The following is a 72,089-nucleotide window of genomic DNA, read 5'->3' as shown; positions in this document are numbered from 1 at the left end:
GTCTTGGTGAATTGCCAGTCTAATTCGATTGGAATCGAGCCAATGAAAGGTTGTTTTTGATTTCTTGATAACTTCGGGTTTTTTTCATTTTTGGTTAGTGGCTGGTCTAATTCGATGGAATCGAGCGAATTAAACGTGGATTCTGATTACTTGATAACTTCGGGTTTGTTCATTTTTGGCGAATTACTAATCTAATTTGATTGGAATCGAGCTAATAAAAAGTGGTTTTTGATTTCTTGATAAATCCGTGTTTGTTCATTTTTGGCGACATGCTAGTCTAATTCGATTAGAAACGAGCCAATGCAAAATGGATTTTGATCACTTGATAACTTCGAGTTTGTTCATTTTTGGCTAATTTCTAGTCTAACTCGATTGAAATTGAGCCAATGAAAAGTGGTTTTTGATTTCATGTTAACTTCGGGTTCGTTCATTTTGGCGAATTGCTAGTCTAATTCGATCGGAATCGAACCAATGAAAAGTGGGTTTTGATTTCATGATAACTTTCGGTTTGTTCATTTTTGGCTAATTGCTAGTCTTTGGAATCGAGCCACTGAAAATTTGTTTTTGATTTCATCATAATTTCGGGTTTTTTCATTTTTGATTAGTGGCTGGTCTAATTCGATCGGAATCGAACGAATGAAAAATGGATTTTGATTACTTGATAACTTCAGGTTTGTTCGTTTTCATCAATTGGCCACTCTAATTCATTTGGAATCGAGCCAATGAAAAGTGGCTTATAATTTTCATGATAACTTTGGGTTTGTTCATTTTTTGCGAATTGCTATTCTAATTCGATTGGAATCGAGCCAACGAAAAGTGACTTTTGATTTCATGATAATTTCGGGTTTGTTAGTTTTGGTTAATTGCTAGTCTAATTCGATTGGAATCGAGCCAATGAAAAGTGATTTTTGATTTCATGATAACTTCGGGTTCGTTTGTTTTGGTGAATTGCTAGTCTAATTAGATTGGAGTCGAGCCAATGAAAAGTGGGTTTTGATTTCATGATAACTTTCGGTTTGTTCATTTTTCACAAATTACTAGTCTAGTTCGATTGGAATCGAGTCAATAAAAAGTGGCTTTTGATTTCATGAATCTTCGGGTTCATTCATTTTGGTAAATTACTAGTCTAATTCGATTAGAATCGAGCAAATGAAAAGTGGTTTTTGATTTCATGACAACTTCGGATTTGTTCGTTATTGGCGAATTGGTAGTCTAATTCGATTCGAATCGACCCAGTGAAAATTGGTTTTTCATTTCACGAGAACTTCGGGTTTGTTCATTTTTGGTTAATTTCCAGTCTAATTCGATTGGAATCGCGCCAGTGAAAAGTGGCTTTTGATTTCATGATAACTTCGGGTTTGTTCACTTTCAATGACTTGCTAGCCTAATTCGTTTGGAATCGAGCCAATGAAAAGTGGCTTATGATTTCATGATAACTCTGGGTTTGTCCATTTTTTACAAATTGCTATTCTAATTCGATTGGAATCGAGCCAATGAAAAGTGGCTTTTGATTTCATGATAACTTCGGGTTTGTTCCGCTAGTCTAATTCGATTGGAATCGAGCTAATGAAAGGTTGTTTTTGATTTCATGATAATTTTGGGTTTTTTTCATTTTTGGTTAGTGGCTGGTCTAATTCAATTGGAATCGAGCTAATGAAAAGTGGCTTTTGATTTCTTGATCACTTCGGGTTTGTTCATTTTTGGCGAATTGCTAGTCTAATTTGATTGTAATCGAGCCAGTGCAAAGTGGTTTTTCATTTCTTGATAACTTCGGGTTCGTTCTTTTTGGCGAAATGCTAGTCTAATTCGATTGGAATCGAGCCAATGAAAAGTGGTTTTTGATTTCTTTATAACTTCGGGTTTGTTCATTTTTTGTGAAACGCTAGTCTAAATCGATTGGAATCGAACCAATGAAAAGCTGTTTTTGATTTCAAGATAACTTCGGGTTTGATCGTTATTGACGAATTGCTAGTCTAATTCGATTGGAATCCAGCCAATGAAAAGTAGCTTTTGATTTCATGACAACTTCGTGTGTGTTCGTTTTGGTGAATTGCTAGCCTAATTCGATTGGAATTGAGCCAATGAAAAGTTGTTTTTGATTTCATGATAACTTTGGGTTTTTTCATTTTTGGTTAGGGGCTAGTCTAATTCGATTGGAATCAAGCCAATGAAAAGTGGATTTTGGTCACTTGATAACTTCGGCTTTGTTCGTTTTTGACGAATTGCTAGTCTAATTCGATTGGAATCGAACCAATGAAAAGTTGTTTTTGACTTCTTGATAACTTCGGGTTTGTTCATCTTTGGCGAAATGGTAGTCTAATTTGATTGGAATCGAGCCAACGAAAAGTGGTTTTTGATATCATGACAACTTTCGGTTTGTTCGTTTTTTGCGAATTGCTAGTATAATTCGATTGGAATCCAGCCAATGAAAAGTTTCTTTTGATTTCATGATAACTTCGGGTTTGTTCGTTTTGGTGAATTGCTAGTCTAATTCGATAGGAATCGAGCCAATGAAAAGTTGTTTATGATTTCATGATAACTTCGGGTTTTTTCATTTTTGGTTAGTGGCTAGTCTAATTCGATTGGAATCGATTCAATGAAAAGTGGATTTTGATCACTTGATAACTTTGGGTTTGTTCATTTTTGGCGAATTGCTAGTCTAATTCGATTGGAATCGAGCCAATGAAATGTGGTTTTTGATTTCTTGATAACTTCGGGTTTGTTCATTTTTGGCAAAATGCTAGTCTAATTTGATTGAAATCGAGCCAATAAAAAGTGGTTTTTTATATCATGATTCTTCGGGTTTGTTCGTTTTCGACAAATTGCTAGTCTAATTGGATTGGAATTGAGCCAATGAAAAGTTGCTATTGATTTCATTATAACTTCGGGTTTGTTCATTTTTGGCGAAGTTCTAGTCTATTTCGATATGAATCAAGCCAATGAGAAGTGGTTTTTGATTTCTTGATAGCTTCGGGTTCGTTCGTTTTAGCGAATTGCTAGTCTAATTCGATTGGAATCGAGCCAATGAAAAGTGGGTTTTGATTTCATGATAATTTCGGGTTTGTTCGTTCTTGGCGAATTGCTAGTCTAATTTGATTGGAATCACACCAATGAAAACTGGCTTTTGATTTCATGATAACTTCGGTTATGTCCCTTTTTGGCGAATTGCTAATCTAATTCGATTGGAATCGACCCAGTGAAAAGTGGTTTTCGATTTCTGATTTCATGATAACTTCGGTTATGTCCCTTTTTGGCGAATTGCTAATCTAATTCGATTGGAATCGACCCAGTGAAAAGTGGTTTTCGATTTCTGATTTCATGATAACTTCGGTTATGTCCCTTTTTGGCGAATTGCTAATCTAATTCGATTGGAATCGACCCAGTGAAAAGTGGTTTTCGATTTCTGATTTCATGATAACTTCGGTTATGTCCCTTTTTGGCGAATTGCTAATCTAATTCGATTGGAATCGACCCAGTGAAAAGTGGTTTTCGATTTCTGATTTCATGATAACTTCGGTTATGTCCCTTTTTGGCGAATTGCTAATCTAATTCGATTGGAATCGACCCAGTGAAAAGTGGTTTTCGATTTCTGATTTCATGATAACTTCGGTTATGTCCCTTTTTGGCGAATTGCTAATCTAATTCGATTGGAATCGACCCAGTGAAAAGTGGTTTTCGATTTCTGATTTCATGATAACTTCGGTTATGTCCCTTTTTGGCGAATTGCTAATCTAATTCGATTGGAATCGACCCAGTGAAAAGTGGTTTTCGATTTCTGATTTCATGATAACTTCGGTTATGTCCCTTTTTGGCGAATTGCTAATCTAATTCGATTGGAATCGACCCAGTGAAAAGTGGTTTTCGATTTCTGATTTCATGATAACTTCGGTTATGTCCCTTTTTGGCGAATTGCTAATCTAATTCGATTGGAATCGACCCAGTGAAAAGTGGTTTTCGATTTCTGATTTCATGATAACTTCGGTTATGTCCCTTTTTGGCGAATTGCTAATCTAATTCGATTGGAATCGACCCAGTGAAAAGTGGTTTTCGATTTCTGATTTCATGATAACTTCGGTTATGTCCCTTTTTGGCGAATTGCTAATCTAATTCGATTGGAATCGACCCAGTGAAAAGTGGTTTTCGATTTCTGATTTCATGATAACTTCGGTTATGTCCCTTTTTGGCGAATTGCTAATCTAATTCGATTGGAATCGACCCAGTGAAAAGTGGTTTTCGATTTCTGATTTCATGATAACTTCGGTTATGTCCCTTTTTGGCGAATTGCTAATCTAATTCGATTGGAATCGACCCAGTGAAAAGTGGTTTTCGATTTCTGATTTCATGATAACTTCGGTTATGTCCCTTTTTGGCGAATTGCTAATCTAATTCGATTGGAATCGACCCAGTGAAAAGTGGTTTTCGATTTCTGATTTCATGATAACTTCGGTTATGTCCCTTTTTGGCGAATTGCTAATCTAATTCGATTGGAATCGACCCAGTGAAAAGTGGTTTTCGATTTCTGATTTCATGATAACTTCGGTTATGTCCCTTTTTGGCGAATTGCTAATCTAATTCGATTGGAATCGACCCAGTGAAAAGTGGTTTTCGATTTCTGATTTCATGATAACTTCGGTTATGTCCCTTTTTGGCGAATTGCTAATCTAATTCGATTGGAATCGACCCAGTGAAAAGTGGTTTTCGATTTCTGATTTCATGATAACTTCGGTTATGTCCCTTTTTGGCGAATTGCTAATCTAATTCGATTGGAATCGACCCAGTGAAAAGTGGTTTTCGATTTCTGATTTCATGATAACTTCGGTTATGTCCCTTTTTGGCGAATTGCTAATCTAATTCGATTGGAATCGACCCAGTGAAAAGTGGTTTTCGATTTCTGATTTCATGATAACTTCGGTTATGTCCCTTTTTGGCGAATTGCTAATCTAATTCGATTGGAATCGACCCAGTGAAAAGTGGTTTTCGATTTCTGATTTCATGATAACTTCGGTTATGTCCCTTTTTGGCGAATTGCTAATCTAATTCGATTGGAATCGACCCAGTGAAAAGTGGTTTTCGATTTCTGATTTCATGATAACTTCGGTTATGTCCCTTTTTGGCGAATTGCTAATCTAATTCGATTGGAATCGACCCAGTGAAAAGTGGTTTTCGATTTCTGATTTCATGATAACTTCGGTTATGTCCCTTTTTGGCGAATTGCTAATCTAATTCGATTGGAATCGACCCAGTGAAAAGTGGTTTTCGATTTCTGATTTCATGATAACTTCGGTTATGTCCCTTTTTGGCGAATTGCTAATCTAATTCGATTGGAATCGACCCAGTGAAAAGTGGTTTTCGATTTCTGATTTCATGATAACTTCGGTTATGTCCCTTTTTGGCGAATTGCTAATCTAATTCGATTGGAATCGACCCAGTGAAAAGTGGTTTTCGATTTCTGATTTCATGATAACTTCGGTTATGTCCCTTTTTGGCGAATTGCTAATCTAATTCGATTGGAATCGACCCAGTGAAAAGTGGTTTTCGATTTCTGATTTCATGATAACTTCGGTTATGTCCCTTTTTGGCGAATTGCTAATCTAATTCGATTGGAATCGACCCAGTGAAAAGTGGTTTTCGATTTCTGATTTCATGATAACTTCGGTTATGTCCCTTTTTGGCGAATTGCTAATCTAATTCGATTGGAATCGACCCAGTGAAAAGTGGTTTTCGATTTCTGATTTCATGATAACTTCGGTTATGTCCCTTTTTGGCGAATTGCTAATCTAATTCGATTGGAATCGACCCAGTGAAAAGTGGTTTTCGATTTCTGATTTCATGATAACTTCGGTTATGTCCCTTTTTGGCGAATTGCTAATCTAATTCGATTGGAATCGACCCAGTGAAAAGTGGTTTTCGATTTCTGATTTCATGATAACTTCGGTTATGTCCCTTTTTGGCGAATTGCTAATCTAATTCGATTGGAATCGACCCAGTGAAAAGTGGTTTTCGATTTCTGATTTCATGATAACTTCGGTTATGTCCCTTTTTGGCGAATTGCTAATCTAATTCGATTGGAATCGACCCAGTGAAAAGTGGTTTTCGATTTCTGATTTCATGATAACTTCGGTTATGTCCCTTTTTGGCGAATTGCTAATCTAATTCGATTGGAATCGACCCAGTGAAAAGTGGTTTTCGATTTCTGATTTCATGATAACTTCGGTTATGTCCCTTTTTGGCGAATTGCTAATCTAATTCGATTGGAATCGACCCAGTGAAAAGTGGTTTTCGATTTCTGATTTCATGATAACTTCGGGTTCGTTCATTTTTGGCGAAATACTAGTCTAATTCGATTGGAAGCGAGCCAATGAAAAGTGATTTTTGATTTCATGATTACTTCACGTTTGTTCGAATCGAGCCAATGAAATGCGGCTTTTGATTTCATGATGACTTCGGGTTTGTTCATTTTTGACGAATTGCTAGTCTAATTCAATTGGAATCGAGCTAATGAAAAGTAGTTTTTGATTTCTTGATACCTTCGGGTTCGTTCGTTTTGGCGAATTGCTAGTCTAATTCGATTGGAATTGAGCCAATGAAAAGTGGCTTTTGATTTCATGATAACTTCGGGTTTGTTCGTCTTGGTCAAATTGGTAGTCTAATTCGATTGGAATCGACCCAGTGAAAAGTGGTTTTTCATTTCATGAGAACTTCAAGTTTGTTCTTTTTGGCGAATTACCAGTCTAATTCGATTGGAATCGAGCCAATGAAAAGTGATTTTTGATTTCATGATTACTTCACGTTTATTCGTTTTCTACGACTTGCTAGTCTAATTAGTTTGGAATCTAGCCAGTGAAAAGTGGCTTATGACTTCATGATAACTTTGGGTTTGTTCGTTTTTTCGAATTGCCATTCTAACTCAATTGGAATCGAGCCAATGAAAAAGTGGGTTTTGATATCATGATAACTTCGGGTTCGTTCATTTTTGGCGAATTGCTAGTGTAATTCGATTGGAATCGAGCCAGTGAAAAGTGGTTTTCGATTTCTTGATAACTTTGGGTTTGCTTGTTTTTGGTTAGTGGCTGGTCTAATTCGATTGGAATCGATCGAATGAAAATTGGATTTCGATTACTTGATAACTACAAGTTTGTTCGTTTTTGGCGAATTGTTAGTCTAATTCGATTGGAATCGAGCTAATGAAAAGTGGCTTTTGATTTCATGACAACTTCGGTTTGTTCATTTTTGGCGAATTGCTAGTCTAATTCTATTTCAATCAAGCCAATGAAAAGTGGCATTTGATTTCATGATGAGTTTGGGTTTTTTCGTTATTGGCGAATTGCTAGTCTAATTCGTTTGGAATCGAGCCAATGAAAAGTGGTTATTGATTTCATGATAACGTCGGGCATGTTCATTTTTAGCGAATTGCTAGTCTAATTCGATTGGAATCGAGCCAACGAAAAGTGACTTTTGATTTCATGATAACTTCGAGTTTGTTAGTTTTGGGGTAATTGCTAGTCTAATTCAATTGGAATCGGCCCAATGAAAGGTTGTTTTTTATTTCAAGATAATTTAGGGTTTTTTCGTTTTTGGTTAGTGGCTGGTCTAATTCGATTGGAATCGAGCGAATGAAAAGTGGGTTTTGATTACTTGATAACTTCTGGTTTTTTCATTTTTGGCGAATTGCTAGCCTAATTCGATTGGAATCGAGCTAATGAAAAGTGGTTTTTGATTTCTTGATAACTTCGTGTTTGTTCGTTTTTGGCGAAATGCTAGTCTAATTCGATTCGAATCAAGCCGATGAAATGTGGATTCTGATCACTTGATAACTTCGAATTTGTTCATTTTTTGCGAATTACTAGTCTAATTCGATTGGAATCGAGCCAATGAAAAGTGGTTTTTGATTTCTTTATAACTTCGGGTATGTTCGTTTTTGGCGAAACGCTAGTCTGATTCGATTGGAATCAAGCCAATGAAAAGTGATTTTTGATTTCATGATAACTTCGGGTTTGTTCATTTTCGACGAATTACTAGTCTAATTCGATTCGAATCCAGCCAATGAAAAGTGGCTTTTGATTTCTTGATAACTTCGGGTTTGTTCATTTTGTTGAATTGCTTGTCTAATTCGATTGGAATTGAGCTAATGAAAAGTTGTTTTTGATTTCATGATAACTTTGAACTTTTTCATTTTTAGTTAGGAGCTAGTCTAATTCGATTGGAATCGAGCCAATGAAAAGTTGATTTTGATCACTTGATAACTTCAGGTTTGTTCATTTTTGGCGAATTGCTAGCCTAATTCGATTGGAATCAAGCCAATGAAAAGTTTTTTTGATCTTGATAACTTCAGGTTTGTTCATTTTTAGCTAAATGCTAGTCTAATTCGATATTGGAATCGAGCCAATGAAAAGTGGTTTTTGATTTCTTTATAACTTCGAGTATGTTCGTTTTTGGCAAAACGCTAGTCTGATTCGACTGGAATCAAGCCAATGAAAAGTGGTTTTTGATTTCATGATAACTTCGGGTTTGTTCATTTTCAACGAATTACTAGTGTAATTCGATTGGAATCCTGCCAATGAAAAGTGGCTTTTGATTTCACGATAACTTCGGGTTTGTTCGTTTTGGTGAATTGCTAGTCTAATTCGATAGGAATCGAGCCAATGAAAAGTTATTTTTGATTTCATGATAACTTCGGATTTTTTCATTTTTGGTTAGTGGCTAGTCTAATTCGATTGGAATCGAGCCAATGAATAGTGGATTTTGATCACTTGATAACTTCGGATTTGTTCATTTTTGGCGAATTGCTAGTCTAATTGATTGGAATCGAGTCAATGAAAAGTGGCTTTTGATTTCATGATAACTTCAGGTTTGTTCGTTTTCGACGAATTGTTAGTCTAATTCAATTGGAATCGAGCCAATGAAAAGTGGGTTTTGATTTCATGATAACTTCGGGTTTGTTCGTTTTTTGCGAATTGCTAGTCTAATTCGATTGGAATCGAGCAAATGAAAAGTGACTTTTGATTTCATGATATCTTCGGGTTTGTTCATTTTGGTAAATTGCTAGTCTAATTCAATTGGAATCGAGCCAATGAAAAGTGGTTTTTGATTTTATGACAGCTTCGAGTTTGTTCATTTTTGGCGAATTGCTAGTCTAATTCGATTGGAATCGACCCAGCGAAAAGTGATCTTTCATTTCATGAGAACTTCAGGTTTTTTCAATTTTGACGAATTGCCAGTCTAATTTGATTGGAATCAAGAAAATGAAAAGTGGTTTTTGATTTCATGATAACTTCGAATTTGTTTGTTTTCGGTGCCTTGCTAGTCTAATTCGTTTGGAATCGAGCCAATGAAAAGTATCTTATGATTTCATGATAACTTTGGGTTTGTTCATTTCGGGGAATTGCTTGTCTAATTCGATTAGAATCGAGCCAATGAAAAGTTGTTTTTGATTTCATGATAATTTCGGGATTTTATGTTTTAAGTTAGTGGCTACTCTAATTCGATTGGTATCGAGCTAATGAAAAGTGGATTTTGATTACTTGATAACTTCGGGTTTGTTCATTTTTGGTGAAATTGCTAGTCTAGTTCTGTTCGAATCGAGCCAATGAAAAGTGGTTTTTGATTTCATGATAACTTCGGATTTGTTCATTTTCGACGAATTGCTAGTCTAATTCGATTGGAATCGAGCCAATGAAAAGTGGTTTTTGATTTCATTATAACTTCAGGTTTGTTCATTTTTGGCAAATTACAAGTCTAATTAGATTGGAATCGAGCCAATGAAAAGTAGCTTTTGATTTCATGATGACTTCGGGTTTGTTCATTTTTGGCGAATTGCTAGTCTAATTTGATTGGAATCGAGTCAATGACAAGTGGGCTTTGATTTCATGATAACTTCGGGTTTGTTCGTTTTTTACGAATTGCTAGTCTAATTCGATTAGAATCGAGCCAATGAAAAGTGGCTTTTGATTTCATGATACTTGGGTTTGTTCGTTTTTGGCGAGTTGCTAGTCTAATTCGATTGGAATCGAGCCAATGAAAAGTGGCTTTTGATTTCATGATAACTTTGGGTTTGTTCATTTTTGGCAAATTGTTAGTCTAATTCGATTGGAATCGAGCCAATAAAAAGTGATTTTTGATTTCTTGATAACTTCGGGCTTGTTCGTTTTTGGCGAAACGCTATTCTAATTCGATTGGAATCGAGCCAATGAAAAGTGATTTTTGATTTCATGATAACTTTGGGTTTGTTGGTTTTCGGCAAATTGCTAGTCTAATTCGATTGGAATCGAGCCAATGAAAAGTGGCTTTTGATTTGATGATAACTTCGGGTTCGTTTGTTTTTAGCGAATTGCTAGTCTAATTCGATTGGAATCGAAGCAATCAAAAGTGGCGTTTGATTTCATGATAACTTCGGGTTTGTTCATTTTTGATGAATTGCTAGTCTAATTCGATTGGAATCGATATAGTGAAAAGTTGCTTTTGATTTCATTATAACTTCGGGTTTGTTCGTTTTTTGAAAATTGCTTGTCTAATTCAATTGGAATCGAGCCAATGAAAAGCGGCATTTGATTTCATGATAACTTCGGGTTTGTTCATTTTTGATAAATTGCTAATCTAATTCGATTGGAATCGAGCCAATGAAAAGTGATTTTTGATTTAATGGTAACTTTTGGTTAGTTTGTTTTTTGCAAATTGCTAGTCTAATTCGATTGGAATCGAGCCAATGAAAAGTTGCTCTTGATTTCTTAATAACTTTGTGTTTGTTCATTTTCGTGATTTTCCGGTCTAATTGGAATGGAATCGAGCCAATGAAAAGTTGTTTTTGATTTCATGGTAACTTTGGGTTTATTCATTTTTGGTTAGTAGCTAGTCTAATTCTATTGGAATCGGGCCAATGAAAAGTGGATCTTGATTACTTGATAAGTTCGGGTTTGTTCATTTTTGGCGAATTGCTAGTCTAATTCAATTGAAATCGAGCCAATGAAATGTGGTTTTTGATTTCTTGATAACTTCGGGTCTGTTCATTTTTGGCGAAATGCTAGTCTAATTCGATTGGAATCGAGATAATGAAAAGTAGATTTTGATTAATGATAACTTTGGGTTTGTTCATTTTTTGTGAATCGCTAGTCTAATTCTATTGGAATCGGGCCAATGAAAAGTGGATCTTGATTACTTGATAACTTTGGGTTTGTTCATTTTTGGCGAATTGCTAGTCTAATTCAATTGGAATCGAGCTAATGAAATGTGGTTTTTGATTTCTTGTTAACTTCGGGTCTATTCATTTTTGGCGAAATGCTAGTCTAATTCGATTGGAATTGAGATAATGAAAAGTGGAATTTGATTAATGATAACTTTGGGTTTGTCCATTTTTTTTGAATTGCTAGTCTAATTCGTTTGGAATTGAGCCAATGAAAAGTGGCTTTTGATTTCATTATAACTTTAGGTGTGTTCGTTTTTGGAAAAATTACTAGTCTAATTCGATTGGAATCGTGCCAATGAAAAGTGGCTTTTGATTTCATGATAACTTCGGGTTTGTTCGTTTTCGATGAATTGCTAGTCTAATTCGATTGGAATCAAGCCAGTGAAAAGTGGCTTTTGATTTCATTATAAATTTGGGTCTGTTCATTTTTGGCAAATTGCTTGTCTAATTCGATTGGAATCGAGCCAATAAAAAGCGGCTTTTGATTTCATGATAACTTTGGGTTTGTTCGTTGTTGGCAAATTGGTAGTCTAATTCGATTGGAATCGAGTCAATGAAAAGTAGGCTTCGATTTCATGATAACTTCGGGTTTGTTCATTTTTAGCGAGATGCTAGTCTAATTCGATTGGAATCGAGCCGTTGAAAAGTGGTTTTTGATTTCATGATAGCTTCGGGTTTGTTCGTTTTCGACGAATTGCTAGTCTTATTCGATTGGAATTGAGCCAATGAAAAATGGCTTTTGATTTCATTATAACTTTGGGTTTGTTCGTTTTCGGCAAATTGCTAGTCTAATTCAATTGGAATCGAGCCAATGAAAAGTGGCTTTTGATTTCACGATAACTTCGGGTTTGTTCATTTTTGGCGAATTGCCAGTCTAATATTCGATTGGAATCGAGCCAATGAAAAGTGATTTTTGATTTCGTGATAATTTCGAATTTGTTCGTTTTTGGCAAATTTCCTGTCTAATTCGATTGGAATCGAGCCAATTTTGATTTCATGGAAACTTCGGGTTTTTTCATTTTTCGCGAATTGCTAGTCAAATTCGATTGGAATCGAGCCAATGAAAATTGGCTTTTGATTTCATGATAACTTTAAGTTTCTTCATTTATGGCGAATTGCCAGTCTAATTCGATTGGAATCGAGCATGTGAAAAGTGGTTTTTGATTTCATGATAACTACGTGTTTGTTCATTTTGAGTTACCTACTAGTCTAATTCGTTTGGAATCGAGACAAAGAAAAGTGGCTCATGATTTCATGATAACTTTGGGTTTGTTCGTTTTTGGCGAATTGCTAGTCTAATTCGTTTGGAATCGAGCCAATGAAAAGTGGTTTATGATTTCATGATAACTTCGGGTTGTTCCTTTTTGGCGAATTGCTTGTCTAATTCGATTGGAATCGAGCTAATGAAAAGTGGGTTTTGATTTCATGATTACATCGGGTTTGTTAGTTTTTTTGCAAATTGTTAGTCTAATAATATTGGAATCGAGCCAATGAAAAGTGGCTTTCGATTTCATGATAACTTCGAGTTTGTTCTTTTTGGTGAATTGGTAGTCTAATTCGAATGGAATCGAGCCAACGAAAAGTTGTTTATGAATTCATGATAACTTCGGGTTTGTTAGTTTTTTGCGAATTGTTAGTCTAATTCGATTGGAATCGAGCCAATGAAAAGTGGCTTTCGATTTCATGATAACTTCGAGTTTGTTCTTTTTGGTGAATTGCTAGTCTAATTCGAATGGAATCGAGCCAACGAAAAGTTGTTTATGAATTCATGATAACTTCGGGTTTATTCATTTTTAGTTAGTAGCTAGTTTAATTCGATTGGAATCCAGGCAATGAAATGTTGGTTTTTGATTTCATGATAACTTCGGGTTTGTTCGTTTTTGGCGAAATGCTGGTCTAATTCGATTGGAATCGAGGCAATGAAAAGTGATTTTTAAGTTCATGATAACTTCGGGTCGATTCGTTTTCGATGAATTGCTAGTCTAATTCGATTGGAATCGAGCCAGTGAAAAGTGGCTTTTGATTTCATTATATATTCGAGTCTGTTCATTTTTGGCAAATTGCTTGTCTAATTCGATTCGAATCGAGCCAATGAAAAGTGGCTTTTGATTTCATGATAACTTCGGGTTTGTTCGTTGTTGGCAAATTGCTAATCTAATTCAATTGGAATCGAGCCAATGAAAGTTGTTTTTGATTAATGATAGCTTTGGGTTTGTTCATTTTTTGCGAGATGCTAGTCTAATTCGATTGGAATCGAGTCATTGAAAAGTGGTTTTTGATTTCATGATAGCTTCGGGTTTGTTCATTTTCAACGAATTGTTAGTCTTATTCGATTGGAATTGAGCCAATGAAAAGTGGAATTTTATTTCATTATAACTTTGGGTTTGTTCATTTTCGGTAAATTGCTAGTCTAATTCAATTGGAATCGAGCCAATGAAAAATGGTTTTTGATTTCACGATAACTTTGGGTTTGTTCATTTTTGGCGAATTGCTAGTCTAATTCGTTTGGAATCAAGCCAATGAAAAGTGGTTTATGATTTCATGATAACTTCGGGTTTGTTCGTTTTTGGCGAATTGCTAGTCTAATTCGTTTGGAATCAAGCCAATGAAAAGTGGTTTATGATTTCATGATAACTTCGGGTTTGTTCGTTTTTGGCGAATTGCTAGTCTAATTCGATTGGAATCGAGCCAATGAAAAGTGATTTTTGATTTTCTGATAACATCGGGTTTGTTAGTTTTTTGCGAATTGCTAGTCTAATTCGATTGGAATCAAGCCAATGAAAAGTGGCTTTTGATTTCATGATAACTTCGAGTTTGTTCGTTCTGGTGAATTGCATGTATAATTCGATTGGAATCGAGCAAACGAAAATTTGTTTTTGATTTCATGAAAACTTCAGGTTTTTTCATTTTTGGTTAGTGGCTAGTCTAATTCGATTGGAATCGAGCGAATCAAAAGTGGATTTTGATTACTTGATAACATCGGGTTTGTTCATTTTCGACGAATTGCAAGTCGAATTCGATTGGAATCGAGCCAATCAAAATTGGATTTTGTTTTCTGTATAACTTCGGGTTTATTCCTTTTTAGCAGATTACAAGTCTAATTCGATTAGAATCGAGACAATGAAAAGTGGGTTTGGATTTCATGATAACCTCGGGTTTGTTCATTTTTGGCGAATCGCTAATCTAATTCGATTGGAATCGAGTCAATGGAAAGTGGACTTTGATTTCATGATAACTTCTAGTTTCTTCATTTTGGTGAATTGCTAGTCTAATTCGAATGGAATCTAGCCAATGAAAAGTGGTTTTTGATTTCTTGATAACTTCGAGTTTGTTCATTTTTGACGAAATGCTAGTCTAATTCGATTGGAATCGAGCCAATGAAAAGTTGTTTTTGATTTAATGATAACTTTTGGTTAGTTCGTTTTTTCCGAATTGCTAGCCTAATTCGATTGGAATCGAGGCAATGAAAAGTGGCTTTTGATTTCATGATAACTTCGGGTTTGTTCATTTTGGTGAATTGCTAGTCTAATTCGAATGGAATCGAGCCAATGAAAAGTTGTTTTTGATTTCAAGATAACTTCGTGTTTATTAATTTTTGGTTAGTACCTAGTCTAATTCGATTGGAATCGGGCCAATGAAAAGTGGATCTTGATTACTTAATAACTTCGAGTTTGTTCCTTTTTGGCGAATTGCTAGTCTAATTCGATTGGAATCGAGCCAATGAAAAGAGGTTTTTGATTTCTTGATAACTTCGGGTCTATTCGTTTTTGGCGAAATGCTAGTCTAATTCGATTGGAATCGAGCCAATGAAAAGTGGCTTTTGATTTCATTATAACTTCGGGTGTGTTCATTTTTGGTAAATTGCTAGTCTAATTCGATTGGAATCGAGCCAATGGAAAGGGGCTTTTGATTCATGATAACTTTGGGTTTGTTCATTTTCGATGAATTGCTAGTCTAATTCGATTGTAATCGAGCCAGTGAAAAGTGGCTTTTGATTTCATTATAACTTCGGGTCTATTCATATTTGGCAAATTACTTGTCTAATTCGATTAGAATCGAGCCAATGAAAAGTGGCTTTCGATTTCATGATAACTTCGGGTTTGTTCGTTGTTGGCAAATTGCTAGTCTGATTCGATTGAAATCGAGCCAATGAAAAGTGATTTTTGATTTAATGATAACTTTTGGTTAGTTTATTTTTTATGACTTGCTAGTCTAATTCGATTGGAATCGAGCCAATGAAAAGTAGCTTTCGATTTCATGCTAACTTCGGGTTTGTTCATTTTGGTGAATTGCTAGTCTAGCTCAAATGGAATCAAGCCAACAAAAAGTTGTTTATGATTTCATCATAACTTTGGGTGTATTATTTTTGGTGAATTGCTAGACAAATTCGATTGGAATCGAGCTAATGAAAAGTGGATTTTGATTACTTGATAACTTCGGGTTTATTCATTTTTGGTTAGTAGCTAGTCTAATTCGATTGGAATCAAGCTAATGAAAAGTGGATTTTGATTACTTGATAACTTCGGGTTTGTTCATTTTTTACGAATTGCTAGTCTAATTTGATTGGAATCGAGCCAATGAAATGTGGTTTTTGATTTCTTGATAACTTGGAGTCTGTTCATTTTTTGCTAAATGCTAGTCTAACTCAATTGGAAACGAGCCAATGAAAAGTGGTTTTTGATTTAATGATAACTTTGGGTTTGTTCATTTTTTGTGAATTACAAGTCTAATTCATTTCGAATTGAACCAATGAAAAGTGGGTTTCGATTTCATGATAACTTTGTGTTTGTTCGATTTAATGAATTGCTAGTCTAATTCGATTGGAATCGAGACAATGAAAAGTTGTCTTTGATTTCATGATAACTTTGGGTTTTTTCGTTTTTGGTTAGTGGATGGTCTAAATCGATTGGAATCGGGCCAATGAAAATTGGCTTTTGATTTCATTATAACTTCGGGTTTGTTCCTTTTTGGCAAATTGCTAGTCTAATTTGATTGGAATCGAGCTAATGAGAAGTGGGTTTTGATTTCATGATAACTTCGGGTTTGTTCGTTGTTGGCAAATTGCTATTCTAATTCGATTGGAATCGAGTCAATGAAAAGTGGGCTTTGATTTCATGATAACTTCGGGTTTGTTCCTTTTTAACGAAATGCTAGTCTAATTCGATTGGAATCGAGCCAATGAAAAGTGGCTTTTGATTTCATGATAACTTCGGGTTTGTTCATTTTTGATGAATTGCTAGTCTAATTTGATTGGAATCCAGCCAGTGAAAAGTGGTTTTTGATTTCATGATAACTCCGAATTTGTTCGTTTTTGGAGAATTTCTAATCTAATTCAATTGGAAACGAGCCAATTCTGATTTCATGATAACTTCAGGTTTGTTCGTTTTTGACGAATTGCTAGCTAATTCGATTGGATTTGAGCCAATGAAAAGTTGGTTTTGATTTCATGATAACTTCGGGTTCGTTCGTTTTTGGCGAATTGCCAGTCTAATATTCGATTGGAATCTAGCCAATGAAAAGTGATTTTTGATTTCATGACAACTTCGGGTTTATTCGTTTTTCGCGAATTGCTAGTAAAATTCGATTGGAATCGAGTCAATGAAAAGTCGCTTTTGATTTCATGATAACTTTAAGTTTGTTCATTTATGGCGAATTGCCAGTCTAATTCGATTGGAATCGAGCCTGTGAAAAGTGGTTTTTGGTTTCATGATAACTTCGTGTTTGTTCATTTTGGGCGACCTGCTAGTCTAATTCATTTGGAATCGAGCCAAAGATAAGTGGCTCATGATTTCATGATATCTTTGGGTTTGTTCGTTTTTGGCGAATTGCTAGTCTAATTCATTTGGAAGATAAGTAGCTCATGATTTCATGATATCTTTGGGTTTGTTCGTTTGTGGCGAATTGCTAGTCTAATTCATTTGGAATCTAGCCAATGAAAAGTGGTTTTTGATTTCATGATAACATCGGGTTTGTTATTTTTTGCGAATTGCTAGTCTAATTCGATTGGAATCGAGCCAATGAAAAGTGGCTTTTGATTTCATGACAACTTTGGGTTTGTTCGTTTTGGTGAATTGCTAGTATAATTCGATTGGAATCGAGCCAACGAAAATTTGTTTTTGATTTCATGATAACTTCAGGTTTTTTATTTTTGGTTAGTGGCTAGTCTAATTTGATTGGAATCGAGCGAATGAAAAGTGGATTTTGATTACTTGATAACATCGGGTTTGTTCATTTTTGACGAATTACAAGTCTAATTCGATTGGAATCGAGCCAATGAAAATTGGATTTTGATTTCATTATAACTTCGGGTTTATTCCGTTTTGGCAAATTGCTAATCTAATTCGATTGGAATCGAGCCAATAAAAAGTGGGTTTTGATTTCATGATAACCTCGGGTTTGTTCGGTTTTAGCGAATTGCTAGTCTAATTCTATTGGAATCGAGTCAATGAAAAGTGGGCTTTGATTTCATGATAAATACGGGTTTGTTCGTTTCGGTGAATTGCTAGTCTAATTCGAATGGAATCGAGTCAATAAGAAGTGATTTTTTATTTAATGATAACTTTTGGTTTGTTTGTTTTTTGTGAATGGCTAGTCTAATTCGATTGGAATCGAGCAAATGAAAAGTAGCTTTCGATTTCATGATAACTTCAGGTTTGTTCATTTTGGTGAATTGCTAGTCTAATTCGAATGGAATCGAGCCAAGGAAAAGTTGTTTATGATTTCATGATAACTTCGAGTTTATTCATTTTTTGTTAGTAGCTAGTCTAATTCGATTGGAATCGAGCAAATGAAAAGTGGATTTTGATTACTTGATAACTTCTGGTTTGTTCATTTTTTATAAATTGCTAGTCTAATTTGATTGGAATCGAGCCAATGAAATGTGGTTTTTGATTTCCTGATAACTTCGAGTCTTTTCATTTTTGGCGAAATGCCCGTCTAATTCGATTGGAATGGAGCCAACAAAAAGTGGTTTTTGATTTAATGATAACTTTGGGTTTGTTCATTTTTTGCGAATTGCTAGTCTTATTCATTTGGAATCGAGCCAATGAAAAGTAGGTTTTGATTTCATGATAACTTTGGGTTTGTTCGTTTTAATGAATTGCTAGTCTAATTCGATTGGAATCGAGACAATGAAAAGTTGTCTTTGATTTCATGAGAACTTCCAATTTTTTCATTTTTGGTCAGTGGCTGGTCGAATTCGATTGGAATTGAGCGAATGAATGGTGGACTTTGAATACTTGATAACATCTAGTTTGTTCATTTTCGACAAATTGCTAGTCTAATTCGATTGGAATCGAGCCAATGGAAATTGGCTTTTGATTTCATTATAACTTCGGGTTTGTTCCTTTTCGGCAAATTGCTAGTCTAATTCGATTGGAATCGAGCCAATGAAAAGTGGGTTTTGACTACATGATAACTTCGTATTTGTTCATTTTTAGCGAATTGCTAGTCTAATTCGATTGGAATCGAGTCAATGAAAAGTGGGCTTTGATATCATGATAACTTTGGGTTTGTTCGTTTTTAGCGAAATGCTAGTCTAATTCGAATGGAATCGAGCCTAGGAAAAGTGGTTTTTGATTTCATGATAACTTCAGGTTTGTTCGTTTTCGACGAATTGCTAGTCTTATTCGATTGGAATCGAGCCAATGAAAAGTGGCATTTGATTTCATGATAACTTCGGGTTTGTTCATTTTTGGCGAATTGCTAGTCTAATTCGATTGGAATCGAGAAGTGGTTTTTGATTTCATGATAACTTCGAATTTGTTCGTTTTTTGGCGAATTTCTAGTCTAATTCGATTGGAATCGAGCCAATTTTGATTTTATGAAAACTTCAGGTTTGTTCATTTTTTGACGAATTACTAGCCTATTCGATTAGATTTGAGCTAATGAAAAGTTGGTTTTGATTTCATGATAACTTCGGGTTTGTTCATTTTTGGCGAATTGCTAGTCTAATTCGATTGGAATCGAGCCAATGAAACGTGGCTTTTGATTTCATGATAACTTTAGGTTTGTTCATTTTTGGCGAATTGCTAGTCTAATTCGATTGGAATCGAGAAGTGGTTTTTGATTTCATGATAACTTCGAATTTGTTCATTTTTTGGCGAATTTCTAGTCTAAATCGATTGGAATCGAGCCAATTTTGATTTCATGAAAACTTCAGGTTTGTTCATTTTTTGACGAATTACTAGCCTATTCGATTAGATTTGAGCTAATGAAAAGTTGGTTTTGATTTCATGATAACTTCGGGTTTGTTTGTTTTTGGCGAATTGCTAGTCAAATTCGATTGGAATCGAGCCAATGAAAAGTGGCTTTTGATTTCATGATAACTTTAGGTTTGTTCATTTTTAGCGAATTGCCACTCTAATTCGATTAGAATCGAGCCAGTGAAAAGTGGTTTTTGATTTCATGATAACTTTGGGTTTGTTCATTTTGGGCGACCTATTAGTCCAATTCGTTTGGAATCGAGCCAAAGAAAAGTTGCTTACGATTTCATGATAACTTTGGGTTTGTTCATTTTGGGCGACCTATTAGTCCAATTCGTTTGGAATCGAGCCAAAGAAAAGTTGCTTACGATTTCATGATAACTTTGGGTTTGTTCATTTTGGGCGACCTATTAGTCCAATTCGTTTGGAATCGAGCCAAAGAAAAGTTGCTTACGATTTCATGATAACTTTGGGTTTGTTCATTTTTGATGAATTGCTGGTCTAATTCGTTTGGAATCAAGCCAATGAAAAGTGCTTTATGATTTCATGATAACTTCGGGTTTTTTTGTTTTTGGCGAATTGCTAGTCTAATTCGATTGGAATCGAGCCAATGAAAAGTGGTTTTTGATTTCATGATAGCTTCGGGACTGTTAGTTTTTTGCGAATTGCTAGTCTAATTCGATTGGAATCGAGCCAATGAAAATGACTTTTGATTTCAGGATAAATTTGGCTTTGTTTGTTTTGGTGAATTGCTAGTATAATTCGATTGGAATCGAACTGACGAAAATTTGTTTTTGATTTCATGATAACTTCAGGTTTTTTCATTTTTTGTTAGTGGCTACTCTAATTCTATTGGAATCGAGCGAATGAAAAGTGGATTTTGAATACTTGATAACATTGGGTTTGTTCATTTTCGACGAATTGCGAGTCTAATTCGATTGGAATCGAGCCAATGAAAAGTGGCTTTTGATTTCATGATATCTTCGGATTTGTTCGTTGTTGGCAAATTGCTAGTCTAATTCGATTGGAATCGAGCCAATGAAAAGTGGCTTTTGATTTCATGATATCTTTGGATTTGTTCGTTGTTGGCAAATTGCTAGTCTAATTCGATTGGAATCGAGTCAATGAAAAGTGATTTTTGATTTATTGATAACTTTTGGCTAGTTCGTTTTTTGGGAATTGCTAGTCTAATTTGACTGGGATCGAGCTAATGAAAAGTGGCTTTTGATTTCATGATAACTTCGGTTTGTTCATATTGGTGAATTGCTAGTCTAATTCGAATGGAATCGAGCCAATGAAAAGTTGTTTATGATTTCATGATAACCTCGGGTTTATTCATTTTTGGTTAGTAGCTAGTAAGATTAGATTGGTATCAGGCCAACGAAAAGTGGATTTTGATTACTTGATAACTTCGGGTTTGTTCGTTTTTGACGAATTGCTAGTCTGATTTGATTGGAATCGAGCTAATGAATTGTGGTTTTTGATTTCTTGATAACTTCGAGTCTGTTCGTTTTTGGCAAAATGCTAGTCTAATTCGATTGGAATCGAGCCAATGAAAAGTTGTTTTTGATTTAATGATGACTCTGGGTTTGTTCGTTTTTTACGAATTGCTAGTCTAATTCGTTTGGAATCGAGCCAATGAAAATTGGGTTTTGATTTCATGATAACTTTGGGTTTGTTCATTTTAATGAATTGCTAGTTTAATTGGATTGGAATCGAGACAATGAAAAGTTGTCTTTGATTTCATGATAACTTCGGGTTTTTTCGTTTTTGGTTGGTGGCTGGTCTAATTCGATTGGAATCAAGCGAATGAATAGTGGATTTTGAATACTTGATAACATCGGGTTTGTTCATTTTTGAAAAATTGCTAGTCTAATTTGATTGGAATCGAACCAATGAAAATTGGCTTTTGATTTCATTATAACTTCGGGTTTGTTCCTTTATGGCAAATTGCTAGTCTAATTCGATTGGAATCGAGCCAATGAAAAGTGAGTTTTGATTTCATGATAACTTCGGGTTTGTTCATTTTTGGCGAATTGCTTGTCTAATTCGATTGGAATCGAGTCAATGAAAAGTGGGCTTTGATATCATGATAACTTCGGGTTCATTCATTTTTAGTAAAATGCTAGTCTAATTCGATTGGAATCAAGCCAATGAAAGTGGTTTTTGATTTCATGATAATTTCGGGTTTGTTCGTTTTTGACGAAATGCTAGCCTTATTTGATTGGAATCACGCAAATGAAAAGTGGCTTTCGATTTCATTATAACTTCAGGTTTATTCGTTTTCGGCAAATTGCTAGTCTAATTCGATTGGAATCGAGCCAATGAAAAGTGGCTTTTGATTTCATGATAACTTCAAGTTTGTTCATTTTTGGCGAATAGCTAGTCTAATTCGATTGGAATTGAGCCAGTGAAAAGTGGTTATTGATTTCATGATAACTTCGAATTTGTTCGTTTTTAGTGAATTTTTAATCTAATTCGATTGGAATCGAGCCAATTTTGATTTCATGATAACTTCAGTTTTGTTCATTTTTGATGAATTGCTAGCTAATTCGATTAGATTCAAGCTAAAGAAAAGTGGGTTTTGATTTCATGATAACTTCGAGTTCATTCGTTTTTGGCAAATTGCCAGTCTAATATTCGATTGGAATCGAGCCAATGAAAAATAATTTTTGATTTCATGATAACTTCTAATTTGTTCGTTTTCGACGAATTTCTTGTCTAATTCGATTGGAATCGTGCCAATTTTGATTTCATGACAACTTCGGGTTCATTCATTTTTCGCGAATTGCTAGTCAAATTCGATTGGAATCGAGCCAATGAAAAGTGGCTTTTGATTTCATGATAACTTTAGGTTGGTTCATTTTTGGCGAATTGCCAGCCAAATTCGATTGGAGTCGAGCCAGTGAAAGTGGTTTTTGATTTAAAGATAACTTCGGGTTTGGTCATTTTGGGTGGCCTGCTAGTCTAATTCGTTCGGAATCGAGCCAAAGAAAAGTGGCTTATGATTTCACGATAACTTTGGTTTGTTCGTTTTTGGCGAATTGCTAGTCTACTTCGTTTGAAATCGAGATAATGAAAAGTGGTTTATGATTTCATGATAACTTCGGGTTAGTTCATTTTTGACGAATTGCTAGTCTAATTCGATTGGAATCGAGCCAATGAAAAGTTGTTTTTGATTTCATGATAACTTCGGGTTAGTTCATTTTTGACGAATTGCTAGTCTAATTCGATTGGAATCGAGCCAATGAAAAGTTGTTTTTGATTTCATGATAACTTCGGGTTTGTTAGTTTTTTGCGAATTGCGAGTCTAGTTCGATTGGAATCGAGCCAATGAAAAGTGGCTTTTGATTTCATAATGACTTCGGGTTTGTTCGTTTTGGTAAATTGCTAATATAATTCGATTGGAATCGAGCCAACGAAAATTTGGTTTTGATTTCATAATAACTTCAGGTTTTTTCATTTTTGGTTAGTGGCTAGTCTAATTCGATTGGAATAAAGCGAATGACAGGTGGATTTTGATTACTTGATAACATCGGGTTTGTTCATTTTCGACGAATTGCTAGTCTAATCCGATTGGAATCGAGCCAATGAAAATTGGCTTTTGATTTCATTATAACTTCGAGTTTGTTCCTTTTGGCAAATTGGTTGTCTAATTCGATTAGAATCGAGCCATTGAAAAGTGGGTTTTGATTTCATGATAACCTCGGGTTTGTTCATTTTTGGCGAATTGCTAGTATAATTCGATTGGAATCGAGTCAATGAAAAGTGGGCTTTGATTTCATGATAACTTCAGCTTTGTTCATTTTGGTGAATTGCTAGTCTAATTCGAATGGAATTGAGCCAATGAAAAGTGGTTTTTGATTTCTTGATAACTTCGTGTTTGTTCATTTTCGGCGAAATGCTAGTCTAATTCGATAGGAAACGAACCAATAAAAAGTTTTTTTAATTTAATGATAACTTTTGGTCAGTTTGTTTTTTACGAATTGCTAATCTAATTCGATTGGAATCGAGCCAATGAAAAGTGGCCTTTGATTTCATGATAACGTCGGGTTTGTTCGTTTTGGTGAATTGCTAGTCTAATTCAAATGGAATCGAGCCAATGAAAAGTTGTTTTTGATTTCAAGATAACTTCCGATTTATTCGTTTTTGGTTAGTAGCTAGTCTAATTCGATTGGAATCGAGCCAATGAAAAGTGGATCTTGATTACTTAATAACTTCGGATTTGTTCATTTTTGGCGAATTGCTAGTCAAATTTGATTGGAATCAAGCCAATGAAAAGTGGTTTTTGATTTCTTGATAACTTTGGGTCTGTTTGTTTTTGGCGAAATGCTAGTCTAATTTAATTAGAATCGAAAGTGGCTTTTGATTTCATTAAAACTTCGGGTGTGTTCGTTTTTGGCAAATTGCTAGTCTAATTTGATTCGAATCGAGCCAATGAAAAATGGCTTTTGATTTCATAATAACTTCGGGTTTGTTCTTTTTCGATGAATTGCTAATCTAATTCGATTGGAATCAAGCCAGTTAAAAGTGGCTTTTGATTTCATTATAACTTCGAGTTTGTTCATTTTTGGCAAATTGCTTGTCTAATTCGATTGGAATCCAGCCAATGAAAAGTGGCTTTTGAATTCATGATAACTTCGGGTTTGTTCATTTTTCACAAATTGATAACTTTTGGTCAGTTTGTTCTTTGCGAATTGCTAGTCTAATTCGAATGGGATCGAGCCATTGAAAAGTAGCTTTTGATTTCATGATAACTTCGGGTTTGTTCATTTTGGTGAATTGCTAGTTTAATTCGAATGGAATCGAGCCAATGAAAAGATTTTTATGATTTCATGATAACTTTGGGTTTATTAATTTTTGGTTAGTAGCTAGTCTAATTCGATTGGAATCGGGCCAATGAAAAGTGGATTTTGATTACTTGGTAAAATCTGGTTTGTTCGTTTTTGGCGAATTGCTAGTCTAATTCGATTGGAATCAAGCCAAGGAATAGTGGGTTTTGATTTCTTCATAACTTCGTGTCTGTTCATTCTTGGCGAAATGCTAGTCTAATTCGATTGGAATCGAGGCAATGAAAAGTGGTTTTTGATTTAATGATAACTTTGGGTTTGTTCATTTTTTGCGAATTGTTGGTCTAATTCGTTTGGAATCGAGCCAATGAAAACTGGGTTTTGATTTCATGATAACTTTGGGTTTGTTCGTTTTGGTGAATTGCCAGTGTAATTCGATTGGAATCGAGACAATGAAAAGTTGTCTGTGATTTCATGATAACTTCGGATTTTTTCATTTTTGGTTAGTGGCGGGTCTTATTCAATTGGAATTGAGCGAATGAAAAGTGGATTTTGATTACTTGATAACATCGGGTTTGTTCATTTTCTACGAATTGCTAGTCTAATTCGATTGGAATCGAGCCTATGAAAATTGGCTTTTGATTTCATTATAACTTCGGGTTTGTTCCTTTTTGGCAAATTGCTAGTCTAATTTGATTGGAATCGTGCCAATGAAAATTGGATTTTGATTTCATGATAACTTCGAATTTGTTCATTTTTGGCGAATTGCTAGTCTAATTCGATTGGAATCGAGTCAATGAAAAGTGGGCTTTGATTTCATGATAACTTCAGGGTTGTTCGTGTTTGAAAAAATGCTACTCTAATTCGATTTGAATCGAGCCAATGAAAAGTGGTTTATGATTTCATGATAACTTTCGGGTTTGTTCGTTTTCGAGGAATTGCTAGTCTTATTCGATTGGAATCGAGCCAATGAAAAGTGGCTTTTGATTTCATTATACCTTCGGGTTTGTTCGTTTTCGACGAATTGTTAGTCTTATTCGATTGGAATCAAGCCGATGAAAAGTGGCTTTTGATTTGACGATAACTTCGGGTTTGTTCATTTTTGGCGAATTGCTAGTCTAATTCGATTGGAATCGAGCCAGTGAAAAGTGGTTTTTGATTTCATGATAACTTCGAATTTGTTCATTTTTGGCGAATTGCTAGTCTAATTCGATTGGAATCGAGCCAGTGAAAAGTGGTTTTTGATTTCATGATAACTTCGAATTTGTTCGTTTTTGGCAAATTTCTAGTCTAATTCGATTGGAATCGAGCCAATTTTGATTTCATGATAACTTCAAGTTTGTTCGTTTTTGACAAATTGCTAGCTAATTCGATTGGAATCAAGCCAATGAAAAGTGGGTTTTGATTTCATGATGATTTCGGGTTCGTTCATTTTTTGCGAATTGCCAGTCTAATATTCGATTGGAATCAAGCTAATGAAAAGTGATTTTTTATATCATGATAACTTCGAATTTGTTCGTTTTTGGCAAATTTCTTGTCAAATTCGATTGGAATCGAGCCAATTTTGATTTCATGACAACTTCGAGTTTATTAGTTTTTCGCTAATTGCTAGTCAAATTCGATTGGAATCGAGCCAATAAAAAGTGGCTGTTGATTTCATGATAACTTTAGGTTTGTTCATTTTTGACGAATTGCCAGTCTAATTCGATTGGAATCGAGCCAGTGAAAAGTGATTTTTGATTTCATGATCACTTCGAGTTTGCTCATTTTTGGCGACCTGCTAGTCTAATTCGTTTGGAATCGAGCCAAAGAAAAGTGGCTTATGATTTCATGATAACTTTGGGTTTGATCGTTTTTGGCGAATTGCTATTCTAATTCGTTTTGGAATCGAGCCAATGAAAAGTGGTTTATGATTTCATGATAAGTTCGGGTTATTTCATTTTTAGCGAAATGCTAGTCTAATTCAATTGGAATCGAGCCAATGGAAAGTGGTTTTTGATTTCGTTATAACTTCGGGTTTGTTCTTTTTCGACGAATTGCTAGTCTAATTCGATTGGAATCGAGCCAGTGAAAAGTGGCTTTTGATTTCATCATAACTTCGGGTTTGTTCAATTTTAGCAAATTGCTAGTCTAATTCAATTGGAATCAAGCGAAAGCAAAGTGCCTTTTGATGTCATGATAACTTCGGGTTTGTTTGTTTTTGGCTAATTGCTAGTCTAAGTTGATTGGAATCGAGCCAATGAAAAGTTGTTTTTGATTTCATAATAAATTTGGATTTTTTCATTTTTGGTCACTGGCTGATCCAATTCGATTCGAATCGAGCAAATGAAAAGTGGATTTTGATTACTTGATAACTTCGAGTTTGTTCATTTTTGACGAAATGCTAGTCTAATTCGATTGGAATCGAGCTATTGAAAAGTGATTTTTGATTTCATGATAACTTCGGGTTTGTTCGTTTTCGATGAATAGCTAGTCTAATTCGATTGGAATCGAGCCAATGAAAAGTGACTTTTGATTTCATTATAACTTCGGGTTTGTTCATTTTTGGGCAAATTACTAGTCTAATTCGATCGGATCGAGCCAATAAAAAGTGGCTTTTGATTTCATGATAATGTAGTGTTTGTTTGTTTTTGGCGAATTGCTAGTCTAATTCGATTGGAATCGAGGCAGTAAAAAGTGGGCTTTGATTTAATGATAGCTTCTAGTTTTTTCGTATTTGGTTAGTGGCTGGTCTAATTCGATTGGAATCGAGCGAATGAATAGTGGATTTTGAATACTTGATAACATCGGGTTTGTTCATTTTCGAGAAATTGCTAGTTTAATTCGATTGGAATCGAGCCAATGAAAATTGGCCTTTGATTTCATTAGAACTTCGGGTTTGTTCCTTTTTGGCAAATTGCTAGTCTAATTCGATTGGAATCAAGCCAATGAAAAGTGGGTTTTGACTTCATGATAACTTCGGGTTTGTTCGTTTTTGGCGAATTACTAGTCTAATTCGATTGGAATCGAGTCAATGAAAAGTGGGCTTTGATTTCATGATAACTTCGGGTTTGTTCGTTTTTGGCGAATTACTAGTCTAATTCGATTGGAATCGAGTCAATGAAAAGTGGGCTTTGATTTCATGATAACTTCGGGTTGTTCATTTTTAGCGAAATGCTAGTCTAATTCGAATGGAATCGAGCCTACAAAAAGTGGTTTTTGACTTCATGATAACTTCGAGTTTTTTCATTTTCGACGAATTGCTAGTCTTATTCAATTGGAATCGAGCCGATGAAAAGTGGCTTTTGATTTCATGATAACTTCGGGTTTGTTTGTTTTTGGCGAATTGCTAGTCTAATTCGATTGGAATCGAGTCAATGAAAAGTGGGCTTTGATTTCATGATAACTTCGGGTTTGTTCGTTTTTAGCGAAATGCTAGTCTAATTCGAATGGAATCGAGCCTATGAAATGTGGTTTTTGATTTCATGATAAATTCGGGTTTGTTCGTTTTCGACGAATTGTTAGTCTTATTCGTTTGGAATCGAGCCAATGAAAAGTGGCTTTTGATTTCATGATAACTTCGGGTTTATTCATTTTTGGAGAATTGCTAGTCTAATTCGATTGGAATCGAGCTAGTGAAAAGTGGTTTTTGATTTCATGATAACTTCGAATTTGTTCATTTTTTGGCGAATTTCTAGTCTAATTCGATTGGAATCGAGCCAATTTTGATTTCATGATAACTTCAAGTTTGTTCATTTTTGACGAATTGCTAGCCTATTCGATTGGATTTGAGCCAATGAAAAGTTGGTTTTGATTTCATGATAACTTCGGGTTCGTTCGTTTTTCGCGAATTGCCAATCTAACATTCGATTGAAATCGAGCCAATGAAAAGTGATTTTTTATTTCATGATAACTTCAAATTTGTTCGTTTTTGGCGAATTTCTTGTCTAATTCGATTGGAATCGAGCCAACTTTGATTTCATGACAACTTCGGGTTTATTCATTTTTCGCGAATTGCTAGTCAAATTCGATTGGAATCGAGCCAATGAAAAGTGGCTTTTGATTTCATGATAACTTTTGGTTTGTTCATTTTTGGTGAATTGCCAGTCTAATTCGATTGGAATCGAGCCAGTGAAAAGTGGTTTTTGATTTCATGATAACTTTGGCTTTGTTCGTTTTTGACGAATTGGTAGTCTAATTCGTTGGGAATCAAGCCAATGAAAAGTGCTTTATGATTTCATGATAACTTCGGGTTTGTTTGTTTTTGACTAATTGCTAGTCTAATTCGATTGGAATCAAGCCAATGAAAAGTGGGTTTTTTTGGTATCATGATAACTTTGGGTTTGTTAGTTTTTTGCGAATTGCTAGTCCAATTCGATTGGAATCAAGCCAATGAAAAGTGGCTTTTGATTTCAGGATAACTTTGGTTATGTTCGTTTTGGTGAATTACTAGTATAATTCGATTGGAATCGAGCCAACGAAAATTTGTTTTTGATTTCTTGATAACTTCAGGTTTTTTCGCTTTTTGTTAGTGGCTAGTCTAATTCGATTGGAATCGAGCGAATGAAAAGTGGATTTTGATTACTTGATAACATCGGGTTTGTTCATTTTCGACAAATTGCAAGTCTAATTCGATTGGAATCGAGCCAATGAAAAGTGGCTTTTGATTTCATGATAACTTCGGATTTGTTCGTTGTTGGCAAATTACTAGTCTAATTCGATTGGAATCGAGTCAATGAAAAGTGGGCTTTGATTTCATGATAACTTCGGGTTGTTCATTTTTAGCGAAATGCTAGTCTAATTCGAATGGAATCGAGCCTACAAAAAGTGGTTTTTGACTTCATGATAACTTCGAGTTTGTTCATTTTCGACGAATTGCTAGTCTTATTCAATTGGAATCGAGCCGATGAAAAGTGGCTTTTGATTTCACGATAACCTCGGGTTTATTCATTTTGGTTAGTAGCTAGTCTAATTCGATTGGTATCTGGCTAATGAAAAGTGGATTTTGATTACTTGATAACTTCGAATTTGTTCATTTTTGAGGAATTGCTAGTCTGATTTGATTGGAATCAAGCTAATGAAATGTGGTTTTTGATTTCTTAATAACTTTGGGTCTGTTCGTTTTTGGCGAAATACTAGTCTAATTCGATTGGAATCGAGCAAATGAAAAGTGGTTTTTGATTTAATGATAACTTTGGGTTTGTTCATTTTTTACGAATTGCTAGTCTAATTCGATTGGAATCGAACCAATGAAAATTGGCTTTTGATTTCATTATAACTTCGGGTTTGTTCCTTTATGGCAAATTGCGAGTCTAATTCGATTGGAATCGAGCCAATGAAAAGTGGGTTTTGATTTAATGATACTTTGGGTTTGTTCTTTTTTGGCGAATTGCTAGTCTAATTCGATTGGAATCTAGCCAATGAAAAATGGTTTTCGATTTCTTGATAACTTCGGGTTTGTTCATTTTTGACGAAATACTAGTCCAATTCGATTGGAATCGAGCCAATGAAAAGTTGTTTTTGATTTAGCGATAACTTTTAGTTAGTTCATTTTTTGCGAATTGCTAGCCTAATTCGATTGGAATCGAGGCAATGAAAAGTGGCTTTTGATTTCCTGATAACTTCGGGTTTGTTCGTTTTGGGGAATTGCTAGTATATTTCAATTGGAATCGAGCCAGTGAAAAGTGGTTTTTGATTTCATGATAAGTTCGAATTTGTTCGTTTTCAGTGAATTTCTAGTCTAATTCGATTGGAATCGAGCCAATTTTGATTTCATGATAACTTCAAGTTTGTTCATTTTTGACGAATTGCTAGCTAATTCGATTGGATTCAAGCCGAAGAAAAGTGGGTTTTGATTTCATGATAACTTCGACTTCGTTCGTTTTTGGCGAATTGCCGATCTAATATTCGATTGGAATTGAGTCAATGAAAAGTAAATTTTGATTTCATGATAACTTCTAATTTGTTCGTTTTCGATGAATTTCTTGTCTAATTTGATTGGAATCGTGCCAATTTTGATTTCATTACAACTTCGGGCTTATTCATTTTTCGCGAATTGCTAGTCAAATTCGATTGGAATCGAGCCACTAAAAAGTGGCTGTTGATTTCATGATAACTTTAGGTTGGTTCATTTTTGGCGAATTACCAGCCAAATTCAATTGGAATCGATCCAATGAAAAGTGGTTTTTGATTTCATGATAACTTCGGGTTTGTTCATTTTGGACGGCCTGCTAGTCTAATTCGTTCGGAATCGAGCCAAAGAAAAGTGGCTTATGATTTCATGATAACTTTGGGTTTTTTCGTTTTTGGCGAATTGCTAGTCTAATCCGTTTGGAATCGAGCTAATGAAAAGTGGTTTATGATTTCATGATAACTTCAGATTTGTTCATTTTTGGCGACTTGCTAGTCTTATTCGATTGGAATCGAGAAAATGAAAAGTTGTCTGTGATTTCATGATAACTTCGGGTTTTTTCGTTTTAGGTTAGTGGCGGGTCTTATTTGATTGGAATCGAGCGAATGAAAAGTGGATTTTGATTAGTTGGTAACATCGGGTTTGTTCATTTTCGACGAATTGCTAGTCTAATTCGATTGGAATCGAGCCAATAAAAATTGGCTTTTGATTTCATTATAACTTCGGGTTTGTTCCTTTTTGGAAAATTACTAGTCTAATTCGATTGGAATCGTGCCAATGAAAAGTGGATTTTGATGTCATGATAACTTCGAATTTGTTCGTTTTTTGCGAATTGCTAGTCTAATTCGATTGGAATCGAGTCAATGAAAAGTGGGCTTTGATTTCATGATAACATCGGGTTTGTTCGTTTTTGGTGAAATGCTACTCTAATTCGATTTGAATCGAGCCAATGAAAAGTGGTTTTTGATTTCATGATAACTTCGGGTTTGTTCGTTTTCGAGGAATTGCTAGTCTTATTCGATTGGAATCGAGCCAATGAAAAGTGGCTTTTGATTTCATTATACCTTCGGGTTTGTTTGTTTTTGACAAATTGGTAGTCTAATTCGATTGGAATCGAGCCAATGAAAAGTGGCTTTTGATTTCACGATACCTTCGGGTTTTTTAATTTTTGACGAATTGCTAGTCTAATTCGATTGGAATCGAGCCAGTGAAAAGTGATTTTCGATTTCATGATAACTTCGAAATTGTTCGGTTTTGGCAAATTTCTAGTCTAATTCGATTGGAATCGAGCCAATTTTTATTTCATGATAACTTCATGTTTGTTCGTTTTTGACGAATTGCTAGCTAATTCGATTGGAATCGAGCCAGTGAAAAGTGGGTTTTGATTTCATGATAACTTCGTGTTCGTTCATTTTTGGCGAATTGCCAGTCTAATATTCGATTGGAATCGAGCCAATGAAAAGTGATTTTTGATATCATGATAACTTCGAATTTGTTCGTTTTTGACAAATTTCTTGTCAAATTCGATTAGAATCGAGCCAATTTTGATTTCATGACAACTTCGGGTTTATTAGTTTTTTGCTAATTGCTAGTCAAATTCGATTGGAATCGAGCCAATAAAAAGTAGCTTTTGATTTCATGATAACTTTAGGTTTGTTCATTTTTGACGAATTGCCAGTCTAATTCGATTGGAATCGAGCCAGTGAAAAGTGGTTTTTGATTTCATGATAACTTTGAGTTTGCTCATTTTGGGCAACCTGCTAGTCTAATTTGTTTGGAATCGAGCCAAAGAAAAGTGGCATATGATTTCATGATAACTTTGGATTTGTTCGTTTTTGGCGAATTCCTAGTCTAATTCGTTTGGAATCGAGCCAACGAAAAGTGGTTTATGATTTCATGATAACTTCGGGTTATTTCATTTTTCGCGAAATGCTAGTCTAATTAGATTGGAATCAAGCCAATGAAAAGTGCTTTTTGATTTCGTTATGACTTCGGGTTTGTTTGTTTTCGACGAATTGCTAGTCTAATTCGATTAGAATCGAGCCAGTGAAAAGTGGCTTTTGATTTCATTATAACTTCGGGTTTGTTTAATTTTGGCAAATTGCTAGTCTAATTCGATTGGAATCGAGCAAAAGCAAAGTGCCTTTTGATGTCATGATAACTTCGAGTTTGTTTGTTTTTGGCTAATTACTAGTCTAATTCGATTGGAATCAAGCCAATGAAAAGTTGTTTTTAATTTCATAATAACTTTGGGTTTTTTCATTTTTGGTTACTGGCTGGTCTAATTCGATTCGAATCGAGCGAATGAAAAGTGGATTTTGATTACTTGATAACTTCGGGTTTGTTCTTTTTGGCGAAATGCTAGTCTAATTCGATTGGAATCGAGCTAATGAAAAGTGGTTTTTGATTTCATGATAACTTTGGGTTTGTTCGTTTTCGACGAATTGCTACTCTAATTCGATTGGAATCGAGCCAATGAAAAGTGGCTTTTGATTTCATTATAACTTCAGGTTTGTTCATTTTTGGCAAATTGCTAGTCTAATTCGATTGGAATCGAGCCAATGAAAAGTGGCTTTTGATTTCATGATAACTTCGTGTTTGTTTATTTTTGGCGAATTGCTAGTCTAATTCGATTGGAATCGAGGCAGTGAAAAGTGGGCTTTGATTTCATGATAACTTCGGTTTGTTCGTTTTTTGCAAATTGCTACTCTAATTCGATCGGAATCGAGCCAATGAAAAGTGGCTTTTGATTTCATGAGACTTCGGGTTTTTTCGTTTTTGGAGAATTGCTAGTCTAATTCAATTGGAATCGAGCCAATTAAAAGTGGGTTTTGATTTCATGATAGCTTCAGGTTTGTTCGTTTTTAACGAATTGCTAGTCTAATTCGATTGGAATCGAGCCAATGAAAAGTGGTGTTTGATTTCTTGATAACATCAGGTTTGTTCTTTGTTGGCGAAATGCTAGTCTAATTCAATTGGAATCTAGCCAATGAAAAGTGATTTTTGATTTTATGATAACATCGGGTTTGTTCATTTTTGACGAATTGCTAGTCTAATTCGATTGGAATCGAGCCAGTGAAAAGTGGCTTTTGATTTCATTATAACTTCGGGTTTGTTCGTTTTTGGCAAACTGCTAGTCTAATTCGATTGGAATCGAGCCAATGAAAAGTGGCTTTTGAATTCATGATAACTTCGGGCTTTTCATAGTCTAATTTAATTGGAATCGAGCCAATAAAAAGTGATTTTTAATTTCATGGTAATTTTGGGTTTGGTCGTTTTCGGCGACTCGGTAGTCCAATTCATTTGGAATCGAGACAATGAAAAGTGATTTTTGATTTCATGATAACTTCGAATTTGCTCATTTTTTGCGAATTGCAAGTCTAATTCAATTGGAATCCAGCCAATGAAAAGTGGCTTTTGATTTCATGATAACTTTGGATTTGTTCGTTTTTGGCGACTTGGTAGTCTAATTCGATAATCGAGCCAATGAAAAGTTGTTTTTGATTTCATGATAACTTCGGGTTTGTTCATTTTTGGCGACTTGGTAGTCCAATTCGTTTGGAATCGAGCCAATGAAAGTGGTTTATGATTTTCATGATAACTTTGGGTTTGTTCGATCTTGGCGAATTGCTAGTCTAACTCGATTGGAATCGAGTCAATGAAAAGTGGGTTTTGATTTCATGATAACTTTGGGTTTATTCGTTTTTTGCGAACTGCTAGTCTAATTCGATTGGAATCGAGCCAATGAAAGTGGCTTTTGATTTCATAATAACTTCGTGTTTGTTCATTTTGTGAATTGCTTGTCTAATTCAACTGGGATCGAGCCAAGGAAAAGTAGCTTTTGATTTCATGATAACTTCAGGTTTGTTCATTTTTGGCGAATTGCCAGTCTAATTCGATTTGAATCGAGCCAATGAAAAGGTTGATTTGTAATGTGCTAACGAACCAAAGTCATGTGAAATTTTAGTCAAATTTGATTGAAAACACGCCAATGAACCAAACTCAGATGAAATTTTAGTCAAATTTGATTGAAAACGTGCCAATGAACAAAATTCAGATGAAATTTTTGTCAAATTTGATTGGAAATACTCTAACGAACAAAATCCCGATGAAATTTTAGTCAAATTTGATTAGAAACACGCCAATGAACTAAATCCCAGTAAAATTTTAATCAAATTTGATTGGAAACATGCAATGAACTAAACATGTGAAATTTTAGTCAAATTTGATTGGAAAAGCTCGAACAAAGAAACTCGCATGAAATTTTAGTCAAAGATTCGAGATGTGCCAATGAACCAAAGTCAAGTGAAATTTTAGTCAAATTTGATTGGAAACGCGGCACTGAACCAAACCCCTATGAAATTTATTCAAATATGATGGGAAATGAGCCAACGAACACAATTCAGATGAAATTTTAGTCAAAATTGGTTTGATACATGCCAATAAACGAAATCCTCGGGAAATTTTAGCCAAATTTGATTTGATACACGCCAATGAACGAAATCCAAGTGAAATTTTAGTCAAATTTGATTGGAATTACGCCAATGAAAAGTCGCATGAAATTTTAATCAAATTTGATTCGAAATGTGCCAATAAACCAAAAGTATGTGAAATTTTAATCAAATTTGATTGAAAACGTGCCAATGAACAAAATCTAGATGAAATCTTTGTCGAATTTGAAGTGAAACGCACTAACGAACAAAATCCTGATGAAATTTTTGTCAAATTTGATTAGAAACCCACTAATGAACTAAATTTCGATGAAATTTTAGTCAAATTTGATTGGAAACATGCCAATGAACCAAACCCATGTGAAATTTGAGTCAAATTTGATGGGAAACGCACTAATGAATAAAATTCAGATGAAATTTCAGTCAAATTAGGTTCATGATCTTTCTCCCTAGTCTGAGGACGAGAAGATTCCTTTCCATCGACATCTGATCCAAGGGGATCGGACAACCACAAGCAGAAAGCCCCTATCGAACACTCATTAGTTTTGAATGAAGAATGAAGAGTGCCCTAGCAAGCACCTACTCCTATAAAAAAGCAAGGCTTTACTAAACAAGCAAGAAAAGCCCTTTCTATCTTATTAGTAACTGGACCAATGAAAATTCGCAAGAAATTTTAGTCAAATTTGATTCGAAATATGCCAATGAACCAAAGTCATGTGAAATTTTAGTCAAATTTGATTGGAAACGTGCCAATGAACCAAACCCATGTGAAATTTTAGTCAAATTTGATTCCAAATATGTCAATGAACCAAAGTCATGTGAAATTTTGGTCAAATTTGATTGAAAACATGCCAATGAACCAAACCCATGTGAAATTTGAGTCAAATTTGATGGGAAACGCACTAATGAATAAAATTCAGATGAAATTTCAGTCAAATTAGGTTCATGATCTTTCTCCCTAGTCTGAGGACGAGAAGATTCCTTTCCATCGACATCTGATCCAAGGGGATCGGACAACCACAAGCAGAAAGCCCCTATCGAACACTCATTAGTTTTGAATGAAGAATGAAGAGTGCCCTAGCAAGCACCTACTCCTATAAAAAAGCAAGGCTTTACTAAACAAGCAAGAAAAGCCCTTTCTATCTTATTAGTAACTGGACCAATGAAAATTCGCAAGAAATTTTAGTCAAATTTGATTCGAAATATGCCAATGAACCAAAGTCATGTGAAATTTTAGTCAAATTTGATTGGAAACGTGCCAATGAACCAAACCCATGTGAAATTTTAGTCAAATTTGATTCCAAATATGTCAATGAACCAAAGTCATGTGAAATTTTGGTCAAATTTGATTGAAAACATGCCAATGAACCAAACACACATGAAATTTGAGTCAAATTTGATGGGAAACGTGCTAATGAATAAAATTCAGATGAGATTTTAGTCAAATTAGGTTCATGATCTTTCGCCCTAGTCTGAGGACGAGAGGATTCCTTTCCACCGACACCTAATCAAAGGGGATCCGACAACCACGGGCAGAAAGCCCCTATCGGACACTCATTAGTTTCGAATGAAGAATAAAGAGTGCCCTAGCAAGTACCAACTCCTATAAAAAAGTGAGACTTTACTAAACAAGCAAGAAAAGCCCTTTCTATCTTATTAGTAACTGGGTCAATGAAAATTCACATGTGAAATTTTAGTTAAATTTGAATGGAAATGGGCCAATGACCCAAATTCAGGTGAAATTTTGTCAAATTTGACTGAAAATGTGCCAATGAACAAAATCAAGATGAAATCTTAGTCAAATTTGATGTGAAATACACTAAAGAACAAAATACTGATGAAATTTTAGTCAAATTTGATTTGAGACACGCCAATGAACTAAATCCCGATGAAATCTTAGTTAAATTTTATTAGAAACGTGCCGATGAACCAAATCCATGGGAAATTTTAGTCAAATTTGATTGGAGACGTGCCAACAAACAAAATTCAGATAAAATTTGAGTCAAATTTTACTTGATACATGACAAGAAATGAAATTCGGGGGAAGTTTTAGTCAAATTTGACTTGAAAAGCTCCAACGAAAAAATCAGCCTGAAACTTTAGTCAAATTTGATTTGAAAAGCTCCAACGAAAAAATCAGCCTGAAACTTTAGTCAAATTTGATTCGAAATGAGCCAATGAACTAAAGTCATGTGAAATTTTAGTCTAATTTGATTTGAAACGCGCCAAAGAATAAAATTCAGAATAAACTTAAGTCAAATTTGATTTCAAACGCACGAACGAACAAAAATCTAGTGAAATTTTAGTCAAATTTTATTAGAAACACGCCAATGAATGCAATCCAGGCGAAATTTTAGTCAAAATTGATTGGAAACGTGCCAGTGAACAAAACTCGAGTGAAATTTTAGTCAAATTTGATTGAAAACGCACTAACGAAAAAACCCGCTTGAAATTCTAGTTAAATTTGATTCGTAATGTGCCAATGAAACAAAGTCATGTGAAATTTAAGTCAAATTTGATTGAAAACAGGCCAATGAACCAAACTCAGATGTAATTTTAGTCAAATCTGATTGAAAACGTGCCAATGAACAAAATTAAGATAAAATTTTAATCAAATTTGATTGGAAATACTCTAACGAACAAAATTTCGACAAAATTTTAGTCAAATTTGATTAGAAACACGCCAATAAACTAAATCCCGGTAAAATTTTAATCAAATTTGATTGGAAACACGCCAACGAACCAAACTTGTGAAATTTTAGGCAAATTTGAATGGAAACACGCCAATGAAAAAACCCATGTGAAATTTATTCAAATATGATGGGAAAGTGCCAAGGAACACAATTCAAATAAAATTTTAGTCAAAATTGATTTGATACATGCCAATGAGTGAAACCCTACGGAAATTTTGGTCAAATTTGATTTGACACACGCCAATGAACGAAATCCAAGAGAAATTTAGTCAAATTTGATTGGAAGTATGCCAATGAAAAGCCGCATGAAATTTTAGTCAAGTTTGGTTCGAAATGTGCCAATGAACCAAAGGTATGTGAAATTTTAGTCAAATTTGATTGAAAACATGCCGATGAACAAAATTCAAATGAAATATTTGTCGAATTTGAAGTGAAACGCACTAACGAACAAAATCTTGATGAAATTTTGGTCAAATCTGGTCAGAAACCCACCATTGAACTAAATTCTGGTGAAATTTTAGTCAAATTTGATTGGAAATAGGCCAATGAACCAAACACATGTGAAATTTGAGTCAAATTTGATGGGAAACGTGCCAATGAACAAAATTCTGATGAAATTTTAGTCAAATTTGATTGGAACTATGCCAATGAAAAGCCGCATAAAATTTTAGTCAAATTTGATTCGAAATATGCCAATGAACCAAAGTCATGTGAAATTTTAGTCAAATTTAATTGGAAACGTGCCAACGAACCAAACCCATGTGAAATTTTAGTCAAATTTGAAGGGAAACGTGCCAATGAAAAAAATTCAGATGAAAAGTTAGTCAATTTTGATTTGTTTCAGGCCAATGAAAGAAACCCAGTTGAAATTTTAGTCAAATTTGATTGGAAACGCTCCAATGAATAAAACTCATGCGAAATTCTAGTCAAATTTGAATGGAAACGCGCCAATGAAAAAATCCGCCTGAAAGTTAAGTCAAATTTGATTCGAAATGTGCCGATGAACAAAAGTCATGTGAAATTTTAGTTAAATTTGAATGGAAATGGGCCAATGACCCAAACTCAGGTGAAATTTTGTCAAATTTGACTGAAAACGTGCTAACGAACAAAATCAAGATGAAATCTTAGTCAAATTTGATGTCAAACGCACTAACGAACAAAATACGAGTGAAATTTTAGTCAAATTTTATTTGAGACATGCCAATGAACTAAATTCCGATGAAATTTTAGTTAAATTTTATTAGAAACGTGCCGATGAACCAAATCCATAGGAAATTTTAGTCAAATTTGATTGGAGACGCGACAACGAACAAAATTCAGATAAATATATGAGTCAATTTTTACTTGATACATGACAATAAATGAAATCCTGGGGAAATTTTAGTCAAATTTGATTTAAAAAGCGCCAACGAAAAAATCAGCATGAAACTTTAGTCAAATTTGATTAGAAATGGGCCAATGAACCAAAGTCATGTGAAATTTTATTCTAATTTGATTTGAAACGCGACAAAGAATAAAATTCAGAATAAACTTAAGTCAAATTTGATTTGAAACGTGGGAACGAACAAAATCGTAGTGAAATTTTAATCAAATTTTATTAGAAACATGCCAATGAAGGCCATCCAAGCGAAATTTTAGTCAATTGATTTGAAACATGCCAGTGAGCAAAACTCTAGTGAAATTTTAGTCAAATTTGATTGGAAACGGGCTAACGAAAAAACGGGCTTGAAATTCTAGTTAAATTTGATTCGTAATATGCTAATGAACCAAAGTCATGTGAAATTTTAGTCAAATTTGATTGAAAACACGCCAATGAACAAAACTCAGATGTAATTTTAGTCAAATTTGTTTGAAAACGTGCCAATGAAAAAAAATTAAGATGAAATTTTGATCAAATTTGATTGGAAATACTCTAACGAACAAAATTTCAGTGAAATTTTAGTCAAATTTGATTAGAAACACGCCAATAAACTAAATCCCGGTAAAATTTTAATCAAATTTGATTGGAAACACGCCAATGAACCAAACATGTGAAATTCTAGTCAAATTTGATTTGAAAAGCGCCAACGAAGAAACTCGAATGAAATTTTAGTCAAATTTGATTCGAAATATGCCAATGAACCAAAGTCATGTGAATTTTAGTCAAATTTAATTGGAAACGCGGCAATGAACCAAACCCATGTGAAATTTATTCAAATATGATGGGAAACGCTCCAACGAACACAATTCAGATGAAATTTTAGTCAAAATTGATTTGATACATGCCAATGAGCAAAACCATACAGAAATTTTGGTCAAATTTGATTTGACACACCCCAATGAACGAAATCCCAGTGAAATTTAGTCAAATTTGATTGGAATTATGCCAATGAAAAGTCGCATAAAATTTTAGTCAAGTTTGATTCGAAATGTTCCAATGAACCAAAGGTATGTGAAATTTTAGTCAAATTTGATTGAAAACGTACCGATGAACAAAATTCAGATGAAATCTTTGTCGAATTTGAAGTGAAACGCACTAACGGACGAAATCTTGATGAAATTTTAGTCAAATTTGATTAGAAACCCCCCAATGAACTTAATTCTGGTGAAATTTTAGTTAAATTTGAATGGAAACGTGCTAATGAACCAAACTCATGTGAAATTTAAGTCAAATTTGATGGGAAACGTGCCAATAGAAAATCCGTCTGAAAGTTAAGTCAAATTTGATTCGAAATGTGTCGATGAACAAAATTCATGTGAATGTTAGTTAAGTTTGAATGGAAATGGGCCAATAACCCAAACTCAGGTGAAATTTTGTCAAATTTGACTGAAAACATGCTAATGAACAAAATCAAGATGAAATCTTAGTCAAATTTGATGTGAAACGCACTAATGAACAAAATACTAATGAAAGTTTTATCAAATTTGATTTGAGACACGCCAATGAACTAAATTCCGGTGAAATTTTAGTTAAATTTTATTAGAAACGTGCCGATGAACCAAATCCATGGGAGATTTTAGTCAAATTTGATTGGAGACGCGCCAACGAACAAAATTCAGATAAAATTTGAGTCAAATTTTACTTGATACATGACAATAAATGAAATTCGGAGGAAATTTTGGTCAAATTTAATTTGAAAAGCTCCAACAAAAAAATCAGCATGAAACTTTAGTCAAATTTGTTCGAAATGAGCCAATGACCCAAAGTCATGTGAAATTTTAATCTAATTTGATTTAAAGCGCGCCAAAGAATAAAATTCAGAATAAACTTAAGTCAAATTTGATTTCAAACGCACGAACGAACAAAAACCTAGTGAAATTTTAGTCAAATTTTATTAGAAACACGCCAATGAATGCAATCCAGGCAAAATTTTAGTCAAAATTGATTGGAAACGTGCCAGTGAACAAAACTCTAGTGAAATTTTATTCAAATTTGATTGGAAACGAGCTAACAAAAAAACTCGCTTGAAATTCTAGTTAAATTTGATTCGTAATGTGCCAATGAACCAAAGTCTTGTGAAATTTTAGTCAAATTTGATTGAAAACACATCAATGAACCAAACTCAGATGTAATTTTAGTCAAATATGATAAAAAACGTGCAAATGAACAAAAATTAAGATGAAATTTTAATCAAATTTGATTGGGAATACTCTAACGAACAAAATTTTGGTGAAATTTTAGTCAAATTTGATTAGAAACATGCCAATGAACTAAATCCTGGTAAAATTTTAATCAAATTTGATTGGAAACACGCTAATGAACAAAACATGTGAAATTTTAGTCAAATTTGATTGGAAAAGCGCCAACGAAGAAACTCGCATGAAATTTTAGTCAAATTTGATTCGAAATGTGCCAATGAACCAAAGTCATGTGAAATTTTAGCCAAATTTGATTGGAAACGCGGCAATGAACCAAACCCATGTGAAATTTATTGAAATATGATGGAAAACGCACCAATGAACACAATTCAAATGAAATTTTAGTCAAAATTGATTTGATACATGCCAATGAGCGAAACCCTACGAAAATTTAGGTCAAATTTGATTTGACACACGCCAATGAATGAAATCCAAGTAAAATTTAGTCAAATTTGATTGGAATTACGCCAATGAAAAGCCGTATGAAATTTTAGTCAAGTTTGATTCGTAATGTGCCAATGAACCAAATGTATGTGAAATTTTAGTCAAATTTGATTAAAAACGTGCCGATGAACAAAATTCAGATTAAATCTTGATCGAATTTGAAGTGAAACGCACTAACGAACAAAATCCTGATGAAATTTCAGTCAAATTTGATCAGAAACCCACCAATGAACTAAATCTGGTAAAATTTTAGTCAAATTTGATTGGAAACGTGCCAATGAACCAAACCCATGTGAAATTTGAGTCAAATTTGATGGGAAACGTGCCAATGAATAAAATTCAGATGAAATTTTAGTCAAATTTGATTAGAAACGTGCCAACGAACCAAACCCATGTGAAATTTTAGTCAAATTTGAAGGGAAACGCGTCAATGAACAAAATTCAGATGAAACGTTAGTCAAATCTGATTTGTTATAGGCCAATAAAAGAAACCCCAGTAAAATTTTAGCCAAATTTGATTGGAAACGCTCCAATGAACAAAACTGATGCGAAATTTTAGTCAAATTTAAGTGGAAACGCGCCAATGAAAAAATCCATCTGAAAGTTAAGTCAAATTTGATTCAAAATGGGCTGGTGAACAAAAGTCGTGTGAAATATTAGTTAAATTTGAATGGAAATGACCCAAACTCAGGTGAAATTTTGTCAAATTTGACTGAAAACGTGCCAATGAAAATATCCGTCTGAAAGTTAAGTCAAATTTGATGTGAAATGCACTAACGAACAAAATATTGATGAAATTTTAGTCAAATTTGATTTGAGACAGGCCAATGAACTAAATTCCGATGAAATTTTAGTTAAATTTTATTAGAAACGTGCCGATGAACCAAATCCACGGGAAATTTTAGTCAAATTTGATTGGAGACGTGCCAACGAACAAAATTCAGATAAAATTTGAGTCAAATTTTGCTTGATACATGACAATAAATGAAATTCGGGGGAAATTTTAGTCAAATTTGATTTGAAAAGCTCCAACGAAAAAATCAACCTAAAACTTTAGTCAAATTTGATTCGAAATGAGCCAATGAACCAAATTCATGTGAAAATTTAGTCTAATTTGATTTGAAACGGGCCAAAGAATAAAATCAGAACAAAATTAAGTCAAGTTTGATTTCAAACGCACGAACGAACAAAATCCTAGTAAATTTTTAGTCAAATTTTATTAGAAACACGCCAATGAATGCAATCCATGCGAATTTTTTGTCAAAATTGATTGGAAACGTGCCAGTAAACAAAACTCTAGTGAAATTTTAGTCAAATTTGATTGGAAACGTGCTAAAGAAAAAACCCGCTTGAAATTCTAGTTAAATTTGATTCGTAATGTGCCAATGAACCAAAGTCATGTGAAATTTTAGTCAAATTTGATTGAAAACATGCCAATGAACCAAACTCATATGTAATTTTAGTCAAATTTAATTGAAAACGTGCCAATGAACAAAAATTAAGATGAAATTTTAGTCTAATTTGATTGGAAATACTCTAACGAGCAAAATCCCGGTGAGATTTTAGTCAAATTTGATTAGAAACACGCCAATGAACTAAATCTTAGTAAAATTTTAATCAAATTTGATTGAAAACACGCCAATGAACCAAACATATGACATTTTAGTCAAATTTGATTGGAAAAGCACCAACGAAGAAACACGCATAAAATTTTAGTCAAATTTGATTCGAAATGTGCCAATGAACCAAAGTCATGTGAAATTTTAGTCAAATTTAATTGGAAACGCGGCAATGAACCAAACCCATGTGAAATTTAATCAAATATGATGGGAAACGCTCCAACGAACACAATTCAGATGAAATTTTAGTCAAATTTGATTGGAAACGCGCCAACAAACCAAACCCATGTGAAATTTTAGTCAAATTTGAAGGGAAACGCGCCAATGAACAAAATTCAGATGAAACGTTAGTCAAATCTAATTTGTTACAGGCCAATAAAAGAAACCCCAGTAAAATTTTAGCCAAATTTGATTGGAAACGCTCCAATGAACAAAATTAATGCGAAATTTTAGTCAAATTTAAATGGAAACGTGCCAATGAAAAAATCCATCTGAAAGTTAAGTCAAATTTGATTCGAAATGGGCTGATGAACAAAAGTCGTGTGAAATATTAGTTAAATTTGAATGGAAATGGGCCAATGACCCAAACTCAGGTGAAATTTTGTCAAATTTGACTGAAAACGTGCCAATGAAAATATCCATCTGAAAGTTAAGTCAAATTTGATTTGAAATATGCCGATTAACAAAAGTCGTGTGAATTTTAGGTAAATTTGAACGGAAATGGGCCAATGACCCAAATTCAGGTGAAAATTTGTCAAATTTGACTAAAAACGTGCCAATGAACAAAATCAAGATGAAATCTTAGTCAAATTTAACTGAAAACGTGCCAATGAACAAAATCAAGATGAAATCTTAGTCAAATTTGATGTCAAACACACTAACGAACAAAATACTGATGAAATTTTAGTCAAATTTGATTTGAGACATGCCAATGAACTAAATCCCGATAAAATTTTAGTTAAATTTTATTAGAAACATGCCGATGAACCAAATCCATGGGAAATTTTAGTTAAATTTGATTGGAGACGCGCCAATGAACAAAATTCAGACAAAATTTGAGTCAAATTTTACTTGATACATGACAAAATGAAATCCGGGAGAAATTTTAGTCAAATTTGATTTGAAAAGGGCCAACGAAAAAATCAGCATGAAACTTTAGTCAAATTTGATTCGAAATGAGCCAATGAACCAAAGTCGTGTGAAATTTTAGTCTAATTTGATTTGAAATGCGCCAAAAAATAAAATCCAGAATAAACTTAAGTCAAATTTGATTTCAAACGAAGGAACAAACAAAATCCTAGTGAAATTTTAGTCAAATTTTATTAGAAACACGCCAATGAATACAATCCAGGCAAAATTTTAGTCAAAATTGATTGGAAACGTGCCAGTGAACAAAACTCTTGGGAAATTTTAGTCAAGTTTGATAGGAAACGCGCTAACGAAAAAACCCGCTTGAAATTCTAGTTAAATTTGATTCGTAATGTGTCAATGAACGAAAGTCATGTGAAATTTTAGTCAAATTTGATTGAAAACACACCAATGAACCAAACTCAGATGTAATTTTAGTCAAATTTGATTGACAACGTGCCAATGAGCAAAAATTAAGATGAAATTTTAATCAAATTTGATTGGAAATACTCTAACGAACAAAGTCCCGGTGAAATTTTAGTCAAATTTGATTAGAAACATGCCAATGAACTAAATCCCGATAAAATTTTAATCAAATTTGATTGGAAACATGCCAATGAACCAAACATGTGAAATTTTAGTCAAGATTGATTGGGAAAGTGCCAACGAAGAAACTCACATGAAATTTTAGTCAAATTTAATTCGCAATGTGCCAATGAACAAAGTCATGTAAAATTTTAGTCAAATTTGATTGGAAACACTGCAATGAACCAAACCCATATGAAATTTATTCAAATATGATGGGAAACGCGCCAACGAACACAATTCAGATGAAATTTTAGTCAATGAGCGAAACCCTACGAAAAATTTGGTCAAATTTGATTTGATACACCTCAATGAACGAAATCCAAGTGAAATTTAGTCAAATTTGATTGGAATTACGCCAATGAAAAGCCGCATAAAATTTTAGTCAAGTTTGATTCGAAATGTGCTAATGAACCAAAAGTATGTGAAATTTTAGTCAAATTTGATTGAAAATGTGCCGATGAACAAAATTCAGATGAAATCTTAATCAAATTTGAAGTGAAACGCACTAATGAACAAAATCCTGATGAAATTTTAGTCAAATTTGATTAGAAACCCACCAATGAACTAAATTCTGGTGAAATTTTAGTCAAATTTGATTGGAAACATGCCAATGAACCAAACCCATGTGAAATTTGAGACAAATTTGCTGGGAAACGCGCCAATGAACAAAATTCAGATGAAATTTTAGTCAAATTTGATTAGAAACGCACCAACAAAAAAACTTGCATGAAATTTTAGTCAAATTTGATTCGAAATGTGCCAATGAACCAAAGTCATGTGAAATTTTGGTTAAAGTTGATTGGAAATGTGCCAACGAACAAAATCCACGTGAAATTTTAGTCAAATTTGATGGGAAATGCGCCAACGAACAAAATTCAAATGAAATTTTAGTTAAATTTGATTTGGTACACGACAATGAATGAAACCAAATGAATTTTAGTCAAACATGATTGAAACTGCGCCAATGAAAAGCTGCATGAAATTTTAGTCAAATTTGATTCGAAATGTGCCAACGAGCTCAAGTCATGTGAAATTTTAATCAAATTTGATTGAAAACATACCAATGAACCAAACTCAGGTGAAATTTTACTCAAATCTGATTGAAAATGTGCCAATGATCAAAATTTAGATGAAATTCTGATCAAATTTAATTGGAAACGTGCTAACGAATAAAATTCTGCCGAAATTTTGTTCAAATTTCAATAAAAACACGCCAATGAACAAAATCCCGATGAAATTTTAGTCAAATTTGAATGGAATCGCGCCAATGAACAAAATCCTTGTGAAATTTTTGTCAAATTTGATTTGATATAAGCCAATGAACGAAATCCAGGTGAAATTTTAATCAAATTTGATTGAAAACACTCCAATGAACAAAACTCATGCGAAAGTGTAGTCAAATTTGAATGGAAATGCGCCAATGAAAAAATCCGTTTGAAAGTTAAATCAAATTTGATTCGAAATGTGCCGATGAACAAAAGCCATGTGAAATTTTAGTTAAATTTGAATAGAAATGGGTCAATGAACCAAACTCAGGTGAAATTTTAGCCAAATTTGACTGAAAACATGCCAATGAACAAAATCAAGATGAAATCTTAGTCAAATTTGATATGAAACGCACTAACGAACAAAATTCAGATGAAATTTTAGTCAAATTTGATTTGAAACACACCAATGAACTAAATCCTGGTGAAATTTTAGTTAAATTTTATTGAAAGCGTGCCGATGAACCAAACCCATGGGAAATTTTAGTCAAATTTGATTGGAAACGCAGCAACGAACAAAATTCAGATAAAATTTGGGTCAAATTTTACTTGATACATGACAATAAACGAAATTCAGGCGAAATTTTAGTCAAATTTGATTTGAAAGGCGCCAACGAAAAAATTAGTATGAAATTTTAGTTAAATTTGATTGGAAACGCACCAAAGAATAAAATTCAAGATAAACTTAAGTTAAATTTGATTTGAGACGTACGAATGAACAAAATCCTAGCGAAATTTTATGAAAATTTTATCAGAATCACGCCAATGAACGAAATTCAGGTGAAATTTTAGTCAAATTTGATTGGAAATGCGCCAATAAACAAAACTCTAATGAAATTTTAGTCAAATTTGATTGAAAACGCGCCAATGGAAAAACCCGCCTGAAATTCTAGTTAAATTTGATTCATAATGTGCTAATGAACCAAAGTTATGTGAAATTTAAGTCAAATTTGATTGAAAACACGCCAAATGAACCAAACTCAGATAAAATTTTAGTCAAATTTGATTGAAAACGTGTCGATGAACAAAACTCAGATGAAATTTTAGTCAAATTTGATTGAAAATACTCTAACAAACAAAATCCCGATGAAATTTTAGTCAAATTTAATTAGAAACATGGCAATGAACTAAATCTCGGTGAAATTTTAATCAAATTTGATTGGAAACGTGCCAATGAACCAAACATGTGAATTTTTAGTCAAATTTGATTAGAAACGCGCCAACGAAAAAACTCGCATGAATTTTTTTCCAAAATTGATTCAAAATATGCCAATGAACCGAAATCATGTAAGATTTTAGTCAAATTTGATTGGAAATGCTACAATGAACCAAACTCATGTGAAATTTTAGTCAAATTCGATGGGAAACGCGCCAACGAACACAATTCAGATGAAATTTTAACCACATTTGATTTGATACATGTCAATGAACGAAATCCTTGGGAAATTTTAGTCAAATTTGATTTTGATACACGCAATGAACGAAATCCAAGTAAAATTTTAGTCAAATTTGATTAGAATTACACCAATGAAAAGTCGCATGAAATTTTAGTCAAATTTGATTCAAAATGTGCCAATGAACCAATATCATGTGAAATTTTAGTCAAATTTGATTGAATACGCATCAATGAACAAAATTCAAATGAAATCTTAGTCGAATTTGAAATGAAATGCACTAACGAATGAAATCCTGATGAAATTTTAGCCAAATTTGATTAGAAACCCACCAATGAACTAAATTTCAGTGAAATTTTAGTCAAATTTGATTGGAAATGTGCCAATTAACCAAATCCATGTGAAATTTGAGTCAAATTTTGATGGGAAATGCGCCTACGAATAAAATTCAAATGAAATTATAGTCAAAATTGATTTGATACACACCAATGAATGAAAGCAAGTGAAATTCTAATTAAATTTAATTGGAACTGCGCTAGTGAAAAGTTGCATGAAATTTTAGTCAAATTTGATTGGAAACGCGCCAATAAACCAAACACATGTGAAATTTTAGTTAAATTTGATGGGAAACTTGCCAACAAACACAATTCAGATGAAATTTCAGTCAAATTTGATTTGATACACGCCAATGAACTAAACCCTTGTGAAATTTTAGTCCAATTTGATTTGATACATGCTAATGAACGAAATCCAAGTGAAATTTTAGTCAAATATGATTGGAATTGTGCCAATGAAAAGTCGCATGAAAATTTAGTCTAATTTGATTCGAAATGTGCCAATGAACCAAAGTCACGTGAAATTTTAATTAAATTTAATTGAAAATGTGCAAATGAACAAAATTGAGATGAAATCTTAGTCGAATTTTAAGTGAAACGCACTAACGAACAAAATCCCGATGAAATCTTAGTTAAATTTGATCAGAAACTCGCTAATGAACTAAACCCCAGTGAAAATTTAGTCAAATTTTATTGAAAACGCACCAATGAACCAAACCCATGTGAAATTTTAGTCAAATTTGATGGAAAACGTGCCTACGAACAAAATTCAGATGAAATTTTAATTAAATTTGAGTTAATACATGCCAATGAATGAAACCATGTGAAATTTTAGTCAAATTTTATTGGAACTGGGCCAATGAAAAGCCGCATAAATTTTTAGTCAAATTTGATTCGAAATGTGCCAATGAACCAAAGTCATGTGAAATTTAGTCAGTTTGATTGGAAAAGTGCCAATGAACGAAACTAAGGGGAAATTTTATTCAGATTGTTCTGAAAATGCGCTAATGAACAAAATTCAAAAGAAATTTTAGTCAAATTTGATTGAAAATCATCTAACGAAAAAAAGTCCTAGTACAATTTCAGTTAAATTTGATTAGAAACAAGCTAATGAGCCAAATCCTGGTAAAATTTTAATCAAATTTGATTGGAAACGTGCCAATGAACCAAACACATGTGAAATTTTAGACAAATTCAATTGGAAACGCGGCAATGAAAAAATCCGCATGAAATTTTAGTCGAATTTAATTCGAAATGTGCCTATAAACCAAACCCATGTGAAATTTTAGTCAAATTTGACTTGATACACGCTAATGAACGAAACACTGTGAAATTTTAGTAAAATTTGATTTGACACACGCCAATGAACGAAACCCAAGTGAAATTTTAGTCAAATTTGATTGAAATTGTGCCAATGAAAAGCTGCAATAAATTTTAGTCAAATTTGATTTGAAATGTGCCAATGAACCAAAGTCATGTGAAATTTTAGTCAAATTTGATTGAAAATGCGCCAATTACCAAAATTCAGATGAAATTTTAGTCAAATTTTATTTGAAACGCACGAACGAACAAAATTTCTGTGAAATTTTAGTCAAATTTGATTAGAAACACGTCTATGAAATAAATCTTGGTGAAATTTTATTCAAATTTGATTGGAAACGGGCCAATGAACCAAACCCTTGTGAAATTTTAGTCAAATTTAATTGAAAACAAGCTAGTCATGTGAAATTTTAGCCAAATTTGATTGAAAACGCGCCTATGAAGCAAATTTAGGTAAAATTTTAGTCCAATTTGACTGAGAACATGCCATCGAACAAAATTCAGATGAAATTCTAGTCAAATTTGATTGGAAATGCATTAACGAACAAAATACTGGTGAAATTTTAGTCAAATTTGATTAGAAACACGCCAATGAACAAAATCCCGATGAAATTTTAGTAAAATTTGATTACAATCGCGCCAATAAACCAAATCCATATGAAACTTTTGTCAAATTTGATCGGAAACTTGTCAAAAAACAAAACTCAGATGAAATTTTAGTCAAATTTAATGTAATACAAGTCAATGAACGAAACCCAGGTGAAATTTTAGTTAAATTCGATTGGAAATGCTCCAATGAACAAAAGTCATGTGAAATTTTAGTCAAATTTGAATAGAAACCTGCCAACGAAAGAATCCACTTGAAAGTTTAGTCAAATTTGATTCAAAATGTGCCAATGAACCAAAGTGTTGTGAAATTTTAGTCAAATTTGATTGGAAACGTTCCAATGAATCAAACTCAGGTGAATTTTTAGTAAAATTTGATTGAGAACGCACCATTGAATAAAATTTAAATGAAATTCTAGTCAAATTTGATTGGAAATGCAGTAACGAAAAAATCCATGTTAAATTTTAGTCAAATTTGATTAAAGACAAGCTAATGAACAATATCTCGACGAAATTTTAGTAAAATTTGATTGGAATCGCGCCAATGGACCAAAGCCATGTGAAATTTTTGTCAAATTTGATGGGAACCGCGTCAACGAACAAATTTCAGCTGAAATTTTAGTCAAATTTGATTTAACACAAACCAATGAACGAAACCCAAGTGAAATTTTAGTCAACTTTGATTGGAAACACTCCAATGAACAAAACTCAAGTAAAATTTAGTCAAATTTGAATGGAAACCCACCAATGACAAAATTCGTTTGAAAGTTTAGTCAAATTTTATTCGAAATGTGCTAATGAACCAAAATCATGTGAAATTTTAGTCAAATTTGATTAAAAAAGCACTTATGAAACAAACTCATGTGAAATTTTAGTCAAATTTGAATGAGAACGCGCTATTGACGAAATTCCAAATGAAATTCTAGTCAAATTTGATTGGAAATGGCTGAACGAACAAAACTATAGTGAAATTTTAGTCAAATTTGATTAGAAACATGCTAATAAAAAAATCCCAATGAAATTTTAGTAAAATTTGATTGGAATCGCTGCAATGAACCAAACACTTGTGACATTTTAGTGAAAATTGATTGGAAACGTGCCAACAAAAAAATACTCATGAAATTTTAGTTAAATTTGATTCGAAATGTGTCAATGAACCAAAGTCATGTGAAATTTTAGGTAAATTTGATTGGAAACGCACCAATGAACCAAATCTATGTGAAATTTTAGTCAAATTTGATGGGAAATGTGCCAATGAACATAATTCAGATGAAATTTAGTCAAATTTGATTTGATACACGCCAATGAACGAAACCCTGGTGAAATTTTAGTCAAATTTGATTTGATGCATGCCAATGAACGAAATCCAAGTCAAATTTTAGTCAAATTTGATTGGAATTATGCCAATGAAAAGCTACATGAAATTTTAGTAAATTTGATTCGAAAAGTACCAATGAACCAAAGTCATGTGAAATTTTAGTCAAATTTGATTGAAAACGCACCAATGAACAAAATCCAGAAGAAATCTTAGTCAAATTTGATATGAAACGTACTAACGAACAACATTCTAATGAAATTTTAGTCAAATTTGATTAGAAACACGCCAATGAACCAAATCACAGTGAAATTTTAGTCAAATTTGATTGGAAACGTGCTGATGAACCTAACCCATGTGAAATTTTAGTCAAATTTGATGGGATATGCACCAATGAACAAAATTCAGATGAAGTTTTGGTCAAATTTGATTTGATACACGCAAATGAATGAAACCCAAATGAAGATTTAGTCAAATTTGATTGGAATTGCGCCAATGAAAAGCCGCATGAAATTTTAATCAAATTTGATTCGAAATGCCAATGAACCAAAGTCATGTGAAATTTTAGTCATATGTGATTGAAAACGTACCATTGAATGAAACTCAGGTGAAATTTTAGTCAAATTTGATTGAAGACGAGCCAGTGAACAAAATTCAGATGAAATTTTAGTCAAATTTGATTAGAAATGTTTTAACGATCAAAATACTAGTCAAATTTCAGTCAAATTTGATGAGAAATGCGTTAATGAGCCAAATCCCGATGAAATTTTAATCAAATTTGATTGGAAACACGCCAATGAACTAAACACATGTGAAATTTTAGTCAAATATGATTGAAAACGCGCCAACGAAAAAATTTGCATGAAATTTTAGTCAAATTTGATTCGAAATGTGCGAATGAACCAGAGTAATGTGAGATTTTAGTCAAATTTCATTGAAAACGTGCCTATGAAGCAAACTTAGGTGAAATTTTAGTCAAATTTGATTGGAAACGGGCCAATGAACCAAACCCTTGTGAAATTTTAGTCAAATTTAATTGGAAACGAGCTAGTCATGTGAAATTTTAGCCAAATTTGATTGAAAACGCGCCTATGAAGCAAATTTAGGTAAAATTTTAGTCAAATTTGACTGAGAACGCACCATTGAATAAAATCCAGATGAAATTCTAGTCAAATTTGATTGGAAACTCATTAACGAACAAAATGCTAGTGAAATTTTTGTAAAATTTGATTAGAAACACACCAATGAATGAAATCTCGATGAAATTTTAGTAAAATTTGATTACAATCACGCCAATAAACCAAATCCATGTGAAATTTTTATCAAATTTGATCAGAAACTTGTCAACAAACAAAATTCAGATGAAATTTTAGTCAAATTTAATGTGATACAAGTCAATGAACGAAACCCAGGTGAAATTTTAGTTAAATTCGATTGAAAACGCTCCAATGAACAAAAGTCATGCGAAATTTTAGTCAAATTTGAATATAAACCTACCAACGAAAGAATCCAATTGAAAGTTTAGTCAAATTTGATTCGAAATGTGCCAATGAACCAAAGTGTTGCGAAATTTTAGTCAAATTTGATTGAAAAAGCTCCAATGAATCAAACTCAGGTGAATTTTTAGTCAAATTTGATTGAGAACGCGCCATTGAACAAAATTCAAATGAAATTCTAGTCAAATTTGATTGGATATGCACTAACGCATAAAATCCTTGTGAAATTTTAGTCAAATTTGATTAAAGATAGGCCAATGAACAAAATCTCGATGAAATTTTAGTAAATTTTGATTGGAATCGCACCAATGAACCAAAGCCATGTGAAATTTTTGTTAAATTTGATGGGAATCGCGTTAACGAACAAATTTCAGATGAAATTTTAGTCAAATTTGATTTAACACAAGCCAATGAACAAAACCCAAGTGAAATTTTAGTCAAATTTGATTGGAAACGCTCCAATGAACAAAACTCAAGTGAAATTTAGTTAAATTTGAATGGAAACCCACCAATGACAAAATTCGCTTGAAAGTTTAGTCAAATTTTATTAAAAATGGGCCAATGAACTAAAGTCATGTGAAATTTTAGTCAAATTTGAATGAGAACACGTTATTGACGAAATTTCAGATGAAATTCTGGTCAAATTTGATTGGAAATGACCAAACGAACAAAATTGTAGTGAAATTTTAGTCAAATTTAATTAGAAACATGCTAATAAAAAATCCCAATGAAATTTTAGTAAAATCTGATTGGAATCGCTCCAATGAACCAAACACATGTGACACTTTAGTGAAATTTGATTGGAAACGTGACAACAAAAAAATACTCATGAAATTTTAGTTAAATTTGATTCGAAATGTGCCAATGAACCAAAGTCATGTGAAATTTTAGGCGAATTTGATTGGAAACGCACCAATGAACCAAACTCGTGTGAAATTTTAGTCAAATTTGATGGGAAACGTGCCAATGAACACAATTCAGATGAAATTTAGTCAAATTTGATTTGATACGCACCAATGAATGAAACCCTCGTGAAATTTTAGTCAAATTTGATTGGAATTACGCCAATGAAAAGCTACACGAACTTTTAGTAAATTTGATTCGAAATGTACCAATGAACCAAAGTCATGTGAAATTTTAGTCAAATTTGATTGAAAACGCGCCAATGAACTAAATTCAAATGAAATTTTAGTTAAATTTGATATGAAACATACTAACGAACAAAATTCTAATGAAATTTTAGTCAAATTTGATTAGAAACACGCCAATGAATCAAATCACGGTGAAATTTTAGTCAAATTTGATTGGAAACGTGCCGATGAACCAAACCCATGTGAAATTTCAGTCAAATTTGATTAGAAATATGTTAATGAACTAAATCCCGATGAGATTTTAATCAAATTTGATTGGAAACATGCCAATGAACCAAACACATGTGAAATTTTTGCTAAATATGATTGAAAACACGCCAACGAAAAAATTTGCATGAAATTTTAGTCAAATTTGATTGGAAATGTGCGAATGAACAGAGTAATGTGAAATTTTAGTCAAATTTCATTGAAAACGTGCCTATGAAGCAAACTTAGGTGAAATTTTAGTCAATTTTGATTGAAAACGCGCCATTGAACAAAATTCAGATGAAATTCTAGTCAAATTTAATTGGAAATGCACTAACGAACAAAATCCTAATGAAATTTTAGTCAAATTTGATTTGAAACACGCCAATGAGCTATATGCCGATGAAATTTTAGTCAATTTGATTTGAAACATGCCGATGAATCAAACCCATGAGAAAATTTAATTAAATTTGATGAAAAACGTGCCAACGAACAAAATTCAGATGAAATTATTGTCAATTTTGATTTGATACACCCCAATGAACCAAACACATATGAAACCCAAGTGAAATTTTAGTCAAATTTGATTGGAATTTAGCCAATGTAAAGCCGCATGAAATTTTAGTCAAATTTCCTTCAAAATGTGCAAATGAACCAAAGTCATGTGAAATTTTAGTCAAATTTGATTAAAACGCGCCAATGAGCCAAAATCAGGTGAATTTTAGTCAAATTTGATTGGAAATTTTAGTCAAATTTGATTAGAAACATGCCAATGAATTAAATCCCGCTGAAATTTTAGTTAAATTTGAATGGAAATGGGCCAATGAACCAAACACATGAAATTTTTTGTCAAATTTGAATGAAAACTCACCAACAAAAAAACACGTATGAAATTCTTGTCAAAGTAGTGAAATTTTAGCAAAATTTGATTGGAAACGCACCAATGAACCAAACTCATGTAAAATTTCAGTCAAATTTGATCGTAAACACGCCAACGAAGAAAATTCAGTTGAAATTTAAGTCAAATTTGACTTTATACACTCCAATGAACGAAACCCTGGTGAAATTTTAGTCAAATTTGATTCGATACACGCCAATGAACGAAACCCAAGTGAAATTTTAGTCAAATTTGATTGGAATAGCGCCAATGAAAAGTCGCATGAAATTTTAGTCAAATTTGATTCGAAACGTGCCAATGAACAAAAGTCATGTGAAATTTTTTAGTCAAATTTGATAGAAAACACGCCAATGAACAAAATCCAGAAGAAATTTTAGTCAATTTTGATTTGCATCGCGCTAACAAACGAACAAAATCCTTGTGAAATTTTAGTCAAATTTGATTAGAAACAAGCAAATGAACTAAATTCCGATGAAATTTTAGTCAAACTTGATTGCAAACAAGCCAACGAACCAAACCCTTGTGAAATTTTAGTCAAATTTGATTGGAAACGTGCCAACGAAAAACCCACCTGAAATTGTTGTCAATTTTGATTCGAAATGTGTCAATAAACCAACGTCATGTGATATTTTAGTCAAATTTGATTGAAAATGTGCTAATGAAGCAAATTCAGGTGAAGTTTCGATCAAATTTGATTGAGAACGCACCATTGAACAAAATTCAGATGAAATTCTAGTCAAATTTGATTGAAAACGCACCAACGAACAAAATTCTGGTGAAATTCTAGTCCAATTTGATTAGAAACACGCTAATGAACAAAATCTTGATGAAATTTTAGTAAAATGTGATTGGAATCGAGCTAATGAGCCAAACCCATGTGAAATTTTAGTCCAATTTGACGGGAAAAGCGTCAACGAAAAAATTCAGATGAAATTTTAGTCATATTTGATTTGATACAAACCAATGAATGAAATCCTAGTGAAATTTTAGTCAAATTCAATTGGAAATGCTCCAATGAACAAAATTCATGGGAAATTTTAGTCAAATTTGATTGAAAACGTGCCAACGAAAAAATTCGCGTGAATGTTTAGTCAAATTTGATTTGAAATATGCCAATGAACAAAATCATGTGAAATTTCCGTCTAATTTGATTGAAAACGGGCCAATGAACCAAACACGGGTGAATTTTTAGTCAAATATGACTGTAAACGCCCTAATGAAAAAAATCTAGACGAAATCTTAGTCGAATTTGATGTGAAACGTACTAACAAACAAAAGCATGATGAAATTTTAGTCCAATTTGATTAGAAACACGCCAATGGACTATATCTCGGTAAAATTTTTGTCAAATTTGTTTTGAAACGCGCCAATGAACTAAATCCATTTGAAATTTTAGTCAAATTTGATGGAAAACGCGCCAAGGAACAAGAACAAAATTTAGCTGAAATTTTAGGCAAATTTGATTTCATGCATGCCATTGAACGAAACCCAAGTGAAATGTTTGTCAAATTTGATTGGAATTGCGCCAATGAACCAAACCCATGTGAAACGTTAGTTAAATTTGAAGGGAAACGTGTCAAGGAACATAATTCAGATGAAAATTTAGTCAAATTTGATTTGATATAAACCAATGAACGAAATTCAGATGAAATTTTAGTCAAATTTGACTGGAAACGCTCCAATAAACAAAACTCATGTGAAAATTTAGTCAAATTTGAATGGAAATAGGCCAATGAAAAAATTCGCTTGAAAGTTTAGTCAAATTTGATTCGAAATGTGCCAGTGAACAAAAGTCATGTGAAATTTTAGTTAAATTTGGTTGGAAAATGGCCAATGAACCAAACTCAGGCGAAGTTTTTGTCAAATTTGTTTGAAAACGCGCCAATGAACAAAATCAAGATGAAATCTTTGTCAAACTTGATGGGAAACACACCAATGAACAAAATCCTGGTGAAATTTTAGTCAAATTTGATTAGAAATACACCAATGAACTAAATCCCAGTGAAGTTTTAGTTAAAATTTATTGAAAATGCGCCGATGAACCAAAACCATGGGAAATTTTAGTCAAATTTGATTGGGGACGCGCTAATGAACAAAATTCAAATGAAATTTTACTTGATATAGGAAAATGAACTAAATTCAGGCGAAATTTAAATCAAATTTGATTCGAAATGTGCCAATGAACCAAAGTCATGTGAAATTTTAGTCAAATTTGGCAGGAAACGCGCCAAAGAACAAAATTCAAATGAAATTTAAGTCAAATTTGATTTGAAACGCACGAATGAACAAAATCCTGGTGAAATTTTAGTCAAATTTAATTGGAAACGCACTAATGAACAAAACTTATGTAAAATTTTAGTCAAAATTTGATAGGAAATGTGCCAATGAAGAAATCCGCTTGAAATGCTAGTTAAAGTTTGATTCGAAATGTGCCAATGAATCAAAGTCATATGAAATTTTCGTCAAACTTGATTGGAAACGCGCCAATGAACCAAACTTAGGTGAAATTGTATTCAAATCTGATTGAAAACGCACATATGAACAAAATTGAGATGAAATTTCAGTCAAATTTGATTGAAAACGCGCCAACGAAAAAATTCGCATGAAATTTTAGTCAAATTTGATTTGATACACGCCAATGAATGAAACCATGGCGAAATTTTAGTCAAAATTGATTTGATACACGCCAACGAACGAAATTCAAGTGAGAATTTTATTCAAGTTTGATTGGAACTGGGCCAATGAAAAGTCGCTTGAAATTTTAGTCAAATTTGATTAAAAATGTGTCAATGAACCAAAGTTAAGTGAAATTTTAGTCAAATTTGATTGAAAATCGCCATTGAACAAAATTTAGATGAAATCTTAGTCGAATTTGATGTAAAATGCACTAACGAACAAAATCTTGATGAAGTTTTAGTCAAATTTGATTAGGAGCATGCCAATGAATGAAATCCAGGTGAAATTTTAGTCAAATTAGAGAGGAAGGGTGCCATTGAACAAAATCCAAATGAAATTCTAGTCAAATTTGATTGAAAACGCACTAACGAACAAAATTTTGGTGAAATTTTAGTCAAATTTGATTAAAAACATTCCAATGAACAAAATCCCGATGAAATTTTAGTAAAATTTGATTGGAATCGCCCAATGAACCAAACCCATGTGAAATTTTAGTTAAATTTGATGTGAAACGCATCAACGAATAAAATTTGGACGAAATTTTAGTAAAATTTGATTTGATACAAGCCAACGAACGAAATCCAGTTGAAATTTTAGTCAAATTCGATTGGAAACGCTCGGATGAACAAAACTCATGTAAAATTTTTGTCAAATTTAATTGGAAACCGGCCAATGAAAAAATCCGCTAGAAACTTTAGTCAAATTTGATTCGAAATGTGCCAATGAACTAAAGTAATGTGAAATTTCAGTCAAATTTGATTGAAAACGGGACAATGAACCAACCACAGGTGAACTTTTAGTCAAATTTCACTGTAAAGGCCCCAATGAACAAAATTCAGACGAAATCTTAGTCGAATTTTTACGTGAAACGCACTAACGAACAAAATTCTGATGAAATTTTAGTCAAATTTGATTAGAAACATGCCTATGAACTTCATCCCGGTGAAATTTTAGTCAAATTTGATTAGAAACGCGCCAATGAACCAAACACATGTGAAATTTTAGTTAAATTTGATGGAAAACGCACCAACGAACAAAATTCTGATGAAATTTTAGTCAAATTTGATTTCATACATGCCAACGAACCAAATCAAGATGAAATCTTAGTCAGATTTGATGTGAAACACACTTAGGAATAAAATCCTTATGAAATTTTAGTCAAATTTGATTAGAAACATGCCAATGAAGTAAATCCTGGTGAAATTTTAATTAGATTTAAATGGAAATGTGCCAATGAACCAAACCCATGGGAAATTATAGTTGAATTTGATTGGAGACGCGCCAACAAACAAAATTCAGATGAAATTTTACTTGATACACGACAATGAATGAAATCCAGGCAAAATTTTTGTCAAATTTGTTTTGAAACGCACGAACGAAAAATCGTCTTGAAATTTTAGTCAAATTTGATAGGAAATGCGCCAAAAAACAAAATTCAGATGAGATTTAAGTGAAATTTGATTTGAAACGCACGAGCGAACAAAATTCTGATGAACTTTTAGTCAAATTTGATTGGAAACGCACCAATGAACAAAACTCATGTGAAATTTTAGTCAAATTTGATTGGAAACAGGCCAACGAAAAACCCCGCTTCAAATGTTAATTAAATTTGATTCGAAATGTGCCAATGAACCAAAGTCATGTGAAATTTTAGTTAAATTTGATTGGAAACGCGCCAATGAACCAAACTTAGGTGAAATTTCAGTCAAATTCAATTGAAAATGCACCTATGAACAAAATTCAAATGAAATTTAAGTCAAATTCGATTTAAAACGCGCCAACGAAAAAATTCGCATGAAATTTTAGTCAAATTTGATTTGATACATGCCAATGAATGGAATTTGAGTGAAATTTTAGTCAAATTTGATTGTAATTACGCTGATGAAAAGCCGCATGAAATTTTAGTTAAATTTGATTCGAAATGTGCCAATGAACCAAAGTCATGTGAAATTTTAGTCAAATTTGATAGGAAACGTGCCAAAAAATAAAATTCAGATGAAATTTAATTCAAATTTGATTTGAAATGCGCGAACGAACAAAATCTTGATGAAATTTTAGTCAAATTTGATTAGAAGCATGCCAATAAACGAAATCCTGTTGAAATTTTAGTCAAATTTAATTGAAAATGTGCCAATGAACAAAACTCATGTTAAATTTTAGTCAAATTTGATTGCAAATGTGCCAACGAAGAAACCGCTTGAATGCTAGTTAAATTTGATTCGAAATGTGCCAATAAACCAAAGTCATGTGATATTTTAGTCAAATTTGATTGGAAACGTGCAAATGAACCAAACTTAAGTGAAATTTTAGTCAAATTTGATTGAAAACGTGCCGATGAACAAAATTCAGATGAAATTTTAGTCGAATTTGATTGGTAATACTCTAACGAACAAAATCTTGGTGAAATTTTAGTCAGATTTGATTAGAAATACGCCAATGTACTGAATCCCGATGAAATTTTAATCATATTTGATCGGAAACGTGCCGATGAACCAAACACATGTGAAATTTTCGCAAAATTTGATTGGAAACGTGCCTATGAACCAAACCCATGTAAAATTTTAGTCAAATTTGATGGGAAACGCGACACAATTCAGATGAAATTTCAGTCAAATTTGATTTAATACACGACAATGAATGAAACTCTGGTCTGATAGGAATTGTGCAAATGAAAAGCCACATGAAATTATAGTTAAATTTGATTCGAAATATGCCAATGAACCAAAGTTATGTGAAATTTTTGTCAAATTTGATTGAAAACATGCCTATGAAGCGAACTCAGGTGAAATTTTAGTCAGATTTGATTGAGAACACGCCATTAAACAAAATCCAGATGAAATTCTAGTTAAATTTGATTGAAAATGCACTAACGAACAAAATTCTAGTGAAATTTTAGTTAAATTTGATTAGAAACACATCAATGAACAAAATCCCGATGAAATTTTAGTAAAATTTGATTGAAATCGCGCCAATGAACCAAACTCGTGTGAAATTTTAGTCGAATTTGATGGAAAACGCATCAGCAAATAAAATTCAGATGAAATTTTAGTCAAATTTGATTTGATACACGCCAATGAACGAAACTCAGGTGAAATTTTAGTCAAATTCAATTGGAAACGCTCCAGTGAACAAAACTCATATGAGATTTTAGTCAAATTTGATTGGAAACGCGCCAACAAAAAAATCTGTTGGAAAGTTTAGTCAAGTTTGATTCGAAATGTGTCAAAGAACCAAAGTCATGTGAAATTTTAGTCTAATTGGATTGGAAATGGTCCACTGACCCAAACACAGGTGAATTTTTAGGCAAATTTGACTGTAAACGCCCCAATGAACAAAATTCAGACGAAATCTTAGTTGAATTTAAGTTAAATCTGACTAGAAACCCGCAAATGAACATAATCAAATTTAAATTTGAGTCAAATTTGATAGAAAACGTGCCAATGAACCGAACCCATGAGAAATTTTAGTCAAATTGGATTGAAAACCCGTCGATGAACAAAATACAAATGAAATTTTTGTCATATTTGATTGGAAACGTGCCAATGAGCCAAAATCAAATGAAATTTTACTCAAATTTGATTGAAAATTTGCCATATAACAAAACTCAGATGAAAGTGTACCCATAATTGATTTGAAGGGCGCAAACGAACAAAATTCAGGCGAAATTTTAGACAAATTTAATTGGAAAGACACCAAAAAACTAAACCCATGTGAAATTTTAGTAAAATTCTATTGGAAACACGCCAATGGTAAAACTCATCTGAAAATTAGTTAAATTTGATTACAAACACACCAATGAACTAAACTCAAGTGAAATTTTAGTCAAATTTGAATGGAAACCCGATGATGAACAAAACGCAGATGAAATTTTAGTCAAATTTGTTTGAAAATGCGCAAATGAACTAAACCTAAGCGAAATTTTGGTCAAATTTGATTGCAAACCCGCTAATGAACATAATCAAATTTAAATCTGAGTCAAATTTGATTGGAAACACGCCAATGAACTGAACCCATGAGAAATTTTAGTCAAATTTGATTGGAAACTCGCAGATGAAATTTTTGCCAAATCTAATTGGAAATGTGCCAGCGAACCAAAATCAGTTGAAATTATAATCAAATTTGATTGGAAATAGGCAATGCAAAACCTACGAAAATTTTAGTCAAATTTTGTTGGAAACGCGCCAATGAACTAAAACAATGTGAAATTTTAGTCAAATTTGATTCGAAGCGTTCTAATGAAAAAAATTCAAATGAAATTTTACTCAAATTTGACTGAAATAAAGTCTTTTAACAAAACTTAGATGAAATTGCATTCATATTTGATTTGAAGCGCGCAAATGAACAAAATCCAAACGAAATTTTACTCAAATTTGATTGGAAACGCACCAAAGAACTAAACCCATCTTAAATTTTAGAAAAATTCTATAGGAAACTTACCATTGATAAAACTCAATTGAAAATTTAGTCAAACATGATTCCAAACATGCTAATGAACAAAACTCAGGTGAAATTATAGTCAAATTTGATTGGAAACCCGTCGGTGAAGAAAATGCAGATGAAATTTTGATCAAATTTGATTGAAAACGCGCCATTTAACAAAATTCAGATGAAATTGTTGTCATATTTGATTTGAAGCGAGCCAATGAGCAAAGTCAAGATGAAATTTTAGTCAAATTTGATTAGAAATACGCTAAAGGACTAAACCCAAGTGAAAATTTTGTAAAATTTTATTGGAAACGCGACAATGAAAAAATTCAACTGAAAATTTAGTCAAATTTGATTACAAACATGCCATTGAACTAAACCCAGCCAAAATTTTAGTGACATTTGATTGGACACCTGCCGATGAAAAAAAAATTGAAAATTTAGTCAAATCTGATTGAAAACGGGCCAATGAACTAAATCAAAGCAAAATTTTAGTCAAATTTGAGCGAAACCCATTGACGAACGTAATAAAATTTAAATATGAGTTAAATTTATTTAGAAACACACCAATGAACTAAACCTATGAAAATTTTTTGTTAACTTGATTGGAAACCCATCGATGAACAAAACGCAGATGAAATTTTTATTGAATTTGATTGGAAACGCGCTAACGAACCTAACTCGGGTGAAATTTTTGTCAAATTTGATTGGAAACATGCCAGTCAGCAAAACTCAGCTGAATTTTTATCAAATTTGATTGGAAACGCGCCAATAAACTAAACTTATGTGAAATGTTAGTCAAATTTGATAGGAAGCGCACCAATGAACAAAATTCAGGTGAAATATTACTCAAATTTAATTGAAAATACGTCATTTAACAAAACTCAAATGAAATTGTGGTCATATTTGGTTTGAAGCGTGCCAACGAACATAATCCAGACGAAGTTTTAGTCAAATTTGATTGGAAACGCGCCAAAAAACTAAACCCATGTGAAATTTTAGTAAAATTTAATTGGAAAAGCACCAATGAACAAAATTCAGATGAAATTTTACTCAAATTTGATTGAAAACGCACCATTTAACAAAACTCAGATGAAATTATAGTCATATTTGATTTGAAGCGCGCTAATGGACAAAATTCAGACAAAATTTTAGTCAAATTTGATTGAAAATGCGCTAAATAACTAAACCCATGTAAAATCTTAGAAAAATTCTATTGAAAATGCGCCAATGATAAAACTCAAATGAAAATTCAGTCAAATTAGATTAACGTCAATGAACTAAACTTAGGTGAAATTTTGATCAACTTTGATTGGAAATCGGATGATGAAAAAAATGCAGATGAAATTTTAGTAAAATTTGATTGAAAAAGCGCCAATGAACTAAATCTAAGCGGAATTTTTGCCAAATTTGACTAGAGACCCACTAATGAACAAAATCAATTTTAAATTTGAGTCAAATTTGATTGGAAACATAGCAATGAACTAAACCACGAGAAATTTTGGTTAAATTTGATTGGAAACCCGCTAATGAACAAAATGTGCATCAAATTTTTGTCAAATTTGATTGGAAATGCTCCAATAAACCAAATAGAGGAGAAATTTTAGTCAAATTTGATTAGAAACATGCAAATGAGCAAAACCCCGGTGAATTTTAGTCAAATGTGATTGAAAACGCGCCAATGAACTAAATCCATGTGAAATTTTAGTCAAATTTGATGGGAAGCGCACCAACGAACAAAGTCCAGATGAAATTTTACTCAAATTTGATTTTAAACGTGCCATTTATCAAAATTAAGATGAACTTGTAGTCACATTTGATTTGAAGCATGCCAAATAACAAAATCCATGCAAAATTTTAGACAAATTTGATTGAAAGTGCGCCAAAGAACTAAACTCATGCGAAATTTTAGTCAAATTTAATTGGAAACCAGTCGACGAACAAAACGCAGATGAAATTTTAGTCAAATTTGATTGAAAACGTGCCAATGAACTAAATATATGTGAATTTTAGTAAATTTTGATTTTAAATCCACTAGTGAACAAAATGCAGACGAAATTTTTGTCGAATTGATTGGAAACGCGCCAATGAACTAAACTTAGGTGAAATTTCCATCAAATTTGTTTAGAAATAGGACAATGAACAAAATCAGGTGAAATTTTAGTCAAATTCGGTTGGAAATGCGCCAATAAACTAAACTTATGTGAAATTTTAGTCATATTTGATTAGAAGCTTACCAATGAACAAAATTCAAATGAAATTTTGCTCAAATTTGATTGAAAACTCGCTATTTAACAAAACTCATATAAAATTGTAGTCATATTTGATTTGAAGCGCGTCAATGGACAAAATCCTAATGAAATTTTAGTCAAATTTGATTGAAAATCGCCAAAAGAACTAAACCTATGTGAAATTTTAGTAAAATTTTATTGGAAAAGCGCCAATGATAAAACTCAACTCAAAATTTAGTCAAATTTGATTACAAACACGCCAATGAGATAAGCCCAGGTGAAATTTTAGTTAAATTTGACTAGAAACCCGCCGATGGACAAAATGCAGATGAAATTTTAATCAAACTTTATTGAAAATGTGTCAACGAACTAAACCTAAGTGAAATTTTAGTCAAATTTGACTAGAGACCCGCTAATGAATAAAATCAAATTTAAATTTGAGTCAAAGTTGATTGAAAAGGCACCAATGAACTTAACCATGAGAAATTTCATTCAAATTTGGTTGGAAACCAGCCGATGACCAAAAAATGCAGTTGCAATTTCTGTCAAATTTGATTCGAAACGTGCCAATGAACCAAACTTTAGTGAAATTTTAGTCAAATTTGATTAGAAAAATACCAATGAACAAAACTCAGGTGAATTTTAGTCAAATTTGATTTGAAACGTGCCAATAATCCATGTGAAATTTTAGTCAAATTTGATTGGAAGTGCACTAATGAACAAAACCCAAATGAAATCTTACAGAAATTAGATTGAAAACGTGCCATTTAACAAAACTCAGATGAAATTGTAGTCATACTTGATTTAAAGCGCACCAATGAACAAAATTCAGATGAAATCTTAGTCAAATTTGGTTGGAAACGAGCCATAGAACTAAAACCATGTTGAATTTTAGTAAAATTTTACTGGAAACGCAACAATGATAAAACTCAACTGAAAATTTAGTCAAATTTGATTACAAACATGCCAATGAACTAAACCCAGGTGAAATTTTAGTCAAATTTGATTGGAAACCCGCCGATTAACAAAATGCAAATGAAATTTTAGTCAAATTTGATTGAAAACGCTCCAATGAACTAAACCTAAGAGAAATTTTTGCCAAATTTGACTGGAGACCCGCTAATGAACAAAATCAAATTTAATTTTGAGTCAAATTTGATTGGATACATGCCAATGAACTAAACCTATGAGAAGTTTTGGTAAAATTTGAATGGAAACACGCCATTGAACCAAACTCAGGTGAAATTTTAGAAACAAAGCCCAGGTGAAGTTTTAGTCAAATTTGATTAGAAACATGCCAATGAACAAAACCCATAAATCTAATTGAAAATGCGCCAAAGAACTAAACCTACATGAAATTTTAGTCAAATTTTTTTAGAAACACGCCAATGATAAAACTCATGAAAATTTAGTCAATTTTGATTACAAACAAGCCAATGAACTAAACCCAGGGAAATTTTTTAGCAAATTTGATTAGAAACCCACGGATGAATAAAACGTAGATGAAATTTTAGTAAAATTTGATTAAAAACGCGCCAATAAACTAAACCTAAGTAGAATTTTAGTTAAATTTGACTGGAGACCCGCTAATGAACAAAATCAAATTTAAATTTGAGTCAAATTTGTTAGCAAACATGCCAATAAACTAAGCCCATGAGAAATTTTAGCTAAATTTGATTGGAAACCTACCGATGAACAAAATGTAGATGAAATTTTAGTCAAATTTGATTGAAAATGCGCCAAAGAACTAAACCCACTTGAAATTTTAGTAAAATTTTATTAGAAATGCGCCAATGACAAAACTCAACGGAAAATTTAGTCAAATTTGATTACAAACAAGCCAATGAACTAAACCCAGGGAAAATTTTAGTCAAATTTGATTGGAAGTGCACTAATGAACAAAACCCAAATGAAATTTTACAGAAATTAGATTGAAAACGTGCCATTTAACAAAACTCAGATGAAATTGCAATCATACTTGATTTAAAGCGCACCAATGAACAAAATTCAGACGAAATCTTAATCAAATTTGGTTGGAAACGAGCCATAGAACTAAAACCATGTTGAATTTTAGTAAAATTTTACTGGAAACGCGACAATGATAAAACTCAGCTGAAAATTTAGTCAAATTTGATTACAAACACGCCAATGAACTAAACCCAGGTGAAATTTTAGTCAAATTTGATTGGAAGCCCACCGATTAACAAAATGCAAATGAAATTTTAGTCAAATTTGGTTGAAAACGCGCCAATGAACTAAACCTAAGAGAAATTTTTGCCAAATTTGACTGGAGACCCGCTAATGAACAAAATCAAATTTAATTTTGAGTCAAATTTGATTGGATACATGCCAATGAACTAAACCTATGAGAAGTTTCGGTAAAATTTGATTGGCAACACGTCATTGAACCAAACTCAGGTGAAATTTTAGAAACAAAGCCCAGGTGAAATTTTAGTCAAATTTGATTAGAAACATGCCAATGAACAAAACCCATAAATCTAATTGAAAACGCGCCAAAGAACTAAACCTACATGAAATTTTAGTCAAATTTTTTTAGAAACGCGCCAATGATAAAACTCATGAAAATTTAGTCAATTTTGATTACAAACAAGCCAATGAACTAAACCTAGGGAAATGTTTTAGCAAATTTGATTAGAAACCCACGGATGAATAAAATGTAGATGAAATTTTAGTAAAATTTGATTAAAAACGCGCCAATAAACTAAACCTAAGCAGAATTTTAGTTAAATTTGAATGGAGACCCGCTAATGAACAAAATCAAATTTAAATTTGAGTCAAATTTGATAGCAAACATGCCAATAAACTAAGCCCATGAGAAATTTTAGCTAAATTTGATTGGAAACCTACTGATGAACAAAATGTAGATGAAATTTTAGTCAAATTTGATTGAAAATGCGCCAAAGAACTAAACCCACTTGAAATTTTAGTAAAATTTTATTAGAAATGCGCCAATGACAAAACTCAACGGAAAATTTAGTCAAATTTGATTACAAACAAGCCAATGAACTAAACCCAGGGAAAATTTTAGTCAAATTTGATTAGAAACCCACCGATGAACAAAAAGCAGATGAAATTTTAGTCAAAATTGATTGAAAACACGCCAATGAACTAAACCTAAGCGAAATTTTTGTTAAATTTCACTGGAGACCCACTAATGAACAAAATTGAATTTAAATTTAAGTCAAACTTGACTAGAAACGCTCCAATGAACTAAACCCATGAGAAATTTTAGTCAAATTTGATTAGAAACCCGCCATGAATGAAACACGGATGAAATTTTTGTCAAATTTGATTCGAAACGTACCAATAGTTCAAACACAGATGAAATTTAAGTCAAATTTGATTACACATATGCCATTGAACAAAACCCAGGTGAATTTTAGTCAAATTTGATTGGAAACGTGTCAAAAAACTAAATCCTTGTGAAATTTTAGTCAAATTTGATAGGAAGCGCACCAATGAAAAAAATCCATATGAAATTTTACCCAAATTTGATTGAAAACGCTCCATTTAACAAAACTCAAATGAGATAGTTGTCATATTTGTTTGAAGCGCACCAATGAACAAAATTTAAATGAAATTTTAGTCAAATTTGATTGGAAATGCGCCAAAGAACTAAATCCATGTGATATTTTTGTAAAATTTTATTTGAAACGCATCAATGATAAAACTCAACTCAAAATTTAGTCAAATTTGATTACAAACACGCCAATGAACTAAACCTAGGGAAAATATTAGTCAAATTTGATTAGAACCCCACCAATGAACAAAAAATAGATGAAATTTTAGTCAAATTTGATTGAAAACGCGTCAATGAACTAAATCTAAGAGAAATTTTAGATAAATTTGACGGGAGACCCCTAATGAGCAAAATCGAATTAAAATTTAAGTCAACTTTAATTGGAAACGTGCCAATGAACTAAACCCATGAGAAATTTTAGTCAAATTTGATTGGAAACCCGTCAATGAACAAAACGTGGACGAAATTTTTGCCAAATTTGTTTAGAAACGCGTCAATGAACCAAACTCAGGTGAAACTTTAGTCAAATTTGATTAGAAACACGTAAATGAACAAAACCCAGGTTAATTTTAGTCAAATTTGATTGGAAACGCGTCAATGAACTAAATCCATGTGAAATTTTACTTAAATTTGATTGGAAGCGCACCAACGAACAAAATTCAGATGAAATATTACTCAAATTTGATTGAAAATCCGCCAATTAACAAAACTCAAATGAAATTGTAGTCAAATTTGATTTGTAGCACGCCAATGAACAAAATCCAAACGAAATCTTAGTCAAATTTGATTGGAAACGCGCCAAAGAACTAAACCCATATGAAATTTTAGTAAAATTTTATTGGAAATGCTCTCATGACGAAACTCAACTCAAAATTTAGTCGAATTTGATTAGAAACACGTCATTGAACAAAACCCAGGGGATATCTTAGTCAAATTTGATTAGAAACCCACCAATGAACAAAAAAAGATGAAATTTTAGTCAAACTTGATTGAAAACGCGCCAATGAACTTAACTTAAATGGAATTTTAGTCAAATTTGACTGGAGAAATGCTAATGAATAAAATCGAATTTAAATTTGAGTCAAGTTTGATTAGGAACGTGCCAATGAACTAAGCCCATGAGAAATTTTAGACAAATTTGATAGGAAACCGGTCGATGAACAAAACACATATGAATTTTTTTTGTCAAAATTGATTAAAAACATGCCAATGAACCAAACTCAGGTGAAATTTTAATCAAATTTGATTAGAAACACGCTAATAAGCAAAATCCATGTGAAATTTTAGTCAAATTTGATTGGAAGTGCACCAATGATCAAAATCAAGATGACTTTTTACTCAAACTTGATTGAAGACGCGCCATTTAACAAAACTCAGATGAAATTATAGTCATATTTGATTTGAAGCGAGCTAATAAGCAAAATCCAGATGAAATTTTAGTGAAATTTGACATGGAACGAGCCAAAGTGTAACGCTCCGACCCCTAGTGGACCGGAACGCTACTTACTTTACTTAGCTTAACCGGTGGTTTAGTAACAAGTGTATACGTTTTAGCGGAAGCTTACATCTTCAGATAATAATTTAAATAACAATACTTTAAATACTTTAAAGAAAAACACTGAATCATTTTTCAAAACAACAAAATGTAATTTATTTTAAGAAAACATAACTTGTTCTCGCATTCCGCGTTATTCAAAACTTTAAAGAAATAACATTGAAAAATATTTCATAAAAATAAATCCAAATCACTTATTCACTGGATTTTCATGGGGTCGTTGCATCACTCTCCATCTTCTCCTCCATCCATGCTCGAGGTAGAATTCCTTCAATCTGTAGAGATGGGATTAAACCCGTGAGTTGAAAAACTCAATAGGTGTCATAGGTGCATTCGTGATCGCGCTATACATTTCAAAACATTAACTTTATAACTTTTCATACATGCCGCACCCGGAGGCACCATTTAACATGAAGGGATATGCCGTACCCGAGGGCACCATTTGACATACGAACATTTTTTCAACATAGAGGGGTATGCCTTACCGGAGTACCATTTGATATACAACCATTAACATAGAGGGATATGCCATACCGGAGTACCATTTGACACACAAACATTAACATGAATCGAAATTTATAACTTAATACGATTAAACACATTGCACCTCTACCTACCTTGATTGATGTTTTTAAAACTTTGAAAACTTGGGTTGAAAACTTCGATGAAACTTGGATGTTGAAAGAAATGCAGTCCTTGGATGTTTTAAAACTGTTGAGAATTGATGCTTGAAAACACTTCTTAAACTTTTAGGAAAAATAGTTTTCCTCCCTCTCTTTTTCTCCATTGGAAACTCTTTCTTTAGTATGTAAAAGCTCTTGCTTTTGGTGTGAGAAAAAATGAGTGAAATGAGATCTCTATTTATAGGTAAATATCTCATAACTTAAAGCAAATGAAGGGTCAAATTTCATTTAAGAGAGAAAACATGGGTGCCATTTAAGTTTGAGGTTAAATGCTTCAATTTAGTGGGGTTTTTATTGACAAAAACGTGGGTGGCCCTTTGAGAAAATAATTGATGAAAATAAATATTTAAATTCTAGAGAAAAAAGAGAATTTTCATTTCAGACAGTTTCGGTCGACCGGTTGTAGTCCGGTTTATACTGCACAGCCTTCAGTGTTTCTATCATAACTTCTTCTCCCGATATCTGATTGAGGTAATTCAAAGTGCATTGGAAAGATAACTTAAAGAGCTACAACTTTTATTTAGATATCATTTTCCAAACCGAATGTTTCCTATGTCTAAAATGGGTCTCAAATGAGACTAAAAATTTGAAGTATACTTTAGTCATCCAATATTCATGTCTTAGTGCCACTAAGGTGTCTAGAATTATTTGGGGTTCTACTCAAAGAACTAACCCCATGTGAAATTTTAGTTAAATTTTATTGGAAATGTGCCAATGATAAAACTCAATTGAAAATTCAATCAAATTTGATTACAAACACACCAATGAACTAAACCCAGGTGAAATTTTAGTCAAATTTTATTGAAAACCTGCCAATGAACAAAACGCAGATGAAATTTTAATCAAATTTGATTGAAAATGCATCAATGACTAAACCTAAGTGGCATTCTTGTCAAATTCGACTGGAAACTAGCTAACGAAGAAAATCAAATTTAAATTTGAGTCAAATTTAATTGGAAACGTGCCAATGAACTGAACCCATGAGGAATTTTAGTCAAATCTGATTGAAAACCCGTCGATGAACAAAATACGAATGAAATTTCTGTCAAATTTGATTGGAAATGCTTGGATAAACCATACTCAAGCAAAATTTTAGTCAAATTTGATTAGAATCATGTGGATCAACAAAACCAAGGTGATTTTTTTTTCAAATTTGATTGGAAATGCACAAATGAACTAAACCCATGTGAAATTTTAGTCAAATTTGATTGGAAACGCACCAGTGAACAAAATCCAGATGAAATTTTACTCAAATTTGATTAAAAACATGCCATTTAACAAATCTCGGATGAAATTGTAGTCAAATTTGATTTGAAGTGTACCAAGGAACAAATTCAAGATGAAATTTTAGTCAGATTTGAATGCAACTCAAAATTTAGTCAAATTTGATTGCAAACACGTCAATAAACCAAATCCAGGGAAAATTTTAGTCAAATTTGATTAGAAACCCACCGACAAACAAAATGTAGATTAAATTTTAGTCAAATTTGATTGAAAACGTGCTAATGAACTAAACATAAGCGAAATTTTAGTCAAATTTTATTGAGACCCAGTAATGAACAAAATCGAATTTAAACTTGAGTAAAATTTGATTAGAAACGTGCCAATGAACAAAGTTCATGAGAAATTTTGGTCAAATTTGATTGGAAACCCGTCGATGAATAAAACGCAGATGATTTTTTTTTTCAAATTTGATTGGAAACGCACCAATGAACCAAACTCAGGTGAAATTTTAGTCAAATTTGATTGGAAACGCCCCGATGAACTAAATCCATGTGAAATTTTTGTCAAATTTTTTTGAAGTGCACTAATGAACAAAATTCAAATGAAATTTTACTCAAATTTAAATAGAGACCCGCAAATGAATAAAATCAAATTTAAATTTGAGTCAAATTTGAATGGAAACGCGCCAATGAACTAAACCCATGAGAAATTTTGGTGAAATTTAATTGGAAACACCCAATGAATAGAACACCAATCAAATTATTGTCAAATTTGATTGGAAACGCGCCATTGAACCCAACTCAGGTGTAGTTTTAGAAACAAAGCGCAGGTAAAGGTTTAGTCAAATTTGATTAGAAATATGCCAATTAACAAAATGTAGATGAAATTTTTGTTAAATTTGATTGAAAACGCGCTAAAGAGCTAAATCCACGTGAAATTATATTAGAAAGGTACCAATGATAAAATTCAACTGAAAATTTAATCAAATTTGATTACAAACACACTAATGAACTAAACCCAGGGAAAATTTTAGTCAAATGTGGTTAGAAACCCAACGATGAACAAAATATAGATGAAATTTTAGTTATATTTGATTGAAAATGCACTAATGGACTAAATTTAAGCGAAATTTTAGTCAAATTTGACTGGAAACCCGCTAATAAACAAAATTAAATTTAAATTTG

Source organism: Olea europaea, unplaced genomic scaffold, assembly GCF_002742605.1.
Source record: "Olea europaea var. sylvestris unplaced genomic scaffold, O_europaea_v1 scaffold273, whole genome shotgun sequence".
NCBI lineage: Eukaryota > Viridiplantae > Streptophyta > Magnoliopsida > Lamiales > Oleaceae > Olea > Olea europaea.
The sequence above is the reverse complement of the archived record's forward strand: the minus strand, read 5'-3'. Positions refer to the sequence as shown.